The following is a 72,089-nucleotide window of genomic DNA, read 5'->3' on the forward strand; positions in this document are numbered from 1 at the left end:
TTAGAATTCGCACACAAAAAAATAATTAAAAAAATATGATTCACATTTATTTTAAAGGTAAAACTCATCGTACAATAATTGAATTTGGGTCGTATTATTTTTCTGAATAAATTATTGTGTATGAATTGTAGACCCATAGCTTTATTGTCTCTTTTTGGAGATCTATTCTAATAATTGAATTTGTGTCGTGTTATTTTTCTGATTAAATTATTGTGTATGAATTGTGGACCCATAGCTTTATTGTCCCTTTTTGGAGACCTATTCTTCAATTTGTTAAGGTCTCTCTTTCAATTTCAATATTCCAAGATCAATCTCTAGTCCATGTGGCATCCTAATCATTGCGTTGTTGATCAATTGGAGTTGTACTCTCAAATCTCCTTTATTTGTTATTCCTCTCCCTAACCTCATACTTTCAATTGGTGAGGGATAGCTAGATTCACGATAAGAAGTATTCCCATCTCCTCCAAAACCAACTTTCCAACCCCTTGTAAATAAGAAAGGGGGAATTTCAATTCAGTGTAATATTTTTTTAAAAAAATGGTAAACTTTATACACATTAATAATTAAAAAGACAATTTTTTTTTATTATTTTGTAATAATTTTCTGACTGACCCACTAATAAGTAATTTTCTCAATAAAAAACTACAAAACATATTAACTTTTATCTTTGTCAAAAACAAAAAATAAAAAAAAAAGAACAAAAAATTACTCCAATCTCTCTCCCCTCCCCCTCCAATGCATCCAAATAAAAAAAAAAAGATAAGAGGTACTAACAAAGCCAAGAGATTCTATGTCCAAATCTCCTGTCTTTTATTAACCACCATTTCATAATTTAAAAGTTTAAGTTGTTAAAGAGAAGAGTAATTTAATCAAGGAAAATTTTTTATTGTATAAAGTATATACCATATGTACTTACATAAATTCTCATAAATATATTACAAAATCACGTAAATTTTTACAAATATACATAAATTAATTCATAAAAATTTGAAAAATTATTTTTGAGAGCTTACGTGACTTTGTGAAATAATTTACATATATTTGTAAGAATTAATTTGCACAAATATATATGGTATGCACTTGCATACTTAAGAATTATTCTTTTCTCAACACGCTTTTTCACATGTGGTCAAACTCCCTCTCATAAACTGGCCAAACATATACAAACATTTTTAATTATTAGATAAGCAATGAAATTGAAATTTATGATCTGTCCTAATACAATATTGGATTGAACCATCGTCTCATCTAAAAATTTAAATTATTAAATAAAAATAATTTTATTATTTATATTTTCAATACTAGGTGTACTATTAGACTCAAGGAATAGTGAAAAATCCTATAAAAAATAAAAAGTAAAGTCTAGGTTTCTGATTTTAGAAGGTCCAAAGAATGACAGACCATATTGGAAATTGTGGATTCCATTTTATATCTTTACAGGTAAAATGTTAGAAAACATGCAGCAGATCATCTTGTTATCACTCCCAAGAAAACACTGAAATTTATAACTTTAGAAGTCACCAATAGCTAATTATGAACTTTTTTTTTTTTTTCTTACAAAATCAATTAACTATAGTTGTTAGTTTCTTTTCTTGTCCTTTTTCTTTTTTTAATGATAAAAAATGGGAAACTGCCCTTATTCATCACTTAATATATTACAAATATCAACTGTTCCAAATCATTGGTATATTAAAAAAAAAAAAAGCCCAAAAAAATAATTCATGGAACATTCTTATCTGTGAAAGAAAACCAAAACAAAGAATAATTGAAAAGCAAACCAAAAGTAGAAGAAAAAAATTATGAGGCAAACTATATTATTTGAAAATATTCATAGCTTATATCACTACAATAACAAAATTCTTTAAACTTTGAGGTACCAATCACTCCTAGCGACTCCCTTGATCCATCCCCTACATGGCCATTTTAATTAACTATTCCTATACTTTTTCAGATAAAAAAATATTATGTATGAAAATGTTATAAAAAATGCAATTTTTATCAATTTTTTTATTATTAAATATAAAGACAATGACCCTCTAATATTAATATACTAGTGTATGTCCGTGCCTGAAGGCACGGTGAAAATAACGTTAGATTAATCTTCTTCTATCCAATCTTTTATGTAGTACGTGAAAAATTTATTCACAAAATAATTTCAGAGAAAAATTGTTCCTTTCTTATACCATCACTGTTATACTTACCTAAGCTATCAATCTTTCATGTTCTAATTGAGGAGAGTTGGTTTCATTTGAACTTCGGCTAAAATGTAAAAAGAATATAATTTCAGTAATTGCAATATTAGCAAACCATCTCTCATGTCAACTATTGATAGGTAATATTTAAAAAGAAAAGGCATGGAAAGGAAAATCGTACATTGCTTCTCACCCCCATTGTGCAAAATTAAAGTATATCAAAGCCCAAAATGTAGCAAGAAAATGTATCAATTAGTTAAATAAAATGTATGATTAGCAAACTCATGAACATATTACACTCAAGTCTCAGTAGTATTAGTTAGTTACAACACTCATTTCACTTTACTAAGCTTAAGTCTCAGACTCTTCATATTACACTTCTCTCTTGCTAATTACTAAGGAAAAGAAAAATAGAAAGTAAAAATCAACAAAAAAAAAAAAAGAAAAAAAAAAGAAGAAACTAAACCTTAATCAACAAAACCACCTCTCTTTGGGCAATCACCTAATCCTCCAATCAAGCATATATGTCTATGGATTACACCAATCTGAAAACATCAAGCACTATCTATAATAGTTGCAAAAGCAAAAATCATCAAGCACTAATTGAAAGTTCCAAACACATTATTAGATTTTAGCTCTTAAACACATTATCAAGCACTAATATTTATAAATGTCTCCCTCCATCATCAAGCACTAATGATTCAGCAAATATATTTAATTTCTAAAATTGAGAATGTCAACCTTTTAGAGACATGGAATTCAGCACATAGGTAGATAACTTTTCAAGATGCAATTTGTCTCACACCATTTTATTCATTTATCTGCACTTTTTGCCTCCCTCTATCTCTACTCTCCCTCATCCCACACCCATACACCCTCTCTATTTTTTAATCTATATAGTATTTTATGCACCCAAACACATGTGGGGTTCACACGAGAAACTATTATATATAAAAAAAAAATGTTTCAGAGACACATCCATATAGAGGGAAAAAGAGAGAGATTTACTGACCAAGAAAAATGCTCTTTCTTTGATAACCATCATGAATATCTTTGGCACCACAATGCAAGTAGCATTATTTCAAAAATCTTCAAACCACAATCTCAAAATAAAGATTTCATAAACTCACAACTGAGATCCAATTGAGAGCATTCAACCTATTTAGAAGTAGTACAAACAAAAAATAAAAAAACTGCTATTTTTTTTTTGTCTTTCCCAAAAACAATAAATAATAATAAAAATAATTAGCAAAGAGAACATTATCCAAAAAATAAATAAATTCATAAACTCAACCCAGTTAAGCAAAGAAAAACTTTTTCCTCACCCCAGTTCAAAAGTTTAGCAAAGGGGAACTTTTTCCTCAACCAAAAATTTGATCATTCGATTAATCTCTCCCTCACCTTCCATTCCCTGTGAATCAATAAACACATCAAATAGAGAAACAGTTTATCAAGCATTTGGTGAACATTGTAGTAGCAGAAATTATATAGTGGTAAAACTAATTATTTTGAACTTCAATTATTGCAAACTATACTGAAATCCTTAGAATGGAATGAATAACAATAAATTTAATTAAAATAACTGGAAATAGGTTGTAATTAATTCCAAGTGACATGAGGAAGTTGGTCTTTGAACTATGGAAATCGAGTAAAAGATTAAATCATCAACTTACAACATCATGAATGTACAAAAAATAAAAAATAGAAGCAAAAAAATGGATGGAATCTTGATTACCTCTATTGATGGAGCCTTTAGAACTATTCTCCTCACCAGATTCTGATGCCTCCGTCACATGTACAAAGCATTAAGAATAAAAACATCAACCTTACATGAATTGATAATTTCTCTACAACACTCCAACTCAACAAAAAATTGTGCATTGATGTTAGGAGAAAAGATCTTTCATGCTAAAACTAATTCCCTGATAAAATAAAAAAATAAAAAAAATAAAAAAGACAGAAAACTACAATAATAAAAGATGGGTGTGCCCAACACAGATGAAGGAGCTAGAGGGTTTGCAGAATTCGAAAGGAAGATTCATCTTAATTTTATATATATTTCATCAACAACAACAACATCAAAAATAAATAAATCTATAAATAAAACTAACAAAGCTCCACTGACTTATGGATATAATGTTAAGGGGATAAAGAGATATGAAAAACTAACAAAAGAGGGAGGGAGAAAGTCAAAAGATGGCATATAGTAATCTTAAAGACCTTAAAAGGGTTGTGTTAACCCTTTTCCAACAATAAAAAACTAAAAAAGAAAGTCAAACATAGAGTTTAGCGAATCGAATTGATTCACTTCACGATTTACCGATTTGGTTCACCGATTCACCTACGATTCATGGCTATTTGCGATTCATACAACCTGTTCGTATTGATTACTCACTGAATCAAATCGCAAATTGTATGATTCTAATAACAGAGATTTCAACACATGTCATATTCATATAAATGAAGTCAAAACTATAAAGAAACACAAACAATTATGCCCAACTTCTCTACACTCCTCTTTCAGTTATCCATAAAGAAATTGAAGAAAAAAAATTCAATCAACACTACATAAACAAACCTGCTAAATGGTAGCTAAAATGACACATGACAAATAATAGGGAACTAATAATTAGACCAAGCAACCATATGACACAACAAATGTTCTGCAATAAGAAATGAGTATATATGTTTTTATCATAAATCATTTTCAATAACTTAGAAATGACAATATTAAATTTAAAAAAATTCGTAAACTAAAAACTGATGGAATAATTTTGTTCCCAATGGAAGCCAAGCATCCTATTAAAGAATTGTGATACCTTTAATGGGTCAACATGGTGCATTGAAATGCTATGGATAGCAGCTGCAAAAAACAAAAACAAAAAAAATATATATTCAAATAGCTCCAACTATTCAAATCCTCCCATAAGCAAAATATGAACCAACCCTTTTGGATCCATTTGGTTTGCTCATGGGAAGTAGCCAACGCACTGTCACAACAAAAAACAAAATTTGGATTAAAAAAAAAAGGAAAAATTAGGCTACAATATTGATATTGATATTGTGAACTGTTTGAACACCGAAATTGCTTAAGAGATTGACACAGCACGGCTATGTAGTGAAGAAACAGCTCATTTTAAGGGAAAAAGAGAACCGCTCATCAATTGATGAAGGCATTGCTAAAATATTGATGAAATTGCTTACCAAATCAATTAACAGAACCCAAGACATGAAAGAAAGCATAGCATACCCACAAAAACACAAAAGTATGAGAGAGAGAAAGAGAGTATCCAAATGGAACTTAATTTAACAATACTAAGAATTGGAATAAAGGAAAGACTTAATGGAAAGGAGTAATTGGAATAGAGAAAACTTGCAGCTCCCAACCTTGGTCCTTGATGGACTTTGGGGGCCCACAACTTGAAAAATAAAATTAAAAGCATCAGAGAGAGAGAAAGAGGCCGTGGAAGTTTTAAATTTTTAATATCAGGCAAATGAAAGCTTCAAATGATCTTAATAAGTAAATATAAGATTAGAAAGTTTCAATCTCAAGCCTATGTTATTCCAAAGATTAGAAAATATAAGTAAGCAAGCTCCAATTCAAAATTTGCCTACTGTTTATTATTAAAAATAACATCCAACTCCCACTATTTGTGTCACCAATTTGAATATACCTCTATTTTTGCTAAACCTATAAAAACATACCTCTATTAAAAATAACATCCAACTCATAAGATTATAAACAGATTGCATGGTGTATAAACTATTTTAATAAACTATATAAACTATTTTAATATAAGCAGCTAGCATGGTGTTCATAAGTTTAGAATTATATAAACTATTTTAATTGAGCTATTTTACCGAACATGGTGTATGCATGAAGACACAAAATATAGAGGAGTGAAGAGACATATTTTAATTGAAGCAATATAAATGAGAAACAAATCACATTATATAAATGAGAAATACAATCAAACCCAAATGAGAAACAAATCACATAAAAAATTAGACACCCAACGAAAACCCAAATAAAAATTTTGAGGCATTTTGGAGACCCATTTTAGAAAAATATTTCAAAGACCTATGTGAGGCATTTTACAGAACATAGTGAATGCATACAAAGAGACACACATAAAACAAAAAAAGCCGAAAAAGAAAAAAAAATGTTTTGATGGATTTTCAAAAGATTATATGTTCGCAAGTAGAATTATATAAGCAGCGAGCATGGTGTTCATAAGTTTAGAATTATATAAACTATTTTAATTGAGTCATTTTACCGAACATGGTGTATGCATGAAAACACACACAAAATATAGAGGGGTGAAGAGACATATTTTAATTGAGGCAATATAAATGAGAAACACAATCAAATCTGAATGAGAAACAAATCACATAAAAAATTAGACACCTAACGAAAACCCAAATAAAAATTTTGAACACCATGCTAGCTGCTTAAAAAACAATGACCCTCTAATATTAATATATATATATATATATAGACAATGAATCTCACATATATTTATTAATACGGATATCACTAATTTTATGTATAGTAAGAACAAATTTATTTATAGAAAAAAGAGAATAATGTATAAGTGAAAAATGAAGTACAAAACTACAAATTGGAGAGAATCTATTTTTAATGTAAGCCTAGAGACCCAAAAAGACTATCACTAATTTGTAAATTGATTTAATCTTCTACCCTCATACGTTATTCCCATTAAAAAAATATGCTTACATATAACATACTTTTTTATGATTAGATATAGATATGGGACAATGGAAAGGATAGAAAAGATGTGTACAAAATTTGTGTACATATAAATACTAAAACAAATATTGTGTAGTTGAGATTTAACTTATATATTGTAAGACGTACACGTAAAATAAATTTAAATCACACAATATTTTTTTTTTTCTTGATATATTTCTATGTACCTAACATTGTTAGGATAGATATTCCACGTCTTAATGGAGGAAAGGGATGGAGAATTCAACGGGTGCCTCTATTTACATATTACACTTCATTTCAAGGCACATCAATACTCAAGGCACACCTTTAGTAATTTAATAAATAAGAAATTTGCTCAATACACAATCTTCCATCTTTATCCTTACTCACACACCTCACCCACAATCTTCAATCTTTACCTTTACTCACTCACACACTCCACCTACAATCTTCAATCTTCCATTGAGTTGGGTAAGAAAAAAGAGAAAAAATAATTATCAAAAAATCCATTGTATTTAGGTGGTTACCACAGAAAAAAAAAGAACCAAAAAAGAAAAAGAAAAAAAGAAATATGAATACGAATATTTTAACTAACTTATTTCTATCTTAATTTTCTATTCCCTTGACCAATCAAAGATCCGAAGATAGTGTAAAAGAAACAAGAAGATAAATGATCAAGAAGCTGATAAAAAAGTAAAAGTGACCATGAAGACAGTTGTGACCATCCACAAGAACAAGAAAGCAAGACCAACCAAAAGAACATTCTTACAGCAAGACTAAAAATTAACAAAAATACAAGCCTGGTTATACTCACTAGAACAACTTTAAAAAAAATATCAAAATAAAAACCATAAGCCAATTAGGCCATGTTTGATCATTAAGATTTGTGTTGAGAAGGCGACGGCGACGACGGTGGAGTGATGAGGGGATGGTGTCGGTCGGAGGGTAGCGGTGGCCAAAAGAGGTAGGATAGCTGATGGCAACCGTTGATGGTGGCAGCGAATGCCGCTGCGGGATAGAGTTAGGGTTAGGGTTATGGTTATGGCCGGAGAAGATGAGGATATTTTGAGAATATTTAAAAATTGATAGTGTGTATTGAGTGAAAAATAAAAAATCAAAATTGAGTGTAATGTGCAATGAGTAATTGGTGTGTATTACGTAAGGTGTGTATCAAAATCCTTTGTTCTTTGTGATCATTTTACATTAAGTTAATATTATAATAAAAAATAAACTAATTAAAAATATGCCTTAAAATGAAAAGTGATGTGTAAATAAAAGCACCCGAATTCAACACATTATTATGTTGGTTAAAGACTCGTTTGCCCATTCTTTCATTACCCCATTACCAACTTTCTTCAATTCCTTCTCCCATGTGAATATGTGATGTCATATAATAATAATTAAAAATTCTCAACAAATCGTGTCATTACTATGTAAAAAACAAAAATCTAATATATAATGGCTTCGTTTGGGAAATTGTTATTTTAATAAGCTATTTTAGTTTTTGACTATTTTAATAGGTTAAAATTTTTGTATTTAAAAAGATGATTAGATTTTTTTGTAGTTGGATGCAATGTTTATGAGAGAAAAAGTGAAATGATTATGAATTTTATACAATATTTTATCTTATTAACTATTTTAACCTATTTTATTTATTTATAAATTTTAACCTAAACTGAGCTATTTTTTTTCTTGCCAAACACCCCCAATGAGTCCACTATAACCATCACTATCCTTCAATAAATCCAAGGCCCATTCAATTAACCCAACACTCTCCATCTGCTTACATCACTCTGCACCAGAGTTCGTCCAAATTTTACTCTGCCTTTAGGGATTGTACTGTACATACACGCACGACACAATTGCCAAACACCCCCAATGAGTCCACTATAACCATCACTATCCTTCAATAAATCCAAGGCCCATTCAATTGCAAACCCAACACTCTCCATCTGCTTACATCACTCTGCACCAGAGTTCGTCCAAATTTTACTCTGCCTTTAGGGATTGTACTGTACATGCACGCACGACACAATTTAAGTCAAGTTTAACATACTTAAAAAAAAATAAAAAGTCAAAAAATTACTATTTTATTTAAGTCACATCATTTTATTGAAGTCACATCATCTCTCTAACACATCACTTCAAACCTAACCCAAATCCAATTCATATTTCATAAAAAGTCAAAAAGTATACTTATTTAGATCATCCCAAACAACCCCTTAATAGGAGAAATTACGATTAGGGATTGTACTGTACATACACGACACAATTTAATAGGAGAAATTACGATTCAACATACTTTTCAAAGAAATCATTATAGATACATAAAAATGTGTATATTTTTACTTATTGATATTTATAAAGTTTATCATTCATTTATAATTATACTATGTAAATATTATTGATTTGACATTTTTTCAATTTAATACTATAATAACATATTAAAATCTTATAGATCTAGGGGAGTGCACATGAGGCCTGCACTTCTAAAATATCATATATTATACTAAAGAATTTAATATTATAAGAATTTACACCTTTACACATTTTCGCGTTCTCATAGTGATAATACTGAATTCATTCGTGTTTAGCCTTATCTCTCTCTTCCTCCCTTCCCATAAAGTGGATTTGACCGGTTCGTTTGGGATATTGATTGACTATTTTAAAAATGTTTTTATATTTTGACTATTTTAACTTAGGATTAAAAAGTTTCATATCGGGATAGACTTTTTGACTTTTGTAAAAAAAAAATAATAATTATGATTTAAATGTGACATTTTATCTTATTGAGCTAAAAAATTTATTTTATATTTTTGATAACTAAAATAGTCTCAATCTCATTCAAACCCACATGCCAAACGAGCACTTAATAGGAAGAAGCCAAAGAGAAAATAATGAAGATAGCAATGTGTGTCACTGTCTACCATTAAAGTACTTAGAACACAACTCCATTTTTGCATTGCTAATAGGGTTTCATATAGACCTATATATATATATATATATATATACATACACAGTTATACTAAAAATCTAAAATTATTTGTATTTAAAATTAAACCTAAAATTATCAATTTATAGTTGAGATTCAAATCTCAGCCACCCATTTATTTTCTGAGTATATTTCTTGACCCACATTCTGGGCTCCTAGAGTTTTCTTTCTTTTCTTTTCTTTTCTTTTTTTTTTCAAATTTTTCTCATGAGTTTCTCTGGAATACAAGAAAATGACCCCTAAAAAAAAAGGAACGTAATATGTTAATGTTTCACTAATTTCATAACACTTCTCATTATATATAATAGATTTTTGTAAGATATTTTACCATTTATCTTTTCGTTAATGAACAATCAAAAAAGAAAAATTATTCACTATCATTAGTGGCAGTGCCACAACTTCTAATCTCATCATTTATTGGTGTGAACGCCAACACTAATAAGGGTGCGATTATTATTTGTAGGATGACCACCAAATGTGGCTAATAGTTTCTGGTAAAACTTCATTGAGGAAATTACATAACAAAGTAGGTTTGAAAAAATATTTACAGATTAATGATAAATTTTATCAACATTAAAATAAAAAGTGATAAATTTTTCCATTAATTAGTAATTAATTTTTCAAAATTTCACTGAGCTGTGTTTTTTCCAATTTTATTTAGAATTAAAATGTGTGAATTCTGTAACCAAAAAAAAAATGTGTGAATAAAATTTATTTCAAATAAAGTTTACAACACACTAACTTTAAATTTATACCCAACACTTCAATTGTTAAATAAAATTCGTAAAATTCTCTAAAAATCTAAAATTATTGAGATAAAATTAAAGCAGTAGACTTCGTTTGGCTATCTCAGTTGGGACTAAAATAACCACTAAAAATAAAATAGATTAAAAAATCAATAAAACAGAATGTTATATTCAAGTCATAATTATTTTACTTTTTATCTCATAAAAATCAAAAAAACCAACCCAAATAAATTTTTTTGTATCAAATTAAAAAAAAAAAATTAACCCTACAAATTCAAAATTTTTTTTTGCCAAACGACGACTATGAACTTCTTGTAGTCATTATGTAACATACAGACGTACACACGCATTTGGGGGGAGTCAGTTGGACCCGCCAAACCCTTGTTTGAATGTAATAAAATGTCAAAGGATTAGTAGTGAAGGAGGCTTAGTATAAGGGGATTAGCTTGGGTGAATTTTAAATAGGATTAGAAAAATAGTGAGGGGATTGAGTTTATTTTATATAAAAAAATTAGTTTTTTAATTTTATTTTTTTTTACCAAATGCACCTATTTGTTTTAGTTTTTTTTTTTAATATAGAAATAATTTATTTATTGATTTTATATAAAAATAATTTAATAATCCCATCACTAATCATCTCCCACACTATCATCAAAACAAACACAATTTTACTTAATTCCCTCACTAACAATTCACACATTAATAATCTCTTCACTAACAATCCTCTTACTAATAATCTCATCCAACCCAATCCGTCAAACAAATGTGGCCTTAGAGTTATATTAAAAATTTTAAATAATTTATCAAACTCCTCACATGAATGTGAAATTCACATGCATATAAATTTGTATAAATGTCATAATTTAATAAATTATTTAGAATTCATAACATTTTTTACTAACTCAACTTGTAATATCTGTTCTCAGCCCTCTCTAATTCACTGTGTATGCCATGCCGTACTGTATTTGGAAGTGTACAAAAAATAGAAAAATTTACCCTAAAGGAGAAAAGTATAGTTTGATATTTTGTTGGACCACCTGCTGTCATATATGTTTGAGTACTCCACCTATACATAGCCCTTGTTCGGCATGAAAATTTTTGGGGTTAAAAGATTAAAATAATTATAAAAAAATAAAATAAATTAATAAATTAATCAAATAAATTAAAAAGTTAATAAAATAAAATATCACATTTAAATTTTAATTATTTCTTTTTTTTTTCTCACAAAAGTTAAAAAAATTAATAAATTTATCCCAAACGAAACTTTTTAACTCCAAATTAAAATATTTAAAATACTAAAAAAATAAAAAAATCAACTCACATCTTAAGTGACTCCTTGTAATGTGTAAGTATTTATCTATATACACATAAATTTGAATTATTTTAGTTGTAATTTAAAGGGAACTTCATAAAAGCAAAGTTGAAGTTAGAGGCGATGTACAGTAATTTTTTCTAATTTTTTTTTTTAAATTGAAAGTTGATAATTAAAAAAAAAATTAAATTTTTTTCTCACTTTTGAGTTGATTAGAAAATAACAATTAAAAGCACATTTCTTTCACTTTTCAGATAATTATTTATTTTTCTTTTTTTATTTATTTAAGTTATTTTTACCTTGTAAAATATAAATAGAAGTTGTACGAAATATTCTAATATGAATTTCTAAAATATATGTTAAACAAATTATATGTATGGTAACACTTTTATTTCTTGTTTTCTAGTGTTCATTTTCTTTTTTAAAAAAAAAAAAAAAATTGGAAGCAAAAATTTATTTGGTATATTATTCTCATTTTTTAAAAAAGTAAATTTGATTCTAAAATTTTCAAAATTTATAGAGGAAAAAAAGTGTTTATATTTATTTTCAAAATAAATTTTTCACTCTAATGCCTCCCTCTCCCACCACCTATAGCCACCACCAACCTTTGGCATCGTCGTCTGACAACCACCGAGCTCCGATTAACTTCCTGCGACCTTAGACAACATTCTGGACACCCTATGACCTCCCAGAACAATTTGGCCACCAACTCTGGAGGCACCACTATACACCATATCCGTCTAATCTCTACCTTCAACAACTCACTAAATATTCTTTTTTATTTTTGTTTTCATAATATTTTTATACACCAAACCATAAGTTTATAGTTTTTGTAAGTAGAGAATAGTAATCAAATAATGTCATTAAATGACACCTAAATAATTTTAATAAACTGTACTAAACAAAATCATAGTGCGATTCAACATCATATAGCATGATTTTGCCCTCTCATTAGCAAATACAGCACCAAGTGAGCCTCAAGCCTTTTTTAGTTGGAATATGTTTGATCAATGTGTTGTTGCCTCTTCGATGGACCACAGATTAAGACTTGCACCTAAATGTACAAGATCATAACACAACACCTAGCATTTGCACATGGTACAGCTGTGGCTAATAAATTACCTCCACCGGTTGGTGATATAAGAAAGATTTGTTACAGTTTTTGGAGGTGATTATAGCTTATTTTGACTTGAAAATCTCTGCCAGACTGTTTGGTGCACCTTCTGCTTATAGCTTTATTAGGCAGAAATAGCTTAAATAAATTAAAAAAAGCTGATTATTTAAAAGTTAGGATAAAAATACTTATAACTTATATTTTCTTATTATTAACTTTTAACTTGAAACAACTTCACTAAACAGGTTCATAGAGCATGTACACAAATGGAAGTTGATCACGACTTTTTTAAAGAAACATTTTTATTTTTAATAAAATTTATATGATAGTGATATTTTTAAAATTGTATTCCCAGTGACAAATATTTTTATTTGAAATTACAGTGTTTTTGGTATGAAGAATACTTCATTCTGTATATAAATTATGTTAAAAAATTATAGCATTACTCTAAACAATTTCATTGATGACCATATAGAGATGAGGATCATGTGATTTTGTGCTCTAGCACTTGAATTTCTGATCAAAGTAATTAATAATAAGTACTTGGCTCTTTACCTTGTTTTGGTTTCTTGTTGACATGGGTAAATCTATAAAGATTATAGCCACCGTTTAGGACTCAATATATATCTCAAATATTAAAGTCCAGCACTGCTAAAGCCCCATATAACAATAAGAACGAATGACATCAAGACACGTGGTGAGAGAAGGGCAAGCCACATCAGCAGACAAAGATCTGTAAAGTTATTGCCACGGTATATCACCATTAATGAGGCCCCTTAAAGCATTTATTTCGATAACCCCTCTCTGTCGGGAGAGCACGCCCTCACCCTGAACAAGGTAAGCTACAGCATAGACTTTCGGCCAAGGTGACAGGTCGGAAGGGACAACGAAATGATTACCAGAGGATATATGCAGACGTTGAAGACAAGAAGAATGTTAAGCTTTTCTATCTCTAGTCTATCTCTACAATCCACTTCTCTTCCTAACTTGCTCGCCGGAGGGTTCGCTGGGGGACTCCCCGTTCCCCATTGGACTTTTGTACAGGTTCTCCCGTGGGCTTGGTCATTCGGACATAGACTTGAGGAGCGTGGATCAGTCCGACCCGTTCTATCATCACGAACTATATCATCAGTTGGCGCCGTCTGTGGGAACATCTTATTTCGCGCGCCAGTTGCGCTCATTGTCGCCGGAGTCCCTTCCCTAATAACCCCTTTCCTACCACCTGCCAAGGTGTATGGTCACGACTAGATCCATGGCTTCTCACCCCAATGTTCCCGATCACCAAGCCGGCCCCCCCAATCCAAATAACTCACCACCGTATTTCACCGAGCTCACCAACAACATTAATCGCTTGGCCGAGCAAAACCAAGCCTTGATTAATGCTCTTCTCCAAAGAAACCTTCCTGTGCCTCCTCCACCACCCCCAGATATTCTCCCCAACCAAGAACGAGCCCCGAGCCATACTATCCTGTAGCCTAATCCACCAAACTTGGAAGGCTTACAACCTCCTCCCCCAAATATAAAGCCACCACCCCGACCCCCACATCCATCGATCCCGGCACCAATCCCTGAAGGAGAGGCCAGTAGCGTCCAGCCTCCGCTGCCCTCCGGTGGTGACAACATTCCTCTCTGGGACGCAGAACTCCGAGCCATGAAGCTCTAACTCCAAGGGGTCATGCAGAACATCCAGCATAAACCTTCTACCACAGCCAACTCGCCATTCGTTGCCTCCATCCGGGATAAACTTTTACCCCTCAAGTTTAAAATGCCTACCATCGACTCTTTTGACGGTACGACGGACCCAGTCAACCACTTGGAGACCTACAGGACCCTCATGATCCTCTATGCTTTCCCTGACGAAATCATGTGCCGGGCTTTCCTCGTGACACTCAAGGGGTCAGCTCGACTTTGGTTTAGTCAACTGCCAGCAGACTCTGTCTCCACTTTCTAGCACCTCAGTGACCCTTTGCTCAACCATTTCATTGGAGCCTAGCGTCAGCGGCGTCTGGCAACCCAACTCCTCAACATCCGTCAGATCGAGGGGGAGTCACTACGCAGTTTCGTTACCCGCTTCAACACCGATGCCCTACAAGTAGCGGAAAACGATGACATGGTCACCCTTACGGCTTTCATGGCCGGTCTGCGATCGTCTGACTTCTTTTTCTCTCTCTCTAAAAACCCCCCGACCTCCATAGCAGCCTTACTCTCCAAAGCCCAAAAATACATGAATGCTGAAGATTTCCTAGCCGCCCGGCAAGATCCTATAACCAAAAACCCGACCCCCAGAGAAAAGAGAAAAAATTCAGAAACTAGAAATACCCAATACAATAACCAAACATCTCAGTACACTGACCGACCCCCCAGAACCGACCGGTCGGCCCCAGCCTGACCGCCTGGCCGGTTCGAGCGGTACACCCCCCTAAACTCCCTCATGGAACAAGTCCTCCATCAGATCCAGGGGGACTACTCCCTAAAATGGCCCCAACCATCACGAACTCCTTCCAATCGGGAAGACCAGTCCAAATATTGCCGTTTTCACCAGGATAACAGCCATAATACCGAGGAGTGTGTTAACCTCAAAGATCAGGTCGAGGGCCTGATTCGTCAAGGACGCCTCAGTCGATTCACGGATACTCGCCCTCAGCAGAGACAGCGGACTAAACCCATCAGAAACAACCCCCGGCGCACCCCTCCCCGACAGCCAGCACAGCCTAACCAAGGTCATGATCGCCCTCCATAACAACCTTGGGAACAAGGTAACCCGCCCTACCTATTGGAGAAATCAAAGTTATCTCCAGCGGGCTTGCTTGTGGAGGACCATCCCGGTCGGCTCAGCGGGCAGAACTCAGGAAAATAAGACAGGGCTCAGACAAAGAAGTTGCTACGTTGGACCGACCCTCCAAACACCCCAAGCAGTGGACCGAGCCTATCACCTTTACGGACGCCGACTGCACAGGCATCCGTTACCCTCATGACGACCCTCTCATCATTTCCGCCCTCCTCTCCAATTACAAGGTCAGACGGGTTCTCGTTGACAACAGCAGTTCTTCAGACATCATCTTCTTCAATTGCTTCCGCCAGCCCAAGATTGGGAAATAAAGTCTGTCTCCCCTCCAAACCCCTTTGGTCGGTTTCACTGGCGACCGGGTGACCTCCACCAGTACCATCGATTTTCTTATTACAATTGGCAAGTACCCGCGGCAAACCACAAAGTTGCTCACCTTCCTTGTTGTTGACTGCCCCTCTACCTACAACATCATCCTTGGCCGCACAGCCTTAAATGCTTTCCAAGCTATCACATCCACTTACCACCTCGCCATCAAATTCCCCACAGATCTTGGGGTCAGAAAAGTGAGGGAAGAGCAGATCGTGGCCAGAGAATGTTATGTCGCCTTACTTAAAGAAGTCAAGCTGAAGGAGACTATGATCATTGAAGGACTCGATGTCAGAGATGAAGAGCTGGTCAGAGGGGAACTAGTGGAGGAGCTCGTCGAAGTCCTCGTCGACCCCACAAACCCGGCCAAATCTGCCAAGATCGGCAGCCAACTATCTCCCTAAGCCAAGGCCGACCTCACTGCCCTCCTGGTTGAACACAATGACGTGTTTTCCTGGACTCACTCCGATATGCCGAATATTGATCCCTCCTTCATTAGTCACCGTCTCAGTGTTGAGCTCCATTTCCGACCTATCCGCCAGAAGCAGCGTATTTTTCACCTGGAACGCAATAACCTTATTGCTTCTGAAGTAGACAAACTCTTTGAGGCGCAGTTTATCACTAATGTGGACTACCCCAGATAGCTGTCAAATGTGGTTCTGGTTCGTAAAAACAATGGTAAATGGCGACTCTGTGTCGACTACTTCGACCTCAACCGAGCTTGCCCCAAGGACAACTACCCTCTCCCTCACATAGATCTGCTGGTCGACGCCACGGACGGTCATCAAATGCCCAGTTTCATGTATGGCTTCTCTGGATACAACCAAATCTTGATGCACCCATCTGACCAGGAGAACACCTCATTTATCACTGACTGAGGCACCTACCATTACCGTGTGATGCCATTTGGGTTGAAGAATACCGAGGCCACTTACCAACGGTTGGTCAATGCCGTCTTCCATCATCAGATAGGTCGAAATATGGAAGTATATGTCGATGACATGCTGGTCAAGAGCAAGTTCTCCACCGATCATCTGGCCGACCTGTGAGAAACCTTCGCCACCCTACGAAAATACCAGATGAAGCTCAATCCGGAAAAATGTGCCTTCGGCGTAGGATCTGGGAAGTTTTTGGGATTCATGGTCAGTCAACAGGGAATCGAGGCTAACCCTGAAAAGATCAAGGCCTTAATCAAAATGCAGTCACCTAGAATGGCCAAGGAGGTTTAGAGGCTTATTGGCCGAGTGGCCGCCCTCAACCGCTTCATTTCTCGAGTAACGGATAAGTGTCTCCCTTCTTCAAAGTCCTTCAGCAAACTTTTGAATGGACGGTAGAATCTAAAGAGGCCTTTCAACAGTTGAAACAGTGCATGGCTAACCCCCCCTACTTTCTCAAACCAACACGGGCGAACCCCTCTTCCTCTATCTAGCCGTGTCACACACTGTAGTCAGTGTAGCACTCGTCAGGGAAGACATCTCTGTCCAGCGACCGGTATACTACATCAGTCGGGCTCTTCGGGGGGCGGAACAGAACTACCCATTGTTAGAAAAAATGTCCTTGGCCTTGGTCACTGTCTCTAGACGACTCCGCCCTTACTTCCAAGCCCATTCCATAGTGGTCCTCACTGACCAACCGTTGAAGAAGATAATGCAACAACCAGAGCTTTTCGGCAGGCTTATGCAATGGTCGGTCGAACTCAGTCAGTTTGATATCTCCTACCGGCCTTGGACAGCAATTAAAGGATAGGCTGTTGCCGACTTCATCCTGGAATTCACTAACCTCACTCCAGCCTCAACTCCTCCACCCCCACCAACCCCTACCGAGCCAGAAGACCCCCATTCTTAGACCCTCAACGTCAATGGATCATCCCGCAGAGAAGGCAGTGGGGTTGGTCTCATTCTCACCGCCCCTGACGGTGGTTATTTCAAATGTGTTCTTCGCTTCCTGTTCGATGTAAGCAATAATGAGGCCGAATATGAGGCACTGATAGCAGGTCTCCGCTTAGCCAGAGACATCGGTGTCAGCCATATCCAGGTGTTTAGCGATTCCCAGCTTATCGTCGGGCAAATTACGGGAGAATTTGACGCCAAGGAGGACACCATGCGGGCATATAGGGATATTGCTCTCCCCCTTGCTCGCCTCTTCAATACCTTCCACATCAAGCACATCCCTCGGGCTGAAAACTCTAAGGCAGACAAGATGGCCCAATTGGCTTTTATAGATCAGTCAGACCTCAACCACGGTGTCCGCCTCGAATACCTGTCCCACCCGGCCATCTCCCCAAACCTGCAGGAAGTCCACTTCCTCCAAGATGAACCTATCCCATAGGCGGCAGACATCTTTCTGTATCTGACAACGGGGGAACTTCCAGACAACAAACAACAGGCCGCCAAAGTCAGGGCCCGGTCGTCCAACTACGTTCTTGTCAGCGACCTCTTATACAAACGTCGTTTTTCATGTCCATACCTCAGATGCCTCAATCATGCTCAAGTAACTTACGTGATGAGGGAAATCCATGAGGGTATCTGTGGTAATCATTCGGGCGCCCGGTCTTTAGCCCACAAAATACTTCGCACTGGTTATTTCTAGCCTACTCTTAATCAGGATGCGACAGAATTTGTGTTCAAATGTGATAAGTGCCAGCATTTTGCCAACTTCCCCCATGCTCCTCCTAGAGAATTGATCACGCTTTGCAGCCCCTACCCATTCGCCAAATAGGGGATCGACTTGGTTGGCCCATTGCCCACTGGCCGAGACCAAACCAAATTCGCAATTGTCGCCATCGACTACTTCACTAAATGGGTGGAAGCAGAACCCCTTGTTACCATTACTGAGCGGAACAAAACCCGATTCATCTGGCAGTCAATCGTATGCAAGTTCGGTATCCCTCAAGCCATCGTCTCCGACAACGGCAAACAATTCGACAATGCGAAGTTCAGGAAATTCTGTGCAGAACTCCAAATCCAGCCATGTTTCTCTTCCCCAGGTCATCCCCAAGCTAATGGCCAAGTTGAGGTCACCAACCGTTCTCTCCTGAAGATTATCAAAACCAAGCTGGAAGCTGCTAAAGGACTTTGGGCTGAGGAATTACCCAATGTACTCTGGGCTTACCGCACCACTTCTCGGACTCCCACTAGGGAGACCCCCTTTCGCCTAACATACGGCGCTGAGGCGGTCATCCCAGTGGAAGTCGGTCTGCCAACCCCAAGGGTTTTACACATGAATCCAGAACTAACCGAAGAGCTGCGTCGGGCAGACCTAGATCTGATCGAAGAACTCCGAGAAATCACCGCTGTCAGACAGTCCTCATACCAACAGAAAATGAGAACACACTACAACCGCAAAGTCAGATCGAGGGAATTCACCATGGGAGACCTTGTTTTGCGAGAAGTAACTCTTGCCACCAAAAATCCGACTGAGGGCAAACTGGCAGCCAAGTGGGAGGGACCTTACGTTGTGAAAGCCAGACCACGCCCGGGCACTTACCGACATCAGGACATAGAAAGTCGAGACCTCCCCCATCCTTGGAACGCTGAGCATTTGAAGCGCTATTTTCAATAAAAGTTGTACTTTTGTATTGTCCAATTGTTCAAGCTTGTTTCTCAGTTATCTGTGGCATTCCAATAACGCTTTGATTGCAGCCTCAGCCAGACTGAGCAACAAAAAGTCTCAGCCAGACTGAGCATAAAAAGCCTCAACCAAACTGAGCATGAAGGGCTCGGCCAGACCGAGTCACTAAAAGCCTCAGCCAGACTGAGCACAACAAGCCTCAGCCAGACTGAGCATGAAGAGCTCGGCCAAACCGAGTCACTTAAAGCCTCAGCCAGACTGAGCACAAAAAGCCTAAGCTAGACTTAGCATGAAGAGCTTGGCCAGACCGAGTCACTAAAAGCCTCAGCCAAACTAAGTACAACAAGCCTCAGCCAGACTGAGCATGAAGAGCTCGGCCAGACCGAGTCACTTAAAGCCTCAGCCAGACTGAGCATGAAGAGCTCGGTCAGACCGAGTCACTAAAAGCCTCAGCCAGACTGAGCACAAAAAGCCTCAGCCAGACTGAGCATGAAGAGCTCGGCCAGACTGAGTCACTAAAAGCCTCAGTCAGACTGAGCACAAAAAACCTCAGCCAGACTGAACATGAAAAGCACGTCCAAACCGAGTTATTTCAAGCCTAAGCCAGACTAAGCCACCATTGTAACTTCATGATCATAAGCATAGTGGCCATACGCGCTCCGCCAGACTGAGTTAATTCAAGCCCTAGCTTCATGATCGTAAGAATAATCGCCATACTTAGTCAAATTCCAGTCCAACGTTTTCCAAATCAGACTGGTTCCTTGCTGGGTTGGGATTCACAAACTTCGCATCTTTAACACTCTTACAAGTTAAACTTTACTCTGCATTGAGTTTTTCTCACATTCACTCTGCATTGAATTTTTCTTACAAGTTAAACTCCACTTTACATTGAGTTTTCCTTACAGTCACTCTGCATTGAGGTTACCTTACGTTTTAAACTTCACTTTACATTGAGTTTTCCTTACATTTTGCACTTCACAATGATTTATACACAAGCCTTATACAAGTTACCATTCTCATTCATTTCAGATGCACGAACAAAAGCAATAGCATAAAAACATGACTCAAAATTTTATTTATTCACAAACTTGCACATAAGTTTATTATAGCCATTCAAAAAAAAAAAAAAACAATCAAAAATCTAAGTATATATTTTCTCCACTTCACTCACTCCTCTTCTTTACTTGAGGCGAGATCTTCCTTATCAATGCCCTCATCTAGGGGGGTTTGGGCTACGTCGTCTTCGTCAATTCTAACACTGCTGAAGTCTATGTCTGGGAACAGCTCTTCTGCTTTACGCTTGAACATCTTCCAGCCACTGTCCCAGAATTCAGTCATTTCGTGTTTGTAGAAGTCCGACCGCTGGAAGCTTTGGATCACTTCGTCTTCGCTCCTGCTCCCAACGGTCGTCCCCGACGAACCAGCCCCCCCAGCCCCCTCTCTCGCCAAGTTGCTAGCAATAGCAGCATCGATGGCCATCTGAAAGTCAGCAGACGCCTTAAATTGCTTTATTGCTGCGGCGTACAGATAGGGGTTTGCTGCCCTTTCAGAGGCTGCTTTAGTTTTTTCTTCCTCCAACTCCTTCTCTAACCTCGCCTTCTCTTCCATTGCCCTAGCACGCTCATCTTCCAGCTCTTTTTATAGCCCAGCAATCTTCAGGTTTGCTTCATCCTTTTCTTTGATTTGCTGGGCACGCGATTTTTCATTGCTGGTCATAGCCTCTTCAAACTGCTCGGTGGCGACCGTGCAGGCATTTTGAGCATCCCCCAACTTCTTCTGCTCGCCAGCCAGCTGGAACTCGAGCGACACTACCTTGCGGCGTTCGTCCTCAGCTCCAACTTGACCGCGAGCAGCTCAGCATGGGCTCGAACGGCAACATTGCGCTACACGATCGCCAACACCTCCATCTTCTTCGCCTTCTGAGCCTCTTCCAACCCCCTAGCGCAGACGCTCCGTGCGGTCCTCCTCCACCCCGCAGTTTCACTCCTCAAACTCTCAAGTTAGGCCTTCGCCTCCTGCAACTTGGCCTTCAGAGGCTTCACTTCACCTTTTGCAACCGCCGCCTTTCTCAGCAGAGCCCCTGCTAAAGTGGTCGCCTCTATTTGGACAGAGCATAGCCCCTTTAGCAGCTCAGCCTCATTGAACTTGGTGGCAGAGCGCACGGCTGCTTCGTCCACTACCCCCAACAGAAGATCTGCCGCTGTCCTGGCTGGGCCTTCTTCTCCCTCCAGTCCCCAGCCACTACGGGGGTGTGATAGATGGTATGCTTCAACCTGACCACCTCTCTTTGGAGCGCAGGCCCCCCCTTAGGCTGCTGCTCCATCACTTCCTCAGGGTCGGCTGACCTGCTCTCCACTTGCATGTTAGGCATGGCACTCATGTGCATTTCTCCCTCCTGGTCCCCCTGACCTTTGTCCTCTTGCACCTCTGGGAAAACCACCCTTTCTGGGGTCACCCTCACTCCCCTCTCTCCTGCTTCCTCAGCCATAGAGGTGTCCTCCCCACCGACCCTCGCCTTCTTTGATCCAGGCGCATTTGCAGCCCCCTCAGGGACACTCCTCATTTCTTCTTCTTCTTCAGAGCCTCTCACTCCTTGTTCACCCTTTTCTTCACTGGATCAACTGGGGGGCGGTCGTGGCTCAAAACTGTCCAAGTCCTTCTCTCCTAGCGGATGCGTTCCCTTGTGATCAGCATCGAAGCAGGCCCCAGTTGGGTCTCCTTGTACTTGTTCGCTCGGGCGAACAACCTCCTCTCCTCCTGCTCCCCTGCCTTCCTCTGCGCCTCTAACTCCTCCCTTGCTGGATCCTCCTCCAACGGTTGCGGCCCTAAGTCCAGGGCAAACAACTTTAAAGGCAGGACCAACTCGTCCCACCTCACTCCCTTTTCTTCCCTCCATTCACTCACCCTCTTCACTCAATCCTCTGCCGCCTTGTCCAATTTGGGCTCGACCGATTTGGTGGGCACCTGCCATGTCGCGCGAATTCCCTCCCCACCATTCGCCGTTACAAAAAACCATCTCGACCTCTATCCCTTCACCGACGATGGGAGACCCGCCACCAGACCTCGCCCCGCCACCGCTTGCAAGGTGACCCAGGTCTCCTGCTGACCGGATGCCTTGTAACAAGAGAAGAACTCGTCCACGGACATTGCCGTCCCCCCGGTGGCCTGTAACCAGACACTCGCGCACGCCATTACTATCTTCCAGGCGTTTGGCATCAGTTGCCCTAGCGCCGCCTCCAACCTGTTTAACACCTCCACCATCACTTGGGGGAGAGATAGCCTCAAACCCCCTCGCAGCGCCTCCTCGTACAAACTGAACTCGCCCGGTCGCACATCTAATGCCCTCTCCGTGGATTCGGGCAGTCTTAGCCCTATCTCAGACGAAATTTGATACTTCTTCCTTATTCCCTCGAGCTCCTCCACTGTCAGTACGGATCTGTCTAGCTTGGTGTGCCAATGGTCCGGCTCCACCTGGCTAATTGGCCTTGCGGCCGAGATCATTGCCCTGGGGCGAGCTCGCACAACTTGACTCGCTCCCTGCCCTTCCCTACGCTCCGTACGATATTGTTCTACCAAACCTACCGCATCGTCGTCGCCTAGTGGATCAACCCTTGCGTTTGTTGCTTCCTCTTGGGTCACCTCTCTCGTGTGTCTACGAATCGCTTCGAATGCGGGCGCAAGAAAATTCACAAAGTGTCGTAGGGGTGTATCGCTAGCAACGAAGGAGTTTACACTGGGAATGTTTTGATGTTTTGCAAACAGATAAGTAAAGTGAATAATACCAAAGGCCCAAGGCTTGCCTGTATTCCAAGAGTCACAATTAATTCTCGCCAGTTTGAAAATTTTCAAAAATCCGCCCAAACTGTCTTTTCAACACCCTATCATGACCTATCGTTTCACTTATTACCCAACGCCTAACCTCCCCCACTATGCGATTCCGCCACGTGTACGACCACGATCCACTGCCCCTTTCCCTTTCCCTGTCTATTCCACTTCACTTCAGCACGTGCCACGTCGCCTCTCGAGCCCCACGCCACATCACTCGGCCACCCTTCGCGGTCGGCCTTCTTCATGGTCGGTCCCTCCACTCAGCCACCCTTTGCGGTCGGCCCTCCTCTTAGTCGGTCCCTCCACTCGGCCACCCTTCGCGGTCGGCCCTCCTCTTGGTCGGTCCCTCCACTCGCCACCCTTCACGGTCGGCCTTCCTCATGGTCGCCCACCCCTCTCGGTCGGCCTTGACCCTGCTGGTCCCTCACAACCCTCATTGTCTTCATTATTTCTTTCGTTGGACTAAAGCTGCACTTGGGAATGGATGACTACTGACATGGGTAAGCCCATAAAGATTATAGCCCACCGTTTAGGGCCCAATACATATCTCAAATACTAAAGCCCGGGATTGCTAAAACCCCACATAGCAATAAGAACCAATGACATCAAGACACGTGGCAAGAGAAGGGTAAGCCACATCAGCAGATAAAGATCTGCAAAGTTATTGCCACGGCACATCGCCATTAATGAGGCCCCTTACAACATTTATTGCGATAACCCCTCTCTGTCGGGACAGCACACCTTCACCCTGAACAAGATAAGCTACAGCATAGACTTTCGGCCAAGGTGACAGGTCGGAAGGGACAACGAAATGATTACCAGAGGATATAAGCAGACGTTGAAGACAAAAAGAAGGTTAAACTTTTCTATCTCTAGTCTATCTCTACAATCCACTTCTCTTCCTAACTTGCTCGTCGAAGGGTTCGCTGGGGGACTCCCCATTCTCCATTGGACTTTTGTGCAGGTTCCCCTGTGGGCTTGGTCATTCGGACATAGACTTGAGGAGCGTGGATCAGTCCGACCCGTTCTATCATCACGAACTATATCATCACTTGTTATGCACAATGTTCTTCAGACCAATATATGTCATATATATGTACTTATTTAGCATATTTGATTAGTAACAAAATTTGTTATTCATTGGCTCTAGCATGAGCAAAAGAATGCATTATTATTTGGAGCACCGGGTGTTTTAACGAAAAAATACAAACAAATTTAACTGAAAAATAAATTAAAATGTTATGATTTAAATTAAAAATTCAGATTCTATTTTATTACAACTCTGTGATTTTTTTTATTTTTATTTTTTTGGTTGTAATTTCACCCTTTAAAATAAAATTAACCTTTTATTCATTGTAACAAACATTAATCAAGGACCCTTGACAAAACCCACGGATCAATCGACACTCCTGAATCGCATGATCCTAACAAACAAAATGAGTTGATAAGAATCGAATCTGAGTTGAGCATATGGGGAGCAAACCCACTGCCATCTAGGTTACCCCTGAGGTAAATGGCTTATTTGTGTGTAGTAGGAAGAGAAATATGAAAGAGGTAGTATAGATTCCTAGTGCTTCTGCTACACCCAACAAACACTCTTACTCTTTTTTATTAAGGGTAAATTAGAAATATATGTTAGATAATGTCTCAATGGGACCACATAATTAAATGTGGTGTTATCATTTATAAGAAGTATACAATTTAAGTGATTCAATTTAGTTAATAGGCTTAAGGGTATATGTGTTATGGACCTAATGTGTAGATACTAGTTGTATAATTTCTATTTCTATGAGGGGCAGAAATAGAAATTAAAACATATTGGTTAAAGTTGATTTTCATTCCTTTTGAACTTCCACAACCATTCAGTTTTGAAAACCAATAAATAGAAATTAAAACCAATAATGGTTAAAGTTGGTTTTCATTCCTTTTGAACTTCCACAACCTTTCAGTTTTGAAAACCAATTACAACCTTTAAAAGGTTATGGTCCCTATTCCTTCCCAGGTGAGAAATAAGAACACTGCCATTTTTTTCCTAAATCCTCTCAAGGAGAAACATAAGGCACCAAAGGGGAAAGGATTAGAAGGCAATAACATAATCAATAACAAAGAGTTCATTGATAATCACGCTTCCGTTTAACCGTTCATCAATGGATTCAGGTATGTCATTTTGTCTTGATTTCTTGATAATACACATGGTAAATGATCCAAAGTGTAAGGTTTATGTTCTGAAATTTATGTTGACAATTGGTATTAGAGCATGCATATCATGTGTCTTATCAGAATTAATATGCTTTATTCATTCTATTTAGTTTCCTGGAATCAGATTCTGAATTTTCTTATGGATGTAAATTCTGTTTTTCTCTGTTTTGTTCTGTGAAAATGGTAATCTGTTTTCTGGAATTGTAAAATGATTCGGTGGGCAGTTTTTTTTTTTTTTTTTTTCTCTCTCAAATGGATGAACATCATGTATTTATATATATATATATATATATATATATAGATATATCTTGCGATTTGATTGGTTTAATTTTGAACATCATAAAAAAAAAACTATTTGTTTTTGGACCCGTCAATTCTATTTATATATGTATATATATAATTGGAATTGCTGCAGATTATATAACATATACGGGGTCACAAATTTAGAAATTTTTAAATTTAATGTAATTTCATACAACGTCTACAAAAATTTAATTTTCTAACATTCTCAATATATGTCAATTCAAACAAGATGTCACAAAAGTGATCTCTCTTGTCTAGATTGTTTTATATGGAATGTTTTGAAGTTCATGTCTGTGTATCTCATGCGGGTATTTATCGGTCCAAAGACATGATTAAGACTTGGCAGAATTACACACACATTTTGTGGTGATAAACATATGCCAATTGTCAAGAAAACCTAAGGTGAATAATAAATCCATCAAAAGATAGATTTGTTATTTGACATAACTTATTGTCAATGTTTGATCATTACAACAAGAATACCACTTACAGTTAATATCACTACCCAAAGGCTTGGTATTAATGTTGTGCTAGGTATCTTGAGATGTTGTCATTAAATTAATTTATTTAGAGATTATCTGTTTGGTAACTTAATGTGAGCATAGGTGTGAGATCGGATAAGTTAGAGGTCATTGGATATTCCGACTCCGATTTTGCTGGATGCCAAGACAGTAGGAAATCCACATCAGGCTATATTTATCTGTTAGCTGGCGGAGCAATTTCTTGGAGGTCTGCAAAGCAGGCGCTCATAGCTTCATCCACCATGGCCGCAGAATTTGTAGCATGTTATGAGGCATCAAACCAAGGGATATGGCTACGGAATTTTGTCACTGGGTTGCGTATTTTGGAAGGCACTGCAAGATCACTTAAGTTATATTGTGACAATAAGTCTGCAGTTTTATATTCCAATAACAACAGGAGCTCGACAAAATCAAAGCATATTGATATCAAGTTCCTAGTTGTAAAAGAAAGAGTGCAGAGTGGACAGATTTCCATAGAGCACATTGGGACAAACTCCATGATAGCGGATCCACTTACGAAGGGACTACCACCCAAGGTCTTTCATGAGCACACTACTCAGATGGGTGTTGTTCTATTTGAGAACATTCTGGTTTAGTGGGAGTCTGTATTTATATTACTGCTTTATGTCAGCCTTGAGTTTTATCTATGTAATGAGATTAATTTCTGCAGAAATGAAATATTCAGTTTATTACGCTCTGTTACGTATTGTGAAGTATTGATCTCAATAAAGTTAAGTAGGACTAGTTGGAAATAGGCATGTTTGGATCACATCACATGTAATTTCCATGCTACGCATCCATGATCGATCTATGTCATTTAGCTGTATTAGTATACGTGACCATTGGTGGGTCGAGTTACGATTGATGTAACAAAGACCGCTTTGATCCTATATTAATATAGTTAATGGACAAAATTGTTTGGATACCCTCAAGTTATGATAACAAATTTCTGAGCTCACTAAAGTTAAGCACATTTTTCAGGATACATATGTGGTTTAGTGGGAGATTGTTAGATAATGTCTCAATGGGACCACATAATTAAATGTGGTGTTATCATTTATAAGAAGTATATAATTTAAGTGATTCAATTTAGTTAATAGGCTTAAGGGTATATGTGTTATGGACCTAATGTGTAGATACTAGTTGTATAATTTCTATTTCTATGAGGGGCAGAAATAGAAATTAAAACATATTGGTTAAAGTTGGTTTTCATTCCTTTTGAACTTCCATAACCTTTCAGTTTTGAAAACTAATAAATAGAAATTAAAACCAATAATGGTTAAAGTTGGTTTTCATTCCTTTTGAACTTCCACAACCTTTCAGTTTTGAAAACCAATTACAACCTTTAAAAGGTTATGGTCCATATTCCTTCCCAGGTGGGAAATAAGAACACTGTCATTTTTTTCCTAAATCCTCTCAAGGAGAAACATAAGGCACCAAAGGGGAAAGGATTAGAAGGCAATAACATAATCAATAACAAAGAGTTCATTGATAATCACGCTTCCGTTTAATCGTTCATCAATGGATTCAGGTACGTCATTTTGTCTTGATTTCTTGATAATACACATGGTAAATGATCCAAAGTGTAAGGTTTATGTTCTGAAATTTATGTTGACAATATACTCTTGAAGTTTGCCTAAAATATGGATTATCTTTTATGATTTTAGAAATTATATATTGTTCCTTTAAATTTTTAATTATACAAAAATAACTCATTTTATTAATAAATTATTAAGTCAATTAATTTTTTTTAATGATTTTAGAAATATATTTTCCCCAATCAAAAAAAAAAAAACTAATTTTCACCGATAAAAAAAAAACAGTTCTTAATGATTTTAGATATTTATTTCAATTAACAATTCTGGTAATTTTATTATTTTATAAGAGAGTAGTTAGGATTTTTTTTTGGGTTAATTCTATTAAATAAAAAATCCTAACAATGAAATATTTATAATTTTCAAAATTACAAAAGCAATCTATCTCTGAAACAAATTTCAGGAGGTATATTTGTAATTTAACCAATTGTTTAATGTATGTAGTCTTATGAGGGTATGGAATTTTAACTGGAATGAATAAACAATGGGCCAAATTCTATTTCCACACAGCTACTTATCTAAGTATACACACTTAATGAATTATTATTTTAATGACAATTATAAGCTAAAGTAAAATGATCATAATAGATATTAAAACACACCCATAATATTATAGGAAAATATTTTTTGTAAAAAATTCTCAATGCACATGTTTTAATAATTAAAAAAAAAACTAAATCCTAATTCCTCCATTTTAGAAAAAAAAAATAGCAGGAAACAAAGTAGATTAAGAGATTTTTATGATCTTTCTTTCTTTCTTTCTTATTAGCTTCAATTTTCTAGTCAATCAAACAGATTAAGGGGTGATTTGGGATGATCTAAATAAGTGTACTTTTTGATTTTTTATGAAATATGAGTTGGATATGGGTTAGGTTTGAAGTGATGTGGTAGAGAGGTGATGTGACTTAAATAAGATGATGTAACTTAAATAGAATAGTGATTTTTAAAATTTTTGACTTTTTTGAAGAATGCCAAACCAGCCCTAAGATCACATATTTATACATTCAACTGAAATAAAAGCATTATAAAATAATTAAAAATTCTTGGTTGTGTAGAGGAATTTTCATTACATATTAAACTTTTTGTTAAAAAATAAAAAATAAAAAAACCTTTTTTAAATCCAACATTCTACAATAGACTCTTATGAACTAAACCCTAAAAATCATAGATATTGCAGTTCTTACTCTCAATCTTATCCTAACTTCTATGGTAGATTAGACCCCTCCCCTTGTCCATTTCCACAACCACTTTCCATTTGTTGCTCTCTTCCTCCATTCCCAACATGTTTGTTCAGTACCAAATCGGTGCCATGATGAAGCAAAAACACAAATTGAACATCTTAATAACAAAGACTCAGATGAGATTTCATTCAACTAATCAACATGCAAGTAGAAATACTAGAGCTTGTTTGGAAAATGAAAAGATGGGTTTGATGATAGAGGTTAATGAAGATAATAGAAATGAAATTCTTTTGAGTTCAAAGGTGCTATTTTTTAGAGTTTCAATGTCCTCTTGATCGGAGTTTACTCTTGACTATAGATCGACTCCATTGATTTGGCTTTGGATGAATTGCTCATCGACTCCATGAGGGGAGCTAGATTGATGTAAGAGTGTGTGGAAAGATGGTTGAGATGGTGTATGTACAAGATATAAGTTAAGATATGATTAGAATATTTGGTGTGTGGAATGAGAACAATAATTAATAATTAAATTACTAAGTGGTGTACTGAAAAATAATATGTACTGAGATAAATAGACGTGTAGAAATAAAATTTTCCGAACAATGGTCTGTTAGAACGTCAATATAGTATGAGTTTGGTTTTACCATAAGTATTGATATTTCAATAAGCCAATTAGAGAAATGGGAAATTTTGTTGCAGGGACTGAAATGAGTAGTATTTGTCAGAATGACAAGAAAAATATACATGAGGCCATGGGGACTTGCAGAGAAAGGGTCTTCAAAGAAATGAGGGATAGATAGTACTGCTGAGACTCAACAAAGGATCTAATCATGATGTGTAAAGAATTATAACGCTTGTTCCTTATGATGATGATGATCCATAATTGTGTTGGGGGAGATTTAAGAAAAGTTGTTTTGTTTGTACCAAAATTTACACTCAATTGTTTGTACCAAAACTTACAAACATACACATTGTTGTCGAGGAATAAACATTTATCGGTCAAGGATTACACGTGGGAAGGATCGCACTGTTTTAATAAATAACAAGGTTTGTTTTGTTCAAATATCTTATTATCAAGTATGTGAATAAAATTGGATTCCTTTTGTGGATATGGGATGAGGGATGATAGCGATAGTGAAATTAGAAGAGTTAGAGTCAAGAGTGACTTGTCTCCTTCCGTTAACGTATTCTCATTATTAAGTCTCTAAAACATTGTCATTTTGCTCTCTGAAATAATATGATATCATCATTTTACTTAAGTCATGATTTTCTCGTGGAGTGATAATATTTATATCTTAGATCTTCAGAAAGATACGCGTCACACCCTAAACAAGACCTTTGGTAGAGGCCGGAGGGGGAATATTGGGAGAGCATCTAAACCCCAATAATGATTGTGCATTTACTTATAAAAATTAATTGTAAAAAAATATAGAAATTGTACTTAATACTTTGTTAACGAACACTAAAAGCCATCTTTTTTCTTTTTTCACTTTTAAAAAAAAAAAAAAAAAACACAAGTTAACAAATGTCTTAAAAGGAAAAAGCCTGTTAATTTGTTCAAATGATGCCACGTTTACGTAAAAAAAGAAATAAAAAAAAGCCAAACAAGAATCATTGATTATTTTTACTTAAGAATATCACTTTAATCTTAAGCAATTAAAATCTGTCAAGATAATATATATATATATATATGGGCATATTAGATTTGAAATCTCTTTATTTTATCTTTAATATTAATTTGGTCCTTATAATTTCAATTGCATTAATTTTTTCTTACATTTTCTTAATCTAATTGATAATACTTTTAGAAATTTGAACTAAAATCAATTGAAAAAAAATTCCGATTATAAAAATGGTTTATAGAGATGAGCATGAGAATATTGCACCAAGCTATGCAAATTTTAATTTATTTTTGACCGACTCTAGGTTATGTTATTGGTTAGTTTGAATGTCGGAATGATAATAAATGATAATAAACTAATAACAAAAATGTTATAAAAATTAATAATTTTATAATTTTTTATTTATTAATATTTCATAGAATAAAAAAAAAATATGAAAGAAGACTCATTTTAATAATATGTGTTGGCAAAATTTCCAAATTAGCCATGTGAATTTTTAAATGCATTTGTCATCAATGCAAACATTGGCACGTGAAGCATTCTAAAGTATCCAATCAATGACATCAACGTGCCAAAATCCCAGTTGATTTATAGGGAAAAAAAAAGCGTATGTTTTAAAATAAAAATAAAAATAAAAATAAAAATATTAGTAGTAAATTTTACAAATATTCGTAATTAAAGTTTTAATTTTTTTTATGAATTTATAATTATTTTGTAAGACTACCATTAAATTGTGATTTTTCTATTTTTATAGAATATAATGCTTGTAATTTAATAAGATTACATTTGAATGATAGAAATTAGAAACTAAGAAGAATTATATTATCAAAAGTCTTATTATTAGTAAAAATATTTATATGTCAATGTAATTTAAACATTTGGTTTGAATGTGAGATTTTCGTGCAGGAATGGGGAAATAGAATTCCAATTAATCAGGGGATCTCATTCTACTTTGAAAATTGAATTAGAAGTTACATTTCTATTTTAGACACACCCAAACAATGTAAAGAAAGAGACTTGAAATGATATTTTCATTCCACTTCTCTATTTTGGTAATCTAAACATGACCTAAGAGCAATGATATTTTCTTATGATTTTTTAATTTTCCTAAATGCTTGGGTTCTCCATCCCACTTTCATGAACAAGGTAAGAGACGTTTGGGAAAGCACACATGTGGTTGGATGGGCGGGATTCAGATTGAAGTCCAAACTGAAAGCTTTGAAAGAAGCACTAAAAGTGTGGAATAAGGAAGTTTTTGGGATTGTTGAGTTTAAAATCAAAGAAGCAAAGGAGGAATTGCAGGCTTTAGAAATAATTTCAGAGGAGAGATCATTGCATGAGGAAGAGCTAGTAAGAAGAAGAGAGGTTAAAGGGGAGTTGTGGAAGCTAAGGAAAGTGAAGGAATGGATCCGGGTATAGAAATCTAAAGCAGATTGGGCGTTAAAAGGAGATAGGAATACTATATTCTTCCACATCCTGGCTACAAAGCGTCAGAGTAGAAACTTGATGGACTCCATTACAATAAAGGGCAACACTTTCAATAACCCTGCAGAGATGAAGAAAGAAATTGCAAGTTATTTTGGTGAAGTTTTTGCAGAACATTGGAAGGATAGACCCAAGATTGGAAGAATGTATAGGTCCATTGAACTAGCTCAAGTTGAGATGTTGGAGAAGGAGTTTTTTGAATCAGAAATATGGGCATCAATCAAGGAGTGTGATGGGAATAAAGCACCTGGCCTTGACGGATTTAATTTGATTAGCACGCAAAAGGGGTGGAAGATTATGAAAGTTGATATTCTCAAATTCATGGCTAAGTTCCATGAGAATGGTAAGTTGGTTAATGGTTTGAATTGTTCTTTTGTAACACTAATTCCTAAGAAGCATAGTGTAGACGTCCCCGAACGCCCCGGGAAGGATGAGTCCCGTTCTGTTCATTTGGGGTTCACTACAGTTCGGACTCTCAAATTGTCACGGTTCTAAATCTGAACCAAAGAGTCCAAATCCGGCAAATCGTTTTGAGAAAACAGATTTTGAAAGAAGTGCCAAACATGGATTGCTTTGCCAGATACAGAGTCGCCACCTAAATGTTTTATTTTGGGGAAATTTAGGAAACCCTGACTCGTTGCCTAAGGCCACGTGTCCGTCATCACCAAAGTTGCCTCGGCTGGGGAATTTGGGTACGATTGGGGAAGGTCACTTCGTGAGCACCCCCGCTCGCCCGATCAAAGATCGGCCTCTACTAACGATGATATCTAATTTTGAAAACTTTATGCGTTCTTATTCCGGTTATTAGCCTAGATTTACTATGTGATGCGCACAGCATACAAGTATAGACTGGATCGTCTGAATTGGAACAAAACATTTCATGTTTATTTTTTTAAAGTGGTTTGATGGTGCTACCCGCAAGTAGGCTAAGACGTGGATTTGCCACCCTCGGGTGGGCTTAGAAAAACATGATTTTGCCATTATCTAGTGGGCTTAAAACACACATTTGATGAATTGTTCCAATTCAAATAACCCAACCTTCACCCACAAGCATTCAGGCAGTTATATCACATAAGCATATAGCCTCATGGTAAGCATGCTATTCATGGCAGTCACTCACACGCATGCAAGGATGCTAAAGCATAAAACTTACCGAGTACTCTAAGCCAAAACAAAAGCTAATTAGAAATCCATGCATGATCCTAATTATACGGAAATGCCTAATGTAACACATACAAAAATGCAACTATAGCAGGCTCGGCTATTCTAAACATGGCATATGAAATGCTACAGCTAACATGTATTCAACTTGGAATTGAAAATACGATGCAGTTAGTATGATGCGCCGAGCCCGGTGCATGCAAAACAGATGAATGAATGCAAACATGCTATCATACTGTATGCTAATTAAAACATGCCCTAATCTAACCATCATAAGCGGGTAAATAAAAGGGAGAAAGACGTGGGGTTGGAAGACATACATCACACACACGCACACTTATTACAACATTGCCCTCGCGCAGAGGGTCCGAAAGAATAATACAGTCCCAAATAATACAATCCGAATAAATAATACAGTCCAAATATGTACAAAAATCCTAATTAATTACCAAATTAACTAAGAAAACAATAAACTGGCATGCAAGCCAGGGGCTGCCTTGACTCTTCTTCAGATGATGAATAATGCATATCCGGGTTGCCTTTGCACGGAAATCCACTGTGATGCCCCAATTAGCCTCTGTTTTGTAATAATTTTTTGGAAAGCGCGCCAAGCCTCGGAAGACTGCTGATTCTTGATTTGCTGCAACAGAGAGCAGGAAAGGGGCATGGCAATGTATTTTCACAAATGTATGCATGCTTCGATCCTCGTGCCACCAATCACGCATCTCGATGCATGATGGCCGAGGAGTCGAATTGCAGGACTCAATATGAAATGAATGCGCATATGGACACAACAAGGCCTAGACTTCATCATGGATAATCCGGAGTGTCGGCGACCGAGGAATTGAGACACGTTCCGTCACTCGGAGTACGAAACGCCCCTCGTTTCCCGTGCTCGGGCTAACTCCTATCCCGAACATGATGCAATATGCATCACATGCATGAAATGCAACTAAGATACAACCTATCATGCACAATGCTAGGAAATGGCATACACGATGCACGAGATAACATGGCATACACAATGTGCTAACATACGGCCTAGCATACACAATGCTATGAAATGAAATGGCATATACAATGCGCAATGGATTTACACCAACATGAGTGGATCTCAGCCGCACTCACATTAGTAGCCATAAGATGAAAAATGAGACACTTGAAATGCGTGCACACATGCACGCAAACCGAGGACCGATCCTAAGGCACAAATGCCACTCTACCAAAGCATGGCAAGGCATGGAATATGGTATACAAGCATGCAAATTTCAGTACCGAAATATGATGCAAAACAGCCCCGAAACATGGCAATATGGTACCCGATGCATGGAATGAGACCCGAAACATGAAATTAGGTACATGGAATGACCTATGGCTATGCAAAAAATGCATTATTTGAACATGAAGTGTGAAGACAGAATCAAGAAAGTCCCAAAACAAGCATATTTACATTTTTAATCAAGGCCAAAAGGTGAACAAAAATAGGGCTAAGTTAACATGCAAAAATGGCCCCAAAAGAGAGATAAAGAAGCAAGTAGCAGCTGATGGCCCCAAATAATGAACATCCCTTCAACAAAGTTGAAGAGGGGCTCAAAATAAGGTATTTTACAGTTTATGGCCGAGCCCAAAACAGTGCACAAGTAAGCTCAAAATACTATGCGAGAAATAGGCCTAAAAGAAGGTTTAAACACAAAGTGTAAAAAGGGAGCTTCAAACAGCAAAAGACCCTTGATCAAACATGAAGAGGGGGTCAAAATAAGACTATTTACAGTTTGGACCAGAGCCTAAAAACACAAGCACAAGGGGCTAACAAAACATGCAAAAATAAGGCTAAAAGAGGGATAAAGAGGCAAGTGACAAAAGGAAGCCTCAAACAGTGAAGAGCCCTTCAACAATGTTGAATAAGGGCTCAAAATAAGCCACTTTACAGTTTATTACCACACTCAAAACAGTTTACAAATGAGCCTAAAGTACTATGCAAGAAAGAGGCATACAAGAGAGGTAAAGAAGTAAGTGTAAAAAGGAAGCCTCAAACAGGGAGAGGCCCTTGAAAAAACATGAAAAGGAGCTCAAAATAATGCTATTCTCAGTTAGGGTCGGATCCCAAATATGCAAGTAAGAGGAGCTAATATATTGAGCAAAAATAGGGCCAAAGAGAGGGATAGAAGACTTACCCTTGAAGACCAATGCTTTAACAACTCTTGGACCAAGTTTGGGAGCCCTTGACCTCTGGAAATGGCCTTGAAGCTGCTAGAATGGAGTGTGGATTGGTTGGCTTGGAGATGGTGTAGAAATGGTGTAGGACTTGAGGGGTTTTGATGGTTGGAATATAGAGAGAGAGAGAGATTGAATGCAAGAGGCTTAAACCAAACCCTCTAACCCTCAAAACACAGCCTGGGGTGCTGGTTATATAGACAAGAGTGTAGGAAAAAAGGGGGGGAGGAAATGGATTTCAAATTTTTCCCCAAAAGTGCAGCCCCCCGGATACACAATCTGGGGCGAAACAGAATACATATTTGTAATGTACCAGAGGTGGGGACCATGGCCGGCCGGGTATCTAAGTTGCAGGTGGTCGGCCGGCAAGGGCTCCCAGATTGGTGGCCTTCTATGTGTGCACAATACAACCATGTGGTAAAAAACTGGAGAAAGTAAACCAGGAGAGAGAAAAGTCCACTTTTTGAAGGGGTTCAAAAGGGTCAAACACAATTACTGGTCGGCCATGTGATATTGGTGGCCTCCCAGGTATGTACAACACAAATATGTGGTTTAGGGTTAGAAAAAGTGGCCTACAACCACGAAACGTAGCCTACGGCCACTGAGAGATGATCTACGAGACCTCTCCCTCCCTTTAGGAATAGAAAACAGAGAAAACAGAGCTTGGTTCGTAAACCGAGGTAAAGCATGAAAGAGTCCGGAAGTCCGGAGGCAAGGCTCGCAGCCGAGACTCTGAAACCTCTGAACGAGCACGATATGTAACATCACCAAGCGCTCAATCGGTGACGTCTGAGTCTTAAGGTCGGTTAAAAATGGGGTGTCTACAGTTGCCCCTCTTTGACAGAACTCGAAAGTCATAAGTGACGGGAGTGAATGTCAAAGCCCAGAGACGACCCATTTTTGACAAGGCCGAAGACTTAGACAAACATGCAAGATTACAAAGATGTGCCCGCAGGTATGCCCGCAGGCAGGGGGCAAGATGCAAAATGATATGCAGGAAGATTTTGATAATTGGACTTATACGCTACGCGAAGCCGGTTTGAAAATTGGACTTATACGCTACGCGAAGCCGGTTTGATAATTGGACTTACACGCTACGTGAAGCCGGTTTGAAAATTGGACTTAGACGCTACGCGAAGTCGGTTTGATAATTGGACTTACACGCTACGCGAAGCCGGTTTGATAATTGGACTTACACGCTACGCGAAGCCGGTTTTGAAAATTGAGGATTCATGCAATGCACTGTAAAAGTGGCTAAAATGCAATGTAATAGCTAAGAGGTAAAGGTACCTTACAGGGGCAATTGGCAATGACTTACCTCATGCTGCTGGGGATTTTTCGCTTCTCCTTGGTTGAACCGCAGGTACTACTTTTCTCCCTGACTATGGTCGCAGCTTTCCCTATTTTCCAACAGGGTGACAGACTAGGTTGGATCAGTATCCAGAATTGGGGTGCATACAGATGCTATCTCAATCTATGGGGCTGCCATACAGATTTCAAGCCGAGGATATACCCCTGGGTATTTAAACCAGACTTTAGTCTCAAAAATCCCGAACCTTTGCGTTCTAGGCAAGAGCCATTCGAACTCTAGTTTATACCGTCTCAGTTGGTCTCTTAGGAACTCACCGCAAACACAGGCAGGTGGCTATACCAAACCACCAGAAGTCGTTCGGGCACGACAAACACCAAAGGAATTGCACCTTTAGAGGATTTAAGGTCTCCTAGACCGGAAAGTGCACAAGACGGTGCGAATAAATGCAAGTGCAATGCGCAAAACAACGCGAATGATGATACATGATTTAAGGTCTCCTTAGACCGAACGATAAAACAGATATGGTGCAATGGATGTAATAGATGTGATGCAATAGATAATAGATGCGATGCAACAGAGAGTACAATAGATGCAAAATGGTGACATACTCCAACCACGTTGGACTCGTGAGTGGAGGAAGAATAAAGAAAATTAATCAGGAGCGCGCTCCATGCATCCTGAGATAAATTCCAGACACGCTGAAATCATGTGAGGAAGGGGACAAAGAGAGAAACATAGGGACTTATCCCAGTGTTTCGGAATGGTATAAGCATTGGAACGCATTCCGAACACTTTTAACCGAAGGGGGAGAAACATAGGGACGTATCCCGGCGTTTCAGAATGGTGTGAGCATTGGAACGTATTCCGAACACTTTTAACCGAAGAGGGAGAAACTTAGGGACGTATCCCGGAGGTTAGGGACGTATCCCAAGGGTTAGGGACGTATCCCAAGGATTAAGGACGTATCCCAAGGATTAGGGACGTATCCCAAAGATTAGGGATGTATCCCAAGGGTTAGGGACGTATCCCAAAGGTTAGGGACGTATCCTAAGGATTAGGGACGTATCCCAACGATTAGGGACGTATCCCAAAGGTTAGGGACGTATCCCAAAGATTAGGGACGTATCCCAAGGGTTAGGGACGTATCCCAAGGGTTAAGGACGTATCCCAAGGATTAGGGACATATCCCAAAGATTAGGGACGTATCCCAAGGGTTAGGGACGTATCCCAAGGGTTAGGGACGTATCCCAAAGGTTAGGGACGTATCCCAAGGGTTAGGGACGTATCCCAAGAATTAGGGACGTATCCCAAGGGTTAAGGACGTATCCCAAAGGTTAGGGACATATCCCAAGGATTAGGGACGCATCCCAAGGATTAGGGACGTATCCCAATGTTATGAACAAGGAGGAGAAACATAGGGACGTATCCCGGTGTTTCGACAAAGGAGAAGAAACATAGAGACGTATCCCAGTGTTTCGGAGAGGAGGAGAAACATAGGGACACATCCCGTTGTTTCGGAATGGAAAGAGAAACATAGGGACGTATCCCGTTGTTTCAGAATAGAAAGAGAAACATAGGGACGTATCCCAGTGTTTCGGGGAAAAGGAAGAAACATAGGGACGTATCCCGTTGTTTCGGAATGGAAGAAGAAACATAGGGACGCATCCCGATGATTCGGAAAGGTAGGAGAAACATAAGGACGTATCCCGGTGTTTCGGAAAAGAAGGAGAAAGGGAAACGTAGGGACGTATCCCGGTGTTTCGAAGGAAGGGAGAAACGAAAACGTAGGGACGCATCCCGGTGTTTCAGAAAGGTATAAGAAACAAAAGGACGTATCCCAATGTTTCCAAACAAAGGAGGGCACAAAACAATGCAATGCAGGTGCACAAGACAGTGCGATAAAATGCATTTTCTATGCAAGTATGGGGGCATTTTCTATGCAACATTGAAAGCATATTCTATGCAGAAACATAACGATACGCGGCACACATGCAACCGAAGTGTATATGAAAGTTCACATTCTATGCAATGGAAGGGCATCAAACATGTACTCTGGTGCCTCCGATTTACCTTTCGGAGGACTTGGCAACACAACTCTGCTCGAAAAAAGGACACCCTGTTTACATTGGCGAGAGATAACATCTGCTGCTACTTTAATTGCCATTCTGACTTGAAGCAGGCTTAAGCTTGGAGTAGAGGCACACTCATTCTTCGGAACACTGACAAGGCCTGAAGAGGTACATCCGGAGTACAATCACGGAGTTTTCCGAAGTTGAAGCACACTCAGATACCCGATATTTTCCTCTTTTGCTTTTGTTTTGTAGTCTAGAACCCATATAGCTTCAAATAGGTCCTGGTTTTACTGTTCTGACATGACCTGGGTTGAACCCTGCGGTTTTATGAAAGAACGAATCTTGTTTTGCACAGATGTGGAGAATGACACGGCACTCGGAACGTAGAACGATTTTATTTTGCAATTGATAAATGAGTTCTCGACCGGGTATTGAGCCTACGACTGAACACAGCGCACTACGGCTCAACAACGGAAAACAAAAGGTAAATAACCTAAACACATCGAGACACGCTCGAAACGACTCAAAGCAAGAATCGAGACAAACAAAACAAAAGACACGACACACAGACGTGCACAGGGAGCCTGTTTCACCGGGTATTGTTTCCTACCCTTTCTTATTTGTGATCCTCACATCACTCGGCCCTCAAGCTCTATTTTTCTGAAAAAGCCCTTTTCTTACTTTTTCTCTCATCGCACATCTCTCTATTCTTCAATCTCTCGTTTTTTTTCAATCCCTCCCCTGGGTGGTTGATGGATAAACAGGAAGTCGTGGGCCCTTGCCCCTGGTATTCTACCAGCTTTTGATTCTTGTTCACAACAGTGAATTCCTCCCACAGAGGGGTTGCGCTACAACCGGGTATGTAACAAATCTGTAGCTGACATCAGTTGATGATGCTCTGCTGGGAAGTTCGGGCATGATCAGATCTATCCAGATGAGGGAGTGGAATATCTCACCCCATTCCAATTCGTGCTTCGCACTTGTCTTGATACCTCGTTGCTTGGAGGATGAGAGAGCTTTCAGCCCTTTGACTTCAGTTGTGCGCTTTCTGGCAAGTAGAGTGCCCTTTCTGGCAAATGCATTGACAACAGGGAAAAGACAGGAAGCCTGACTCAACTGTGCCCCTAGTTCATTATTTTGACCATTTTTTGTTTTGGTTTTCTACTAAAACAATTTTGACCAACATGAGAGTTAGATTAACACACTTGTTCGATTTTTGATTTGAAATCATGCAAGTCAGGTTATGAGCACTGAAAATTTTCCTTTTTGGGTCCAAGAAATGGTCCAGTTTTTGGAAAAGATGGAACAATTTTCGAGAAAATTAGTCAACCTCAGTAAAAATTCTCAAAAACTATTTTTGCAAACGGCCACTGCTCAACAAGCACGGAACCTGCTCTTGAGATGCATAACTTCAAATTCGAAGGAAAATTGCCCCTTGCTTGAGGGGAGCTGCATGGCAACGGACAGTCGCCCCTTGTTTGAACGGCACTGCAGCACATTGAATGGCAACAGAAAGTTGCCCCTTATTTGAATGGCACCACAGCGCATTGCTATTGCCCTTTGTCTGAATGGCACAACAGCGCATTGAATGGCAACGGAAAGTTGCCCCTTGTCTGAATGGCCCCGCAGCGCCTTGTAGTCAGTTCTCAGAATGACGAACACAACCAAATTCTCGGATATAGAGAAAGCAAAGATGATCAAAACCATTACATGGGCACAATCGATTTGGAGTGTTTTACGGCTGGACTTTAGAATGAAGTTGCCTACGTATCCCAAACGTGGGAATCAAGCCATACGTAGTTCAGGGTTAAGGTACACTCAGGTATTAACCTCTCCTTTTGCGCTCTAACTTTTGCCAAGGCCGCCTTTTGTGGGTTTTCAACCTTGCAAGCTATGTTTTTCTTCTTTTCAATTTTGTATCTTTTCATTCTTTTTCATTTTTTTTTTCTTTTTTTTCATTTCTCTTTTTTTTTCTTTTATTCTTGTTGTTATTTTCTTTTCCTTTTTTTTGTTCTTTTCTCTTGCTCTAACTTTTGCCTAGGTCGCCCTTCCGGGTTTTCGGCCTAGCGAGCCTCTCAAAGGGTAAAAGTGTAACAAGTCCATGCCAAATGGTTTTAGGGTTTTGCAGTCATCCGTATCCAGGAGAGTGGTCGTTGCATTGATTTACTGAAGGATCCGTCTTCGACTTTTCGAGCATATCGGACATTTTTGTCCCTAGTTCGAGGGGTGCTTTTGTTCTAGCTTCGCAAGCCTCTTCTGATGAAATCTGATCTTCTTGATCTGACTTTCTTGCCTCTTATTCGAGGGCTGCTTGGAATCTAGCTACGCAGGCCTCATATCGCGGTTGACCGTTTGAACACTCTGAATCCAAGGTCTAGGTTTGAAAGCAAGGGCTCAAGTCTCGAGGCTGAGAGCGATCCTAAGCTGCACAATCTCAAGAGCGATTCCACACAAGTCTTCGCAGGACCGCTCAAAACATTTTGTTTTTGAAAATTTTTAAGAAAGCGACAAATCGCTCACGCTGAAGATAGTGTGAAACCATTCTGGATCAAGTCAGGGTCCTTCTCAGTACTCACACTAACAAGCATGATTTCATTCATTAAGGGGCTTAGCACGCCTCTCTTTCTCTCAATTGATCAAAATTTTGCAAAACCCGAGGAATTCATTCCTCTTCGTTTTCACCGTAGTGTTCAAAAAGTTTTGAAAAACTTAGGTCGATACAATGAATTCAAGGCACAGAAAAGACACAGCTTCTAGTCAGATACTGTCATCTCATTTGGAATTTCTGGTACAACTGGCACACAGCAGAAGCAAACATAAAAGCATGAAAAACCACTGCTGTTCATTCGAATCTGCTGGCGTTACTGGCTCCAAGGCAGAAATAGACTCAAAACAAAAACGAAAAGACAAACACAAAACAAAATGGTGACGCCCGAGGTAACACCCCCCGGAATCACCCGACTCCTATACAACAGGACTGACTCGATACAACAAGACAAACCCAAAACAAAAGAGACTGCCTCAAAACAAAAAGACAGACTCAAAAACAAAACAACAAGGCTGACCCAATACCTAAGTCAGAATGTACAAAAACCAACATTCACAAATGCTCAAAACAGTGCGTGCCATACACCATATCTGAAATAAACTGAACGCCGCCCGCAGGTGGTTCATCCCTCGATCACATCACATTATCCCCTACAAGTTCACTGATCAAGTGCCGATAGACTTTGCAGGACCTGGTGCGGGGATGATCCCGTTGTCAATCAAATTTTGTATCTCGTGGCGGAGACGGACGCAACTGTTGGTGTCATGACCGGTTTGTTGATGGAAAGCACAGTACTTAGTCGGGTCATGTTTTGGAGGGAGAGGATCGGGTAGAGGCCGTTGCTCTAACGGTTTCAGATGTCCTTTCCTCAGTAGGACCCCCAGGGCTTTAGACAAAGACATATAGAGTTAGGGTGAAAACCCTCTTGCTTCGGGGTAGATAGTCTGAAGTTCGGGGGTTTGAAGTGGATGCACCAACAAAGGGGGTGGCTGCTCTTGGTGTGGTGGTGGCGACCATGCCCACTTCGGAAGATCTTGCAGCTGCGTCACCGCTGGTGGTCGCATTCGAACTGCGGGTAAACGCCCTCCTGGGCTGCTCCTTCTCCTGGTCAATGAGGCCCTACTTCATAGCATCCTCGATCTGTACTCCCATCTCATGCAAATCTGAAAAGGTAGGGAAGGGGAGCACGATCATTTTTTGCATTAGTTTGGGCTGGAGGTTGCGCACAACCATCTGTATTTGATCTTTATCCGTTGGCCTAATGGTCATCATTGAGGCCTTGGCCCTCCAGCGGGCCACGAATTCTGAGAAATTCTCCTTAGACTCCTGCCTCGTCGTCTCAAGATCACGGGTCGTAATCTCGATTTGGGTATTGTATGAATATTGTGCGACGAAGGCCTCGGCCATCTCCTCCCAGCTTCGTTTCACTAAATCCTCTAATTTGGCGTACCAGATGGCCGCAATACCGACAGGGTCCTGCCAAAAAGGGAAAGTTTTTGTAATCTTGTCAAGCCCATCGGGCGCAGAACATCTGAAAACAAACTCAGGTAGACCATGGGATCTCCTGACCCATCAAAACGGTTGATTTGAGGCATCTTGAACCTGTCCGGCAGTGTCACAGCTGCGTCGATGTACCCGTCCTCAATGTCCGGGATGGACTTTACTCCTTGGGATTTTTTGAACAACTTTTCAAGCTTGCTCAACTTCAACGCTGTATGGTCTACCTCGAACTCAAAGGGAGAGTCCGGTGGGTTGATTGGTGCTTTAGACAGCTGGGGTAAGATTGGGGGCAGAGCCGGCCCTGTCGGAATGTCCGTACCTTCCTGGACATTTGGTGTCTCCCCGGGTATTGGATCTACTGGTGGGGGGAGCTTGATGCGAAGCAGATACTCCGTTTTGCCGTTGTAATCTGGTGATTAGCTCTGCCTGCTGGGCCATGATCGCAGCCTGCTGTTTGGCAAATTCCATTTGCCGAGCAGCGTCTTGCTGCATGAGTTTCATACTTTCTTGGAGTTGACGCATCATTTCCTCCATCCCTGCCATGTTCTGCTGTTCCGGCTGACTGACTGGTGAGGTGACTAAAAACTGATAAAACTGAGGCCTCAGCCTGACTGTTCACTGGTGGAGTGAATAGGGGCCACTGATCTGGTAACTGCTGAACTGGTGATTTGTGCCTGACTAGCCCTTTTACTTTGCCTCTGGCAAAGGAACATTGATTGCCCTTGAACTGAATCTCTGACCTGACAAAGTCTATCAGCACAAGTTCGATGAACCTTGGGGGATATCGGAGCCTTCTGAAGCTATGGTTCCAAGACTACCTAGCAAAAGAGAAAACATGCAGCATCTCAGCTCAACTTCACCAAAACAGATGCGAGTGTAGCAGAATGACTGTGCCCTCTACTGAATTCAGCCTCCAAAATTCAGCCTCAAATCTGATACCCTCAGGTAAACTGAATCCCAAAATACTGAACTGGTGTCCGCAGGCCTGATGCCCAAACTTGCAAACTGATACATGCATTCCTGTAGAGACGCACTCTAAAAGCACATAACAGATAATTGAGAGCCAAAACACCCCTATGGAGGGGTAGGGTTTCCCTGTCCTATTTTGTCAGGAGCTAGGGTTTCACTACGCACGCAGCGGTTTCAAACAACCTCTATCGGGTAAGCAACCTGTCTTAGTTTGGAATGGTCACTATGGATTCCGAATATGCACTAGGTCGAATGGTCAAAAAGGGTGCCCTGGTCAAAAAGGGTGTTCCGGTAAAACCGGGGTTTGTGTTCCCATACTAGCAGAGCCCACAACCGGTCAGCCTTATGGTCATGTCTCGACAAGACAAGCCTCCGGCAAACCGTTCAGGAATAGCAGATGGCAAACACGGTGTCCTAGGCGCACCAATGCAAATGCAATGCAAAGAAACACATAATTGTTGTCAAAACCAGATATCAAGAGTTCGAGTCAAGTTCTCTAAATCCCCAGCAGAGTCGCCAGAAACTGTAGACGTCCCCGAACGCCCCAGGAGGGATGAGTCCCGTTCTGTTCATTTGGGGTTCACTACAGTTCGGACTCTCAAATTGTCACGGTTCTAAATCTGAACCAAAGAGTCCAAATCCGGCAAATCGTTTTGAGAAAACAGATTTTTAAAGAAGTGCCAAACATGGATTGCTTTGCCAGATACAGAGTCGCCACCTAAATGTTTTATTTTGGAGAAATTTAGGAAACCCTGACTCATTTGCCTAAGGCCACGTGTCCGTCATCACCAAAGTTGCCTCGGCTCGGGAACTTGGGTACGATTGGGGAAGGTCACTTCGTGAGCACCCCCGCTCGCCCGATCAAAGATCGGCCTCTACTAACCATGATATCTAATTTTGAAAACTTTATGCGTTCTTATTCCGGTTATTAGCCTAGATTTACTATGTGATGCGCACAGCATACAAGTATAGACTGGATCGTCTGAATTGGAACAAAACATTTCATGTTTATTTTTTTAAAGTGGTTTGATGGTGCTACCCGCAAGTAGGCTAAGACGTGGATTTGTCACCCTCGGGTGGGCTTAGAAAAACATGATTTTGCGATTATCTAGTGGGCTTAAAACACACATTTGATGAATTGTTCCAATTCAAATAACCCAACCTTCACCCACAGGAATTCAGGCAGTTATATCACATAAGCATATAGCCTCACTCACACGCATGCAAGGATGCTAAAGCATAAAACTTACCGAGTACTCCAAGCCAAAACAGAAGCTAATTAGAAATCCATGCATGATCCTAATTATACGGAAATGCCTAATGTAACACATACAAAAAATGCAACTATAGCAGGCTCGACTATTCTAAACATGGCATATGAAATGCTACAGCTAACATGTATTCAACTTGGAATTGAAAATACGATGCAGTTAGTATGATGCGCCGAGCCCGGTGCATGCAAAATAGATGAATGAATGCAAACATGCTATCATACTGTATGCTAATTAAAACATGCCCTAATCTAACCATCATAAGCGGGTAAATAAAAGGGAGAAAGACGTGGGGTTGGAAGACATACATCACACACACGCACACTTATTATAACATTGCCCTCGCGCAGAGGGTCCGAAAGAATAATACAGTCCCAAATAATACAATCCGAATAAATAATACAGTCCAAATATGTACAAAAATCCTAATTAATTACCAAATTAACTAAGAAAACAATAAACTGGCATGCAAGCCAGGGGCTGCCTTGACTCTTCTTCAGATGATGAATAATGCATATCCGGGTTGCCTTTGCACGGAAATCCACTGTGATGCCCCAATTAGCCTCTGTTTTGTAATAATTTTTTGGAAAGAGCGCCAAGCCTCGGAAGACTGCTGATTCTTGATTTGCTGCAACAGAGAGCAGGAAAGGGGCATGGCAATGTATTTTCACAAATGTATGCATGCTTCGATCCTCGTGCCACCAATCACGCATCTCGATGCATGATGGCCGAGGAGTCAAATTGCACGACTCAATATGAAATGAATGCGCATATGGACACAACAAGGCCTAGACTCCATCATGGCTAATCCGGAGTGTCGGCGACCGAAGAATTGAGACACGTTCCGTCACTCGGAGTACGAAACGCCCCTCGTTTCCCGTGCTCAGGCTAACTCCTATCCCGAACACGATGCAATATGCATGACATGCATGAAATGCAACTAAGATACAGCCTATCATGCACAATGCTAGGAAATAGCATACACGATGCACGAGATAACATGGCATACACAATGTGCTAACATATGGCCTGTCATACACAATGCTGTGAAATGAAATGGCATACACAATGCGCAATGGACTTACACCAACATGAGTGGACCTCAGCCACACTCACATTAGTAGCCATAAGATGAAAAATGAGACACTCGAAATGCGCGCACACATGCACGCAAACCGAGGACCGATCCTAAGGCACAAATGCCACTCTACCAAAGCATGGCAAGGCATGGAATATGGTATACAAGTATGCAAATTTCAGTACTGAAATATGATGCAAAACAGCCCCGAAACATGGCAATATGGTACCTGATGCATGGAATGAGACCTGAAACATGAAATTAGGTACATAGAATGACCTATGGCTATGCAAAGCATGCATTATTTGAACATGAAGTGTGAAGACAGAATCAAGACAGTCCCAAAACAAGCATATTTACAGTTTTAAGCAAGGCCAAAAGGTGAACACAAATAGGGCTAAGTTAACATGCAAAAATGGAACCAAAAAAGAGATAAATTAGCAAGTAGCAGCTGCTGGCCCCAAATAATGAAGAGTCCTTCAACAAAGTTGAAGAGAGGCTCAAAAAAAGGTATTTTACAGTTTATTGCCGAGCCCAAAACAGTGCACAAGTAAGCTTAAAATACTATGCGAGAAATAGGCCTAAAAGAAGGTTTAAACACAAAGTGTAAAAAGGGAGCCTCAAACAGAAAAAGACCCTTGATCAAACATGAAGAGGGGGTCAAAATAAGGCTATTTACAGTTCGGACCAGAGCCTAAAAATACAAGCACAAGGGGCTAACAAAACATGCAAAAATAAGGCTAAAAGAGGGATAAAGAGGCAAGCGACAAAAGGAAGCCTCAAACAGTGAAGAGCCCTTCAACAATGTTGAATAAGGGCTCAAAATAAGCCACTTTACATTTTATGACCACGCTCAAAACAGATTAAAAATGAGCCTAAAGTACTATTCAAGAAAGAGGCATACAAGAGAGGTAAAGAAGCAAGTGTAAAAAGAAAGCCTCAAACAGGAAGAGACCCTTAAACAAACATGAAAAGGAGCTCAAAATAATGCTATTCTCATTTGGGGTCGGAGCCCAAATATGCAAGCAAGAGGAGCTAATATATTGAGCAAAAATAGGGCCAAAGAGAGGGATAGAAGACTTACCCTTGAAGACCAATGCTTCAACAACTCTTGAACCAATTTTGGAAAACCTTGACCTCTGGAAATGGCCTTGAAGCTGCTGGAAAGGAGTATGGATTGGTTGGCTTGGAGATGGTGTAGAAATGGTGTAGGACTTGAGGGGTTTTGATGGTTGGAATATAGAGAGAGAGAGATTGAATGCAAGAGGCTTAAACCAAACCCTCTAACCCTCAAAACACAACCTGGGGTGCTGGTTATATAGACAAGAGTGTGGGAAAAAAGGGGGGGGAAATGGATTTCAAATTTCCCCCCAAAAGTGCAGCCCCCGGATACACAATTTGGGGGGAACCAGAATACATATTTGTAATGTACTAGAGGTGGGGACCATGGCCGGCCGGGTATCTAAGTTGCAGGTGGCCGCCCGACCCTCTTCATGGCCGGTCGACCAAGGGTCAAAAGGCTCAAGAAGTTTTAGTGGCCGGCCACCCCAGATTGGTGGCCTCCCATGTGTGCACAACACAACCATGTGGTCAAAAATTGGAGAAAGTAAACCAGGAGAGAGAAAAGCCCACTTTTTGGAGGGGTTCAAAAGGGTCAAACACAATTACTGGCCGGCCATGTGATATTGGTGGCCTCCCAGATGTGTACAACACAAATATGTGGTTTAGGGCTGGAAAAAGTGGCCTACGACCACGAAACATAGCCTACGGCCACTGAGAGATGATCTACGAGACCTCTCCCTCCCTTTGGGAAGAGAAAACAGAGAAAACAGAGCCTGGTTCGCAAACCGAGGTAAAGCATGAAAGAGTCCGGAAGTCCGGAGGTAAGGCTCGCAGCCGAGACTCTGAAACCTCTGAACGAGCACGATATGCAACATCACCAAGCGCTCAATCGGTGACGTCTGAGTCTTAAGGTCGGTTAAAAATGGGGTGTCTACACATAGTCCAGCCATTGTTTAGGACTATAGGGCAATCAGTCTTATAAATTCAATGTACAAGATTCTATCAAAGTCCCTGGCCGACAAATTTAAGCATGTGTTACCACGCATCATTAGTCCAGCACAATCTGCATTCTTGAGTGAGAGAAATATTTTGGATGGTACATTGGTAGCAAATGAAGTGATAGATTGGTGGAAAAGAAACAAGATAAGTGGGCTAATTATAAAACTTGACTTTGAAAAGGCGTATGACACAGTAAAGTAGAATTTTTTGTTTGATATGTTGAGCAAATTTGGTTTTGGGACAAAATGGGTGGAATAGATGAAATCTTGCCTAGCTTCTGCTAGTGTATCAATTCCTGTGAATGGGTCTTCATCTGAGGAAGTGATTCCACAAAAACGTTTGCAGTAAGGGGACCCAATTTCACTATTTTTGTTTAACATTGTTGCTGAAGGTTTAAACATGCTTCTGGTAAGAGCAAAAGAGTTAGGTCTGATAAGAGGGGCTAGTATTGGGGCTGGTGGTGTGAATGTATTGCATTTACAATTCGCTTATGACATAATTTTATTTTGCAAAGCAGATTGGGTGGAGGTCAAAATGTTAAGAGAGTATTGAGGTGTTTTGAAGTTGTGTCTGGATTAAAAATTAATTACCATAAGAGTGATGTCAGTGGAGTGGGTATTGATGAGGCAATAGTTGATGAGTTTGCCTCTAGATTAAATTGCACAATTCATAAACTTCCTTTCAAATACTTGGGCTTACCTTTAGGGGGTAATCCTAGAAGAAATCAATCTTGGAAACCTGTAGTGGATATGTTCAAGTCTAAATTAGCCGGTTAGAAGAAAATAGTGCTTTCTTTTACTGGGAGGGTAGCCCTCATTAAATATGTGCTAGCCAATGTACCAATTTACTACATGTAAATTTTCAAGATACCTCAAGGAATTGTAGAGGAGCTTGAGAAGATACAAGCAACTTTTTTGTGGAAAGGCACTGATTTAAAGAGGAAGATCCATCTAGTAAAGTGAAAGGAGGCTGCAGTCAGTAAAAAGTTTGGGAGACTAGAAATAAGGGATATGAAAGCAGTCAATGAAAGCCTTCTTGCCAAGTGGTGGTGGAGGCTTGGGTTTGAAGATGATGCACTTTGGAAAAAGCTAATTTGTATCCGGTATGGTTCTGTTGGTAGGAGATGGTTTCCATTCCGCATGGTTGATAGTTCTAGCTTAAGGATATGGAACGATATATTATCAGTAGCACAAGCAAATCCCAGAATTCTTAAGTTTTTTTTATGGAAAATGTTGGGATTAAAATTGGAAATAGGTGTAGGATTATGCTTTGGGAGGATGATTGGCTGGGTAGTGGTTGTCTTCAAGAGAAGTACCCGAGGCTACTTAGTATTTCCTATGTCAAAGAGGTAACTTTGAAAGAGCTGATGACAAAAAAATAAGTTATGCGGAGTAGTGTCTCAACTTTAGAAGGAATTTAATGGCTTGGGAATAGGAGGATCTGAGAAATTTGAAGATGGTGTTAGGAACAAGGCCAGAACTATGTTTGTAGAGTTTTGACAGCATCATACGGAAAGCTGACAATTCAAGTTGTTTTAAGGTGAAGTCAGTGTTTCACTGGTGTGAGTTAAATGTTGGATCAAGGAAAAAGTTATCTATTTTAATTTGGAATAATGCCGCACCCCCAAAGGCCTAATTCTTTGCTTGGTTGGAGTGGAAGGGAAGAATTAAGACAATTGAGTATTTAAAAAAAAATTAGAGTTGTCACTACAAATGTGGGTGTTGTGTGTGCTTTGTGTAGCTTAAGAGAGGAATCACTTAACCACATAATGATTCACTACCCTTTCGTTTGGAGAATATGGTCCAACATCATCAAATAGTGAGATGTGCAGTGGGTTTTGCTAGGCTCAGTGGAAAGCTTGTTGTTGTGGTGGAATGGGTGGAAATTTAAAAAAGAGAAATTTCAGATTTGGAAAACTTTACCAATAGCAATTTTTTGGTCTATGTGGAAACATAGAAATGAAGTTATTTTCAATAAGGTTCAACCCGATTTTGAAGTCCTATGCGAAATCATCAAGGTTAAAGTGGCTTTGTGAATAAAGTCTAATATGGTAGGAAGTGATTATTCAATTCACCAGTTTGTATCAAATCTTCATCAAGTCAGGAAATGTATCAAGTGAAGAATACATGTGCTACTGCTGGTTCTGAAGGTTCTGGTGAAGTATTGTATCAAAAATGGTGGTTGAATGTTATGGATCATGTCTGTTGTCTTGAAACAGATACTTTGCTGGGGTGTTTTGTTAGGTCTCACCAGTTGGCTCTTTGTTCTGAATGGTTGTTAGGTGTTTGTTTGTTGCTTGGAAGTGATTGATGGGTGGAGTTCATGGCAGCAGAGTGCTGAGGTTTGATGATTGGTTTGTTCTTGGGTTTGCTGTTACTGTTGTGTGATGTGGCAGATGTGCTTGGGTTAAAGGAGTTATGTTTGAGTCCGAGTATGATGGATTAGGAGAGCATGGTAGTTTGGAGTGTAGTTTGTGCCTTGCTATGTTGCAGTGTTTAGTCTACTGCTTTTGGGTAATCTAAGGGAGCTGTGCTATACATCTGTTAGTTTGGTAAAATTGGCTGAGTTTCTTCATATGAGAGATGTGTGTTCAATAGATGGTTGTTGTTGGGTTTTGACTCTGGTGTGCTGCTGCTGGATGTTATTGCTTCTTAGCTACTCAACTATTTTATGCTGCTGAGTTCTTTCAGTTGGGCTCTGTTGCTGATCTTGGGTAGGAAGAAGCTGGCTGCAAATCTTTTTCTTTGGTTGCTATGTGTTTTTTCTTTGGTTACTTTTGATTGGTTTCTCACCAATCTTGGATCAAGTGCTAGCGTATGATTGTGCTTCTTCTGTGATGCCAACCTAGTTAGGATTGTTGAGGTTAGCTATGATATTTTTTGCACTTCCCTACTTTGTTGACGTAATTTTTGCATGTATTGTGTTTTTTTTTCATCAATAAAGCTTTCGTTTTTTTGTTGATCAAAAAAAAAAAAAAAAAAAAAAGAGTAAGAAATTAGAAGTAAATTGTGAACATTATTAACCACTATCCAACAATATTTATTTTCTGAATAATATTGTTATCATCTCATTTTGAATGGTTCTAAAACTGCGACAAGTGTCTAGAATATTATACGACAACAAAAATTAATATGGTTTGAAATTTCAATAACTTTGAAAAGGATAATTATTATTATTTTTTTGATCGGCAAAGAAAATTTTTATTAATGACAACATACAGAGTATGGAAAAGTACATCAATAAAGAGGAGCTTGAAGCTAACACGAAGTATCAAGCGCCAGTTAGTGAGAAACCAACAAAAAAAAAAAAAGATTCTTTGGAAAAGATTTTTTGGTACTTTAATTAAAAGATTCTTTGGAAACCAACTCCCAAAGCACATCTTGGGAGAATTATTTGGACTTAAAATGAAGAAGCAAAGTAAGTTTTACAAAGTGACCATAATACCTCAAAGATCTCTCAAAAGGAGTTTAAAACTTTGCAATTCCATAAATTAGTCTTACAAAGTGACCATAATACACTCAAAAGAAGTTTACTTCTACAGTCATTTTATGTTGAAGAAAAAAAACTTTGCAATTCCATAAATTAGTCGAAGCTATTCTTGAGTACTTTAATAGAGCTTTCTATCATTTAAAATTTACTTTTTTTGATTTAAAAGAAAAAAATTGTGAACGTTTGGCGACTTAAATTTATTTTTGAACCGGCAAGTGCAAGATGGTTCATAACACAAAAAAATAGTAAATGAATTTAGGCCGACCTATTTCATGTAGAAATAGGCTTCCAAATGACTTAATTATGAAGTTCGGGCGTTTTTATTGAATTTAGAATTAAATCTACATTAAAAAAAATTGATTAGTTTTTTTAACAAAGAAAACCGAAAACTGATGAACCGAACTAAGGCCAAGTTTGGAAAGTCTCAAAAAAGTCAAAAAGTCAAACAGTTACTCAAAAAGTTAAAAAGTTATCACTATTCATCAAAAGTCAACAATTACGGCTGCACAACTCCCAATACTAATTTTCCCCTACACATTAATTTATACAATTTTTTAATACATATTTTTCCATAAAAAGTCAAAAAGTTAACCCAAACATTCATATTTTCAACATCAACTTTTTAGTCTAAAAAGACAAAAAGTGTACTTATTTAGGACACCAAACAACTCCTAATTCATGGGGCATAGCCTAGGAATAGTCTTATATGGACCATATCAATTCATTGGGAATGACCAGTCACGCATGAATCAGACAAGATCAAACTCTGAAAAATGTTTGAAAACCAACTAGTTTACTTGATGACCAACGTATTGGACTAAATTATAAGATTGTCTCTTCCATAAATACTTGTTCATCTCTCATTCAACATAGTTATATAGATTCATTAGACTATTCTCAATATGGTGAATTCCCACAATATAACAAGTAATTAGTGATAGTTTGTAGTATTTATGGATCGTGTATCATAATTATATGTGTCATATTCTATAGAGGAAAGCATTTTAAAATTTTGACATTGAATTTTATTGCCTTAAGAGCATCTTCAAAGGTAGTAGGCATTTTACCTATCTAAATATTACTATAAAGTATATATTTTATTTTGCTTATCAACTATTTCATGTTTTTACTCCAACCATGCTCTTTATTTTAGCTATTTATCCAAATACTATTAATTTTATAGAATGCCACGTCAACAATAAAGATGGAGGGAAATGATCCTAATGATTGAATACATTTTGCCTAGTGTTGAAGGCTAGCTACATGTAGCTAGTGAATATGAGTTGAGCCAAAATGCCTAATCATATGCTTAGTGCATTGGAATTGAAAAAAATGAATCATACTAGGCATTTTAACTAACAAGTATTATATGCCTAGTGCATTGGAGATGCTCTAAGAGTAGGTGTAAGATAAAGTCTCTCATGGTAAGAATACTTTTACCCCTTGATAACAACCAAGGTAAGTAAGTTTATCCCATCCTTTGTTTTACTGTTATATGTGTTTGAAGTGGAATAATGAATCACACATAATTATCCAGTCTTAAATTATTTTTACGAAAACTTTCTTTGTCATAAAAAAGATAAAAAAGTAATTTTGCCAATGAAGTAGATAATGAATCACACACAATTGTTTAGTTCTCAATTGTTCCTTGTCTCACACAATTGTTTGGTTTTCAATAAGGTGAAATTTGCAACAAACAAGTTAAGAAAGATAGTTTTGAGAGGATGGTTGAAAAAAAGGACCATTGGAAACATGGCTAGGAAGTGTGGGGCCTTAGGAAATCATTTTGGTAAAATTTAAAGCTTCATCAAACAAACAAAAGAGAGAGAGAGAGAGAGAGAGAGAGAGAGAGAGTAGGGCTATAAATGTGAGATTTCCTTGTTGGTGGGCTTATACATGTGAGGGAGGATTAGATGTTGGGTGTTCCCATTTAAAGATAGAAGAGAGTAGAGTGAGGAGCCATGGTGTAAAATTAAGGAGTAATGGAAGAACAAGTCAATACTACTACTCCATTAGCTGTCACTCATCTCCTTCAACACACCTTGAGAAGCTTATGCGTTCATGATAACTCTCAATGGGTTTATGCTGTCTTTTGGAGGATCTTGCCTAGAAATTATCCCCCACCCAAGTAAGATAAACAAATATAATTTTTTTTCCTTTATTTATTTAGAATCTTTAGATGTAAAAATCATAAATAATCTCATATTCTATATATAGATGAAAATATCATTTTTTTAGCATTGTGTATTTATTTCTCTCTAATAGATGGGATAGCCAAGGAGGAGCTTATGACAGGTCAAGAGGAAACAGAAGGAACTGGTATTTGCCTCTCTCCCTCTCTCTCTCTCTCTCTCTCAGTGATATAATTTGCTGTATCTTGATGATATTCTCTCTCTCTCTCTCTCTCTCTCTCTCTTCCTAAGGATATTGGTTTGGGAAGATGGGTTTTGCAATTTTGCAGCCTCAACAGCAGCAGAGATCACAACGGGCTGCGGGGGAGATTGTCCTCCTGGCTCCTCCTCAGTTGATGGAAACTGTGAATATCAACACTACCAAGGTCTCCAACCAGAGCTCTTCTTCAAGATGTCTCATGAAATCTATAACTACGGCGAAGGGTAAGTAAGTAATAAGGTCTTCTCTACTTTACGAAGCGAGATCATTTGTCCCTTTCATGCACCATTCTCTGTTCATTTGAATTTTATTAAAACTTCTATAAACCAATAAAAAATAAGGGAACAAAGAATGGGACATAGAAAAGAGTGGTCTTGAACCAAAATTTTCTCTTTTTTTGTTTTTCATGGATATTGATACAAAAATTAGGTTTATAATTGATGGGTATATATGAAGATTCAGGAGAGTCAACAAGTTGATTTGGTTTTGGTGACAGTTTGATTGGAAAAGTAGCAGCAGATCACGGTCATAAATGGATATATAAGGAACCAAATGATCAAGAGATCAATTTCTTCTCTGCTTGGCAAAACTCAGCCGACTCAGTAAGCAATTTTCTCTCTGATTCCAAGCTTAGTTACACACAACACAAGGTTGTTGTGATTTCATGTCATTTTCCCACCGTTATAAATAACGGTATCAGAATAAGTATCAGGATCAATATCAATAATATAGTCATATATCGGACAATATATTAATGAATAACTGCATCAAAATGTCTAAAATCAAATAATACCAATATTTAAAACCATTACAATTTGCTTATTCCAAAAACTGTCTGTTTAGTTCTGAAATGTTTCTTTGCAGCATCCTAGGACATGGGAGGCCCAGTTCCAGTCTGGAATAAAGGTATAAATAAATAAAAATCACCCTCCAAATGAACTTAGATCAAGTTTTTATTTATTTAATTTATAATTTTATTTTATTTTTATCACAAGAGTGTCTGAGATTTTGCAACTAGTCCTTGGAACTTTCCTTACTTGTTAAACTCACATATCTTGCAGACTATAGCCTTGATTGCAGTTAGAGAAGGTGTTGTTCAGTTAGGAGCTGTTCACAAGGTTCTCTCTCATGCACATTAATTTTTATTCTAAGTAACACTATTTAATACAGAATAACCAGACAAGTTCTGATTTTATTATTTTGAAACAAAAGGCTCAATCACTAAAATTTCTTTTTTAAAATATCACTGTTACGCTATTCTTATCATGAATTATATATATAAATTTTTTACTTGTTTTCCTTTTTGAGTTTTTCACTATCATTATCAAGCTTTGAATTTCTCATTTATGGGATTGAAGGTGATTGAGGACTTGAGCTATGTAGTGTTGCTAAGAAAGAACTTCAGCTACATTGAAAGCATCCCAGGTGTGCTATTGCCACACCCATCATCGTCGTCATCACCATCATCATCAACATTCTCATCCCCCTTCAAGATTGATGGGTCGTACTCGTATGGTACACCTGAGCATCAAGCATGGCACTTCCAAGGCAATCTTGCACCACCACCACCGCCAGTGGAATTCTATGATCACTTCAATCAACCAATGAGAATCACTCCCTCCATGAGCAGCCTTGAAGCTCTCCTCTCAAAACTCCCATCTGTCATCATGCCACCACCACCATCGCCGCTAACGCCTGCCATCTACTGCGAGGCTGAGCCGGCACCATATCTATCATCATCAAACAGGCCTAATCCTTTGGAGCTGATGGGAATGGAGAAAGTGGCAAAGCAAGAGATTGATGATGATGACCATGAGGAGAAATATAGGCATGAGAAGGATCTTGTGGGTGAGAGTAGTAGTTCCATGTCATCTTACCCTCCTCATCATCATCAACAACACCAATATTTTAATTATCATCATCATGATATGAATGTAAGTAGCAGAGAAAACAACAGTGGATTTTAGGAATCAAATGGTTTTGATTTCTAACATTGTAGGTTTTAGTAAGTCTTTGGTTAAGTGGTGGTTGTTGTTACTTGGATTTTGGTGGTTATGGAAGCCAATTGAAACCTAGCTTATAAAAATATTCCGCTTTCTTTAGTTTATAAACTCATTTGTTGTTTTTAAACACATTTGTTTTCTTTTCACTATAACTAAGAATACTAGTGTAAGAAAAATATGAAATAATAATCAGTAGAAATAAACGGATTCAGCCATATATTTTACACATTTGAGAAAGAAGAGAGTCTAAGAGAGAGAAAACAGATTCTGATTACCCACACGATTAAAATCTTACTCTCCAAACAGATTCTGATTACCCACACGATTAAAATCTTACTCTCCCAAATATAATACGTATATTATGTGGAACAGTTATAATTATCTATAATTCTATTTCCTTAAGAGATAAGATAGTGAATTATACACTCTTATCCTTAGGATAAATAGATTCTAAATCAATCTCTCCTAATTGAATCTCTTAATGGGTCATGGGTCATGTCATCATGAACGACCCAATCGGATATGGATTATAAATCCAACCCAATTTCTACCAACTAAAAACACAAAACGAGACACAAACACTCGCATATGCTTGTAGGCCTCATCCTGTTTATCACATTCTGTGTGTTCTGCTTCTATGTTTGTTGCAAGACTTGTGTTATAGTAACTACTTTCAATTTAGGCCAAGTTTGGCTATCCTAAATAAGTATACACTTTTTATCTTTTTATCTTTTTTTCCATCACATCATCTCTCTACTTTTCTGCACATCTTTTCGTAAAAAGACAAAAAGTACACTTATTTAGATCATCCCAAACAACCCCTTAGAGTAACGTTACGCATAATCTAATTTCTTATTTCCAATGTCCTTGAGACTCACTCATTTATGTGTAAGAGTTGAAAATGGGGTAAAAATGGGATTCGAAAAGATTTTTCAAAGAAAAATGCTCAGCAATACTAGGCAATCAAAATATTTCAAAAATTATCTTGGAAATGAATTATGGAAATTATATATTCAAGACATGGGCCACAACAAATCAAATTTGAATCCACACTATATATTTCGTTTTATATTTGAAGTATATAACTTTTTTCTAAAAATATCACGTCACTAACTTTTTTTTACCGCTTAGGCAAATATTCATGATTGTTTGTCGTTTAAGAAATAATGTAAGACAACTAATATTTTATCATGTACCATTGCTAGAGTTGTAATATCTTATAACCAAGCCTAACGTTGTCGGGTCATAAGTGGTTAAAATTTTGTTTAAAAATTTAATGAATTTCAAAATATGTTTAAATTTGATTATTTACATAACAAGCCAACTGGCAAATAAACTTTTAATCAATTAAATACAAGTTGAAGTTGACTTAATTTTTACAAGATAAATGTGCTTATCGAGTAAGATATTTAAATTGAATTTAAAAATTTAATGAGTTTTAAAATATATTCAAAATAAAATTATTTACGTAACAAATTAATTCTAAATGAATTTTTAACTAGTTAAATATCAATCAAACTCAAATAACTTGATTCGTTTTTGAATCTTTAACCACAACAGCGTAAAATGGTGAAAAAAAAAATAGTGATTATTGGAGTCAAAGTAAAATCAGGAACAGCAGCTTATTGTGTAGGTATCCATAAATAGTAAATCAGGACGGTAAAAGCTGAAGATGATAAAGCTTGTACATGAGGGGGGGAGGGGTATTTAAGAGTTACAAAAGATGCCCATTACTTGGTTATAACAGTCTGCAGTCCTTGTACAGTTGTACTGCAGTTTAGTATACTGGATCCAAATCTACCACACACAATTTTAAACAAGTCTATCCTGAACAATCTGTCAAATTGTACTCTTCACAGACCACTCAGACCCAAAAAAAATTAAATAAATAAATAATTTGAATGTAAGATTTTACCCACCCAATTGTAGTAGTTGTCCTGAGAAATAAAAAAGGAGTGTTACACGTAAGTGTTAATAGGTAAATTTATTGCCTAATAATTTTTATGATAATTAATAATATTTTTATTAAATATTATTAAAAAATGATGATTAAAACTAGCAAGAAGCAGGAAGTAGATTGTAGACAGAAGCAGAAAGCAGGAAGTAGCTCTGATACTAAAAGGAGACATAGTACTTCTACTATACCTACTGATACTAAAATAGAAGATGAAATATTTAACACACATTTATTTAGAAAAAATAGTTAAATTCATATTGGTCAAACTTTACATAGTAAAATGAAAGGCGTAGATGATTCTGCAACTTCCTAGATTAGTAAACCTGTCTATCCAAGTTATACTCATCTTCCCGAAGAAGATACTGTTTCCCAAGATTCACCAACACAAACTGACTTTGAAGTTATACCACCAATAAATCCCCAATTACTAACTATTAGTAAACATTTTGCTCCTGACTTAAATAAATTACATACTGAATTTAAATCTAAAAATAATAAAGTCAAACGACAAGCTTACAAACTTAAATATGACTCTAACCAACAATCCAAAATTACTCACAAATGGTATAAATTCATGATTGAACATAATATAGAAGTTCCTTTCTTTGAATATTTAGAAAATTATTACAAAAAAGTTAATACAATCACAAAGACTAAATGGAAAACTTCTTCTAATACTACTGTTAGTTCCAGTCATCCTCATCTCTCCACTATAATTATAGAACACTAAGGTTATGTTATTCAAGCTTCTCCATTTAAATTATCTGGTAATGACAATGAATTAAAGAAAGTTATTGAACAAAACAATTATACTAACCAATGTTTAAAAATAATTGGTAAACAACTAGACAAAATGGAAAATAATTTGGATGAATATACACTTAGTCATTCCTCTAAACAATCTTTAGGCAAGCCCTTAATCAATTTACCTAGTCAACGTTCCAAAAGAGATAGTTTGGTTACTCAGGACAGTTCTACTGTTAAAATCATAGAATAATTATTCACTAAATTAGCCTTTCTTTCAAATGAAACAGTCACTTCTCCCTCAACTGAAAAAGGTCTTATTATATTAAACAAACAACCTACCTTATATGTCATTTCTCATCAATCAGAAACCGAGACATCTGAAAATGAAATCAATCTTTTAGCTCAACAATTTCAATCTTCTAATCTTAATCGAATTACTTATCCTAAAGTAAATCCAAAAACTCTTACAAAAAATTGGTATTCTAGACCTACTCCCCCTGATCTCCAATATGAAGAAACCAATCTTAATAATCAGTTTTTTGTTTCTGCTAAAAAACTATATGAATGGAATATAGATGGTCTTAGTGAAGATCAAATTCTTCAAAAATTAAATCATTTAGCCATGGTTGCCAATAGTTATCTTAGTAATTACCTAGATTACACTCAACCTGAAATTGTTTCATTAATAACCTCTGGATTTACTGGTATGTTAAAATCCTGGTGGGAAAAATATCTTATTGAAGATCAACGAGAATCTATTTTACATGCAAGTCAAAAAGATGAAAATGATCTACCCATATTTGATGAAACAATTGGTTATTATAAACCTGATGGTATCAATACCTTACTTTATACTATCGTTCGACATTTTATTGGCACACCTACCAATAAATATTCCTGAATCCATGATCTACTTAGTAACCTTACTTGTCCAACATTAAGTGATTTTAGATGGTACAATGATGTTTTTACATCCAGAGTCATGCTACGCGAAGATTGTACTAAATCATTTTGGAAAAAAAAAATTTATTAATGGTCTACTTAGTCTTTTTGCTCATAAGATAAGAGATGTTCTTAGTCAACCCACTAGAATCATTAAATATGATAATTTAATCTATGGTGATATAATTAGTACTATCCAAAAAGAAGAATTAAAAATGTGTATTGATCTAAAACTTAGTCTGCTGCTAAAGATAAACATAAAGTTAAATATGAACTAGACAATTTCTGTGAACAATATGGCCTACCTCCTCTAGCACCCTCTAAAAGAAAGTCCCAACAAAATAAATAATTTCCTAAAAAATCAAGTCATAAATATCGTAAGAAATACTTCAACTATAAGCCCCTTGATAAGTATTATGATAAACCTAAATCTCATCATAGATCCAAATCTTACAAAAAGCCAAAATCTAAATTTCCTTCCAAATCTCCTTCTAATATTACTTGTTATAATTGCGGGAAAAATGGTCATTATTCTAATAAATGTAAAGAAAAACAAAAATTAAAAGATAAAGTTAATTAACTCCAAATAGATAATGAATCCAAAAATCAATTATTTGAAATTTTCCAGTTAAATCAATCTCCTAATAATTCCTCCACTGACATACCAAACTCAAACACCTCATCTGACTACCACTCACCTAGTGATATTTCTGATAATAACATTGAATTAGGATGTAATGATATTTATTGTAAACCTATTAAACAAATCACTGTCCTTACTAAACAACATCAAGAAGAAACTGCTCTTATTGAATTAATTAGTAAATTAGATGATCCTGAATTAAAACAAAAATATACTGATAAATTAAAATCGTTGTTAATTAACAAAGATACTAAACTACAACATGATAAACCAATCATTAACTTAACCAAAACTTTAGAAAGATTTAAAAATAAACAAAAAGAAATTACTCTTGAAGATTTACAACAAGAAATTAATCAAATTAAACGTCTCATCAAAGATCTACAAAGTAAAGATAAAATTTTAGAAGAAGAAACATCCATATTAAAAATTAATAAAAGTTTAGACAACTTTCAACAAGATGATGCCATCTCTCCTAATGAATCTGAAAATGACGATACTAATCCAGATAATGTTCTATTCGATAATCGATTCAATCCATCTGATAATCCTGAAAATAAAAGATTAAGGCCTTGTTTGGTTTGTGTTTCTCAAAAAATTTTGGAAAAAATTCTCTACAAATAAGTTTTCAAAAGTAATCAAACCAAACAAATTTTTTCAAATTTTTTTTTTCAACACTTGTTTGGTTTACAAATTTTCCAAACAAATCTCTCTCTCATACACATCAAATCAATCACTTTTTCCAAAACTCTCTCTCAAAATAATTTTTCAAAACATCTTTTGAAAAAAAACCAAACCAAACAAATTTTCGTACTTTTTATCTCAAAACATGTTTCTCAAATACAAACCAAACAAGGCCTAAATCTTATCAATAAAATTAATATTCAAAAATGGCATTCAAAAATCAAATTAGTTGTCAATGATTTTGAATTAGAAGTCATCGCATTAATAGATACTGGTGCTGACCTTAATTGTATTTAAGAAGGATTACTCCCTATAATATATTATCATAAAACAAGTGAACAATTAACCTCTGCTAATGGTAACAAAATATATGTTAAATATAAATTACCAAAAGTTCATATTTGTCAAAATAATATTTATTTTAAAACATCACTTGTCTTAGTTAGAAATATGACTGATAAAGTTATTTTAGGAACACCATTTATATTTCTACTTTATCCATTTACCACTTCTAATCAAGGTATAACTACTCAAGCCTTTGGCCAAACAGTAACTTTTAAATTCTTATCTCCACCTGAAGTTAAAGAATTAAACCAGTTAAAAGACTATTCTATTTCCAAAACTATTAATCACTTAATTCGCCAAATCAAGTATCTTAAAGAAGAAGTCAATTATAAACGAATTGAGTAACAATTAACTGATCCTGTTACCATTTCTCAAATTGAACAATTTAAACAAAAATTAGAATCAACTGTTTGTTCTACTTTACCTACTGCCTTTTGGTACAGGAAAAAACATGTGGTCACATTACCATATATTAAAAATTTTAATGAAAGACAAATTCCTACTAAATCTAGACATATTCAAATGAATCATGAATTAGTTGAAATGTGTAAAAAAGAAATTAATGAATTATTCCAAAATAAAATTATTAGTCATAGCAAGTCACCATGGTCTTGTCCTACTTTTTATGTTAATAAAAATTCTGAATTAGAAAGGGGAGTTCCTAGATTAGTAATTAATTACAAACCATTAAATAAGGTTTTAGAATAGATTCGTTATCCAATTCCTAATAAAAAAGATTTAATTAAAAGACTTAGCCAAGCTATCATTTTTAGTAAATTTTATTTTAAAAGTGGATTCTGGCAAATACAAATTCACTTAAAAGATCACTATAAAACTGCTTTCACCACGCCTTTTGGTCATTATGAATGGAATGTCATGCATTTTGGATTAAAAAATGCTCCTCGTGAATTTCAGAACATAATGAATGACATTTTCAATCATTTTAGTCATTTTTCTATTGTCTATATCGATGGTATTCTCATTTTTTCTAAATCCCTTAGTGAACATTGGAAACATCTTACTGCTTTCTTTTATACTATAAAATCTCATGGTCTAGTCATTTATGCTTCTAAAATTAAATTATTTCAAACCAAAGTCAGATTTTTAGGATATGATATTCATCATAACACCATTTTACCTATTAGTTGATATATTGAATTCACTTCTAAACTTCCTGATGAAATTCTAGATAAAACTCAATTACAACGGTTCCTAGGCTCACTTAATTACATTGTTGAATTTTACAAAGACCTTCGAAAAACTTGTCAACCACTCTTTGATCGGTTGAAAGACAATACTCCGCCCTGGTCTCCCACTCATACTGCTATTGTTCAACAAGTCAAGAAATATGTCAAAACTTTACCTTGTCTTGGTATTCGTACTGAAAATTCATTTAAAATTATTCAAACTGACGTTTCTGATATTGGTTATGGTAGTATCCTTCTCCAAAAAATCACTCCTCAGTCCTCCGAACAAATAATCCATTTTCATTCTGGTGTCTGGAATAAAGCACAAAAAAATTATAATACTATTAAACAAGAGATTTTATCTACTGTTTTATGTATTAATAAATTTCAAGATGATATTTTAAATCAAAAATTTTTACTTTGTGTTGATTGCAAATCTGCTAAGTATGTGTTAGAAAAAGATGTTCAAAATCTTGCTAGTAAACAAATTTTTGCCCGTTAGCAGTCTTTTTTGAGCATTTTTTATTTTGATATTAAATATATACCTGGTTCTCAAAATTCTATTCCTAATTTCCTTACCAGAGAATTTTTATAGGGGGGATAAGGGATGGCAACTCCTTTTATTTCCTACCATAAATCACAAGTTACTTATTACCGAAACCTTATTCACCAAACTGCTTACCATATTGCTTGTCTCAAATTAGCCAAAAAATCCACTAAATGTGCCCAATTTATTCGATTTCATACCATTTGCAGTCGCCGTAATCTACTGGTTCACTATATTAACTGTGCTGATTATCATATAAGCAAATTAAATATCCTAAGTGAATGCTAATTTCAGTCCAACTATTTTACAGATGTCTGCTCAGAGACCTTTGAGACCTCCTAGTAAGGTCCTTGTTCCTTCCAGTCAACCAGTTCCTCCTTTGGAACTAGTCACCAGATACCATTCTGCTGAATTAGTCAACCGTTGTCAAGTCCTTGGTAATATTCCTAAACCCAGTTATACATCTGCACTTGCTACTGACCCATTTGCTTCTTCATCTCAGTCAGTCACTCCTTACCCTCCTAACCTTATTAAATCAGCCTGTTCTGATTATGTTAAATCTTATACGACTAATATCTTTTTCAAAGAACCCAGTCACCCAAAAACTCATACTGTTCTTGATCTAGTCAAATCCTATTTTCCTCATAGATGGCATTTTGTTCCTTTTCATCCAGAAAAGTCAATTACCTACTACAAAGACATCCTGTTCAACCATCAATCCATTATTATTAAACTCATTTATGATCGGACTTACACCAGTAAAATTGTGTACCATTCATTATATATTCACAATATAGTCTCTTTGAATGAATGGGGATCTCACTTCCAACTCAGAGACTTACCTGGTCATGCAATCCAATATAGTTATTATGACTATATTGATGCTTGGTTTAAGGTCCTCCTTTATCAAAATGAGTCAAACAGTCGTTCTTGGTTCCTCCAATTTGATCATAAGTTCAAGTCAGACTTCCCCACTTGGTTTCTCCGTTGGTGGACTCAGTATGGGGCTATAAATGATATCTTCCCCTCTACTATGATTGAACAAGTCAATTATTTTTCTACTGTTTTCTCATTTAGTCCACAACAAAAGAAATTCCCTACATTGCTCATTTTTATGTCCAAATACAAAATCCCCTAGATATTTAAGTGGCAATATGCTATTTCTGATGACATAATATTTCGCCAACACTTTGTCAAATGGTGGGATAATTTCAAAATTCCACGAATCATTGAACAAGTTCAAGCAGAATTCCCAGTCAATAATCATGCTCCAACACCTGCCATGGTCAAAGCTCAGCAAAATCCAACTGCTTCATTAATACAAGGAAGCCAACTTCCTTCAGTCAATCTTGGAAGCCCAACTTCTAGTTCTTCCAAGCCCAAGTCAGCAAAGCCCAAATCTGATCAAACAAAGTCCAAAGTCAAGGCTAAACCCTCATCATCTCAGGCTAAGCCCAAAGTCAAGCCCAAGTCATCCAAAGATGAGCTTTTCCAAATAGCTCGCCTACTCATTGCCCAAGCCAAGTCACAATCTGATGAAGAAGGTTCAGACTCTTCTGAAGGCTCAACTAATCAAGATCCATACGGGCCCCAGTTTCAAGATGCTCAGGACCCATATGCCTAATTCAGTCATTGGATTCTATATAATTATAATTATCAGCTTCAATCAATACTCTTCTTTTGAGAAAAGCTGCTGATATATATATCTATATTGATTCCCTCAGTCATATGCCTCCGTCAGAAAGTAACGAATAGTGAAAAAAGTCAAATTTATTGTTCACTATTCATCAAAAAGTCAACATTACTATTCATCATTCATCATAATTCATCCAACCGACAAATTCAGTACAATCAAAGGCAGCCATCAACTTTAGTCACTTATCGAAAGTTGCAGACAGCTCCCATGTGCTTCTTTCAAAGTCAAATTCCTTCACAAGGCTCACAGTAACTCCTTCACAAGGCTCACAGTAACTCTTTTCATCTATAAAAGAGCCTCTTCGGTCAAAAATAAGGCAGAGTTAGAAAAATTTGAGTGCTCATTCCTCAAGAAAAATAACTACTTATGTAATTTTATATTTTCAAATTCGTTTTCAAGTTTCAAGTTATATATTTTAAAGAACTGTTTGCTTCATTCCAGTAATTCCAGTAAATAATTGTAAGTTTTACTTTAATTATTTTAGTTTTAATCATCATGTTTAGTGTTACTTCCTGCTTCCTGCTTCTGTCTCCTTTTCGTATCAGAGCTATTAATCATAACACCATTTTACCTATTATTCAAAATTAAAATATTCCATCTTCTGTCTCCTTCATCAGAACACCATTTTACCTATTAGTCGATCTATTGAATTTAATCCTAATTGAGCCATCAGTAAATTGTTTAATATCTTGGACATCTTGACTAGTAGATTGTTTTTTATTATATTTGTAATTTTTATTGACTACAACCCATTGATCTGGGAGACTAATATATTTTCATTCAATCATCTTAGGAATATTTATATTAGTATCATTGCTACTACTTTGAATTAGTAAAGTTTTGTCTTTTGGACTCTTGTGTAAAGCTTGAACATTTATATTAGTTTTAATACATTTGTAATAAACACGATAAATTAAAGCAATATTATGAACTTTTTCTTTTATATTTGTAAAAGAACCATTTAACTGAATATTCAAAGTTAAAGCATCTAATATATGCGGATCTCTAAGACTAAGAGTAAAATCAAGAAAGCAATTAAAATGGACGGGCCCTCTGTGAAGACCAGTTTCCATCATGCCCATTAAACTATCATTATAATCAAGAAAACGAGCATCTTTTAAACATAATAAAACAGAGATATTTTTACCTTGTTGAGTTAATGGTTTGATTCCAATTTGAATTAATCCTAAGTGAATAAAGTTATGATCAGTTTTTAAATGTCGTTTAATAGTATTAATATCAAGTAATTGATAGGTTTCCCTTGATTTTTCTAAAGCATAAACTTGTTCTAAAGTTTTGACATGAAGATTAACATGAAATGTAAACTGCATAAAAGTAATTTTATATATTTCTTTAATAGGTAATTGTGGTATATTCTAGCTTACATTAATTTTATCATTTTGTATTTCTATTAATCTTCATAAAGTAATTCATTCATAATATTTTTTATCAAACATTATTAAAAAATATCATTAATTATTAATTTTCAATGACAGTTTAAAAATTGTCATAAAAAAGTCATTAATTATAAATTTTATCGACAATTTCAAAAAATATCACAAAAAAATACCACTAATTTTTAATTTTTAGCGACAAATTAAAAAATTCATCACATAAAAATGTTACTAAATTGTAAATTTTAATTACAACTAACAATAATTATAGCAAAAACAGACGTATATGAATCAGATTTTGTTAGGTTTGCAATAATCCAGAGAAACATAGAAACCGCAACAAAAATGAAGAGAGAGAAGCTGCTTGAAAAAAACAAATGGTTTATATCAACTTAGCTTCATGGCCTTCTAGATAGAAATGCAGTCATCCAACTCCTTTTACAATTGCCAAGGCACACACACAGTCAATACGTATGCAGATACGTGTAGAGTTGTAAATAAACAAACTATTCAAACTCGACTAGTATCAAGCTCAATGAAAACTTATTCAAAATTCTCGTTGTGTAAATAAGTCAAACTTAAACACGTTTTAAAATTATAAACACTAGTTTCAACCTGTAGTCATCGTGGTCTACTTGATATCTCAACTTCAAGACAGAGAGATTCGAGATTAAATGTTAACAATTAAATGATGTGTTTAATAACTTCCAGGTTACAATTATGAGAATGTACGTAAAAAAATGTTAGGAAATCAGAAAATTAAATTAAATAAATATATAACAGAAAATGAGCATAATGAGAATAAAATAAGGAACCAAAGAAAGAAAGGAATACAGATAATAAGTTGTAACGAGATATTAGAAACTTCTTCAACATCCAGGCTTAAGTATCCTGATGTTGATTGTCTCATCGGAATCCTTCTTCTGTACAAGCACACCCTTAACAAAAAGCAGCAACTTCGTCCCTGAAGAATTTGAGCAGGCCCTCGATGCTCTCATCTCTAAGATCCCTTGTGTCTCTCACCCGCACACTCACCTGGAAAACATTTAAAAGCATTAGATTGGAGGCATAAAATTCAAATGGTCTGAACAATCAGATTGCAAAATCCATAGGAATTCAGGACAAGATTAACACATGAAACAAAAAATGAAATAGGAGATTTAATCACAGAATGTTAGATATTTGAACAATCCAGTGAGTATTCTCCAACATATGCTAAATATCATTTAAAGTGTCTAAATGTTTCTACTACTAGTTTCCATCAATTTTCCACAATATCTTTGTATTCAATTGCTCCGATAGAATCTCCCTATTTCAGAAGCTCAATATGACTATCAAACATCAATATTTATACATTGATCATTATTCACCACCAGGGAATGGATATTACCGTTCCAGCTTCTGTTTCCTTCTCACCAACAACCAATATGTAGTTGTATTGTGCTAACTGAGCTTCTCGTATCTGCACAGAGCCAAAACTCTCAGTATACAAGTATTACTCTCTTGGAAATCCAAAATGAAAGTTTAAAATTTTGGATATCAAAAATTCTAAAGTTGACGTCCAAAGAAAAATTCCTTTCTTTTCTTCTTTAATGAGAACAAAATTCAAAGATCAAGTGCAGAAGAACCAACAGAAATTTGTATCTTCAATTTTAACATTAAAATCAACTCAAATGGCATCATGACAAAAGGGCAATGAATTGGGTGATCTGGTATTTGGGATGGATAGTGAGTTCAAGTATCAATAAACAGTTTGGAGTTTGATACGAGGAAGTCCAAGCCATGATCAATTGTTATTAGATGCAATTGGTCATAAATGAGCCATCAGTTATTTGCTAAACAATAAAAAATTAATGACCCCAAAATATAGTCAAGGGCAATATTTTCCGAATGAGCTGCACAATAATTATGTTTCTCTAGTTTGGAATCCACAAGAGAAGGGGTTGTATGATTGGGCTTATAAGTAAGAGAGGGAATAAAAGTGTGTTTTTAAAGATAATCTAGATATTGGCACGTACTTGAGTAATCCCACCAGTCAATAAATATGTGTGAACTTAAGATTAAGTTTATTAATCTAAAAAAGAGTGCTTAGTCAGCACTTAGGGAAGAAATGCCTTCAGGATCCAATTAGACAGCCTTACAAGATACCAAAGGGGTTCATTAAAGCCAAATAAATTGCACAAGCGAGCTTTGTTCATCAGTATTATATGCAAAAACTTTCATGGTAGCAGAATGGTAAATTGAGGCCTAGAATGGGAGTTGTAAGCTCACCTTTTTCTGAATTTTTCTGTCAGATGTATCAACATCAACGTAAAATCCAGCTTCATGAATCTGGTCCTTTACCTAATAAAAATTAAATACAAGAAGACATTCAAACTGCTCAGCTTCTGGAATGTGCAAATGGGAAGAGGCAAAGAACAGTTGTTTATGTAAATGATAGATATGAAAATCCTTGAGACTTTGTTAGCTGTTGATACCCCAAATTCAAAATTATCATCTATTCATTAGAATAATTCAACAGAACAATGGCTTAAGACTATTAACATATTATAGTGCAATTTTACATGAGCTTTATTCAAATTTCTAATTGTAAGAAACAATATCCTAGATCTTCGATAACAAACGAAATCAAAAGCTTTTGCCCCACAAAGAATCTTTCAAGATGCAGATCAATACAAAAATATGTATAACATTGATCGTATAAATCATTCAGTAATTGATAAAAGTAAGACAGATACATTTGACACAATTTATGAACCATTTCCAGTGATTTGGCTCCATCTAAGCAATAGGTGCAACTAACATTTAAATTATACCTACCACTACCATTGAGAGGAAAAAGTTGCAATAACCATTTAAGTTAAATATAGAAGGGCAATTCAACAAACAGAAAAAGCACATGTAGTCCATAAATAAAAACAAGTTACAGTAATGGATGTGATAACAGACTCTAAACAATTTCTCAACCAAGTGCAAGTCCAAGCATAATAAGAAGTAAAAGGCACGATTTTTTATTCAAGACATGGGAATTAGGACACAAAATACTGAAAACAAGAAACAGCACAACCAACATTGCTTCTACCACATGCACGTGCATCAAGCCAAAATTCACAGGATACAGGAAAGAACAATGAAAGCACATAAAGCAAAATAACCTGTAGTGCATATGGTTCCGATTTCTCTGAAACAGGGCAAACAATTGCTTGACGCGGACTAAGCCAGAAAGGCCATTTGCCCTTATAATGCTCCAAAAGTATAGCGAGCATACGTTCAACGGAACCTAGAATGGCTCTGTGTATCATAACAGGTCTTTCCTTCTTAGCTTCATCCTCCGCTGAGTACGCTAAGTTGAAACGAGAAGGAAGTTGGAAATCCAGCTGCAATAATTATCAATTAAATGAGAACTATGTGACGCTAACAAAATAGGAGATAAAGATAAATAAAATTAAAATAAAATAAAGAGAAACAAAGAAAGAAAAACAAAAGGCATTAACAAGTTAACCTGCAAAGTTGCACACTGGAATTTCCTATTCAGTGCATCAGAAACACTGATATCAATCTTTGGCCCATAAAATGCACCATCACCCTCATTTATCTACATAACATGACTCAAAAGGTGAATTGCAATGCATAAAGATACCCAAGAGGAAATACATAGAACAATGCTTTACAAACAAAATCCCATCCAGATGACCAAATACGTAAACACTCGCATATTCAAAACTTGACCATTTACGATCCACATCTAACCCATTTCAACCACTTATAGTCTGTACATAAATCACTCAGAGAAACTACCTTCGGACCAAAACCTCTTACTGAACAAAACTGCCCAGGACATAAAGATACATAGCCAAAATTACCCAAATTTGTTGAAATTGTATTGCTTTATTATAAACGTTAAAGCAGAAGCACCCAAAGTGTTTTCTACACGTTCTGTTCCACAAATGTCCCTAATAAGAAAATGAAATTACAAACGATTGATTGCACAACAAACATAGTTTCAAACAAAAAGCATCCAAAAATGATCAATATCCAATTCACCAACAGAAAATATTCCATCGTTCCATGGTTGCATGTTTTCTCTCATCAAATGTGTAGTTCCAAACATCGCGCCTCTCTTATTTCGAGGAGTAATGGTTGCCATGGGGCATGTAACCCATCTTATATACTAGTTCACAGCCAGTTTGAGAATCAAGAATAACAAAACAACTTGCAGATCACAATTATGATGCCATCAAAAATCTGACTCCACCATATTGTAGGTTATTCGTTTTTCAACATTGGGTTCTGATAATCCAATAAACGGCACATATTTTCACACTGTAATTCTTTATCATAAGGTCATATATATATGATTTGATTTCACTGTAACTGTTGATTTCCAAACTTACACGCAATCCCTGCTTTTCACAACAACCATTTTCGTGTGGTATTCTTTAGTGGGGTCGAGTGGGACACAAGGCTTAGTTTAGTTTGGTTATTATTTATGGGTTCAGCCTTCGTTTGAAAACTTTGAGACCTTAAACTTGTTCTCAGCTAGGCTCATGGATTGATTAGGCCAAAGCTCTACTTGGCCAAGTACTATAAACTTCAATATCTACTATACATGCATAAGTACATTTATACATACATAAATACAGATATTTTACATGAAATAAATAGTGTACAGCAATGCATATGTTATCTAGATGTAATTCATTACTAGAGTGATCATGCAGTAGTAATTCAAAACCCAGACACAGCCTGAAGACAAACCGATATAAGACAATTGTGGTGAACACTCTCCTACAAGTAATGAGCAACACGCTACCATGGGAGAAAAGACTAGAATGAAATTACATCTGAACTATATATGACTGATCTAATCAACAAACTTAAACTTATTAATTAATTCTAAGAAAATGTAAAGCATGTAGCAAAAAAGAACCTCAAGATAAGTGAATCCGTAATTACCTCCCATGGCTTCTTAAACTCGTTCAATGCTTCTGTAAGATCAGCCTCAGCTTTTTCCCATGTTTCTAAGTCCCCAAGATATTTATCTGGCCTCTACAATACAAAACATGTGTTAGCAAGAATAAATACTATCTTTCGGACCTCCTCTATCGAAGCACAATGAAATGCGTAGAACAAAATAGGGTAAAACAATAAAATTTGTATACCAGAATAAAAGAACACTAAAAGAGAGACAAAACAACGAAATAAGGTAATAAACATTATCCTTCTTGTATGTTGCAAAAGGTAGACTATAAACTAGAAAGTAATCAATGATTGCTAAAATTCCAGCACAACCAAATGAACGTCCAAAAGTGAGAATGTATACTAAAACTAA

At 36.9% G+C, this 72,089-nt stretch overlaps 3 protein-coding genes across 5 annotated transcripts in view; 2 read left to right on the plus strand and 1 right to left on the minus strand.

Moving 5' to 3' along the window:
* Nucleotides 1-32,198: 32,198 nt before the first annotated feature.
* On the plus strand, nucleotides 32,199-51,449 carry LOC114293632 (uncharacterized). Its single transcript, XM_082890586.1, has 5 exons — nucleotides 32,199-32,474; nucleotides 32,556-32,889; nucleotides 50,810-50,897; nucleotides 51,128-51,186; nucleotides 51,388-51,449. Exons 1-5 carry the CDS (start codon nucleotides 32,199-32,201, stop codon nucleotides 51,447-51,449), a joined length of 819 nt encoding a protein of 272 aa, XP_082746712.1.
* Nucleotides 51,450-53,951: 2,502 nt separating this feature from the next.
* LOC114256198 (protein RICE SALT SENSITIVE 3) lies at nucleotides 53,952-56,723 on the plus strand. 2 transcript variants are annotated; one of them, XM_028195807.2, is made up of 7 exons: nucleotides 53,952-54,349; nucleotides 54,487-54,540; nucleotides 54,645-54,836; nucleotides 55,109-55,214; nucleotides 55,477-55,518; nucleotides 55,674-55,730; nucleotides 55,971-56,723. In XM_028195807.2, the coding sequence occupies exons 1-7, from the start codon at nucleotides 54,204-54,206 to the stop codon at nucleotides 56,577-56,579; spliced, it is 1,206 nt and encodes a 401-aa protein (XP_028051608.1). In that variant the 5' UTR covers nucleotides 53,952-54,203; the 3' UTR covers nucleotides 56,580-56,723. The 2 variants fall into 2 exon arrangements, with proteins under 2 accessions (XP_028051608.1, XP_028051607.1); XM_028195806.2 differs by having other exon boundaries at nucleotides 54,082-54,349; nucleotides 54,460-54,540.
* A 10,697-nt stretch (nucleotides 56,724-67,420) lies between these two features.
* Nucleotides 67,421-72,089, minus strand: part of LOC114256190 (threonine--tRNA ligase, mitochondrial 1) — a 14,338-nt gene continuing 9,669 nt past the window's right edge. For both annotated transcript variants that reach the window (XM_082892787.1, XM_082892786.1), the window contains 6 exons: nucleotides 71,714-71,806; nucleotides 70,260-70,352; nucleotides 69,913-70,134; nucleotides 69,029-69,100; nucleotides 68,148-68,219; nucleotides 67,421-67,792 (listed from right to left, as the gene is read on the minus strand). In XM_082892787.1, the coding sequence (XP_082748913.1) occupies nucleotides 67,697-67,792; nucleotides 68,148-68,219; nucleotides 69,029-69,100; nucleotides 69,913-70,134; nucleotides 70,260-70,352; nucleotides 71,714-71,806 (648 nt within the window). In that variant the 3' untranslated portion in view covers nucleotides 67,421-67,696. The remainder of the gene's footprint in view (nucleotides 67,793-68,147; nucleotides 68,220-69,028; nucleotides 69,101-69,912; nucleotides 70,135-70,259; nucleotides 70,353-71,713; nucleotides 71,807-72,089) is intronic.

This window comes from Camellia sinensis, chromosome 10 (assembly GCF_055761805.1).
Source record: "Camellia sinensis isolate YWXY chromosome 10, ASM5576180v1, whole genome shotgun sequence".
NCBI lineage: Eukaryota > Viridiplantae > Streptophyta > Magnoliopsida > Ericales > Theaceae > Camellia > Camellia sinensis.

Excerpts from the sequence above, each read along its gene's own strand:
- LOC114293632 (XM_082890586.1), top strand. The coding sequence starts at position 32,199 with ATGAACAAGGTAAGAGACGTTTGGGAAAGCACACATGTGGTTGGATGG. Across the intron at positions 32,890-50,809 it reads GGCTAAGTTCCATGAGAATG|TTTGTATCAAATCTTCATCA; the intron begins GTAAGTTGGTTA and ends TCAATTCACCAG. Across the intron at positions 51,187-51,387 it reads TGATGGATTAGGAGAGCATG|CTACTCAACTATTTTATGCT; the intron begins GTAGTTTGGAGT and ends ATTGCTTCTTAG.
- LOC114256198 (XM_028195806.2), top strand. The coding sequence starts at position 54,204 with ATGGAAGAACAAGTCAATACTACTACTCCATTAGCTGTCACTCATCTC. Across the intron at positions 54,350-54,459 it reads AGAAATTATCCCCCACCCAA|CATTGTGTATTTATTTCTCT; the intron begins GTAAGATAAACA and ends TCATTTTTTTAG. Across the intron at positions 55,731-55,970 it reads AGTTAGGAGCTGTTCACAAG|GTGATTGAGGACTTGAGCTA; the intron begins GTTCTCTCTCAT and ends ATGGGATTGAAG.